Here is a 72,089-nt window from a genome sequence, read left to right as displayed (position 1 = left end):
CTGGAGTCTTGGAACATGACTACGAGTGTTTCCTGTTTCGCTTCCTGAGTGAGGGACATGAAGAGGCATTAGTGCAAAGGCAGTGAGGTAGTAATCGCCGTAGCAAGCGAGCCATCATGCCATATATCTGGCAGTGACTTATTTATTATATCTGCCTATGCTAATGGCACATACACGGCGGTGAACAAACAAAGAGGACATGACGGTATCGGCGCAGGACCACAGACCAGGAGAGGATGTAATGAGGCCACCTGTTAAGTGACACCTCAGTGAACCTGACATTGTACATGCGACTGAGTCCTCTACTGGATTAGACCATCAGCACTTTCTAATCAGACTTTCAATTTCAAAAATAGCATCTCCGTACCCGTAAATCTTTCTCTGGAGAGCTGCAGGCTTTTGTGTTTTCCTTTCTCTAATTGTCCCGTGTCTCTGGACCATAAATCTCTCAGGGAGGAGCCATTAGCAAAAATGGCTGGCAGGGACTTTGCCACAGGGACATTGCTGGTCTGTTCCCACTGAAAGGATGTCCAGATTCTTACCAAAGACACAAGTGTGCAGTCCCTTCACGGGGGTCAGATGACAGCATGTCTGGCTTGGCAGCCGTGCTTTTCATGTCAGCAACAAGCCAGCTGGTATTTGGGAGTTCTGTGGTTGGAATAGTTTCCTTCCCAAATCTCAGAAGAATTGAATTTTCACATAATATCCCTGTAATGTCATTGTGTTTGGTGCTCCATTTTAATGGCTGCAAACATTGCACAATGCGGTCTGTTTCCTAATCTCATTTGCTTGATGCAATGTGCACAGTAGATGTAACACATGTCTGACTCAGTACATTGTAGACAAAAACAATGGCATCAAACAAAGTCTGACCAAATCAGTGCAGTCTCTAATGACTAGCAGGTCTATATTATTTTTGTACCATAAAAGCAGCGCTGTGAGTTGTGTGTTTCACGTGTTTTGGGCTTAACCCATGGTGACGGGCAGCTCTGGGAAAACAGCACGGAAAAGTCTTCTCACAATCAAATATCCTGTCTTAAGTGTTTTGGGGGAGTTTGTGTAAATAGGACTCAGTCAGTGCAGCAGTAAAATGACTTCCTGTTTCGAGCGCTGGGGTTTGCTGATGAACACCGAGTGGAACGTGACGGGAGCCGGCATCATGTGACACGACATGGAAGCAACATGGAAGAAATTGCGTGGCATTTATTTATTTATTTTTTTGCACACGACACGTGATAAATATGTATTACTCCCATGTGGGGGTGATTAGCTTTTATATGTCATTTTCTTATCAAGAAATGATTTATGAGAATTATCTTTTCCCAAATTTCCCCATGCCTTTAAATAGACAGAAGGAATTCCTTGCCATGTTTGAATCAGGCAGTAATATTATTTTTATCATGGCAGTCACTGCAGAAAAACCATCTTCGTGGCCTGACTTTAAGATCGTAGAACGAGAGCTGGGAATTTATAACTGATCTATACAAGCGTACCTTATTATTACTATAAATCAGCTAAGAACCGACGAACAGAGGTATAAATGACCTTAACCATTTCATTAAATCTAATTAAATTGAATTGGCATTAAAAGTCATCATTTCCTGCTCTTTTTTTCATAAGTGCTGATTACATATGAGCCAGACTGGATCTCCTCAGTGTTAAACACATACTGAGTACAGTATTACAGAGTTAATGGGACAGATAATTGACAGTGAACCATAGGAGGTTAATAATAGATGCTTAATTGACTCCTATCAATTTGTTACACTGAACATCACTGTCTAAAGATCCCATTCATACAGAGAGCAGACATATTCCCAGCAATGAACATATTTCTTTTTTATGATCGCCACTTTTGGGATTCGCAGAGAGAAGGAAGTGATGTATGAAGTACAAGAAAGAGAATTTTGGTCAGTTCAGTGAATGCATACTGTTTCGATACTATGTTTTAATTCATATTCATCAACATTGTAATTGACATATGAAAGTTGGAGAGAATTAAAAAAAAAAAAATCCTTGAAATTACTATGTTTTTGTTCCTGCAACTGTGAATCATATGTTTTTGTAAAACAACCAAACTAAAAAATAATCTGTTATCATAGGAAGTAACTCAGAAAACACATATATTTAGTACCAAAAGCTTCACTTATGTCGCAAATTATATATATCAATAGTTTCAATATGCTCCAGCCACAATAAAATACTCTATGCTTTGCTGGTTTATCTGCGCTATCACTTTATGTCTACTGTATATTCTCTGGACAGTCGGGCGTGTATCAACGGGAAGTGTTTCCCAGCCGAGTATGAATGTGTCCATCAACAAAGAGGAAGCGAGGGTTTATTTTTTTCTGACGCCACCAGACAGAATATGGCAGACCTGTCTCCTTAGTGTAAATGTTGAATATCCCAGGTCAGCTACTGTCCCAGGCCCTCTAGGCCTCTCCCGACTCTCTGGAAAACCTCCGCTGTTTATACATATCTGTTTCACCTTTTTCCTCCTAAACAATTAGCGAGCGGGCCGAGAGGAAACCCGTCCTGTGAAAGTTCCACACATATTCCTGCTTTGTTAGAGGAAGCGGTGGGACATTGCACAGCTGTACCCAGTGCACAGAAAAGATAAGTGGGAACTTTTCTATCTATACAATACATGAAGTTATTATTACTTAAACTCAGGATATTTCCAGCACTTACCTATAAAGGTGTGTCCTAACTCTCTCTCTCGCTCTCTCTCTCTGTTTATTTTCAATTCTCAACCCCCACCCTCCCCATCCCTCTCGTTTAATTTTTTCCTCTTCCACCTTTCATTACAGGAACCAAGGGACAAGGGTCCAAAGCTTCCTGAGATGTACGCCTAACCTGAGTTTCAATCCCTGGGTTCCTCTAGCATCATCTGTCTACATATTCCTTCCCGTTTTCATCCAATTCCCTCAACCCCTTCTCATCCCTTTTCATCCCATCCCCGCGACCCCTTCTTATCCCTTTTCATCCCATCCCCTCCTACCATTTTCATCCCTTTCCCTCAACCCCTTTTCATCACTTTCCCTCAACCCTTTTCATCCCTTCCTCTCATTCCTTTTCATCCCATCCCCTCGACCCTTCTTATCCCCATTCAGTCCATCCCCTCGACCCCTTCTCATCCATTTTCATCCCATCCCCTCCTACCCCTTTCATCCCTTTCCTTCAACCCTTTTCATCCCTTCCCCTCAACCCTTTTCATCCCATCCCCTCAACCTTTCATCCTGTTTCATCCCGTACCCTTTGATTCTTCTCATCCCTCCATCCATTTGTCTCACAACCTGTCTACCAATAACCTTATTTGCATTAATTCAGGTCTGGTCGTTGTTAGTGGAATGTGTATTAATGTAAAACAAAGCAGTAGAAATGGAACATGTTTGGATACAGAAGGAAAATGTTGCAGAATAAACAATTAAACTGTAAATACTCCTTCTTTCTACCTCTTTAACTCATTTTACGCAACTGAGGCTCATCGAGTCATAATTTGAATGAATGTAAATGGAGGTGCATCGGAACCCAGGGTTTACAGTGTGCCATGCATCACTCAGAGGACTTAAACAGATTGAGAGCAGACTGATAGATGAACACCGGTGAAGATATGTGGCTGGATGGAGAAGGGAAGGTGTTGGAAGGTTTGAGAATATTAATCATAGCAATTATTGAAAGTGTTTTTCGCTGACATCATCGTGTGGACCCATATATCAGCCAGGAGCAGCAGGCTTATGACTTAGTGACACCGGCAGAGTGGAGGACATTGAGCAGTAAAAATTAGCAAGTTACGCAGAGTGAAAAATGGAGCCATCCGAGAGCCATAAGCAGCCGACATTTGTTACACCGAAGATTTCATTTCAGGAAGAGAGGCTCTGTGGATGTTATTGTTTGTATCATCAACATCTTTAGTGTGAAATGCGTTCCTGAACAGATTTACATCTATTATGTTGGTCCACTGTGCAATCATGGTTGCTTAGGAAATAAGTGGGCCACAAGTACAAACAACAGCTGAACGGTATTTCATATCCGCGGGAAACAAAAGAAGTGCACACGTAAATTGATCATGTCAAAGATTCGCACGCAAGCAATGCTAAAAATGTTAGATGAGACTGTGTTTGTGTACATTTGTTCTTCTCTTTGTTCTGCAGCAGAAAGAAACAGATACCAAGCTCTTGAATTAGAGCTCTCAAGGCCGGAAGAGACTTCCCTGGAGTGGAAGTTGAGCAATCATAGCCTTCCACTGAATTTAGTCAATGCTTATTTTCATGGAAAGAAATGGAAACCTAATTTGGGTGCTTTCTGTAACACCAGTTTCTACCAAATTGTTCAGTTTCTCCTTTTCAGTAAAGTTTAATCTCTTTAACAGTAACTTCTGTGATTAACTTCAGAAGTTATTGCACTGAAAAGAAAGAGTGCGCTGAGCTACATCAAAGAAGACGTGGCTGTGCATGTCATTCTTCTATCTGCCTTCATTCAGCTGTTTGACTGCAGTGAAAGAGTCACATACTTCTTTTTACGTGACACTTATTTATACACTGCGCCGCTCTTTCGTCATGCTCTGTGTAAAGCCCGCGCAGCGCTCCTTCCCTCCCCGAATTTAAGATGTTGTAAACACACGCTGCAGCCTCTCCCTCTTTGGAAACTCTCGGGAACATCAGAGGGGTCCCTGGGTCTCTTACGTCTCTCCCGCTGCTCACGTCTACATCAGCTCCTCTGGGCAACCGCCCAGTTGGCTGGGAGTCTGTTGCCCTGACCCTGAACCCTGGATACGAGGGGTTAGCCAAGGGCCAGCGCCGAGGCTGAGGGTGGGTGTGGTGGCGGAGGTCAGGGTGGTGGAGGAGGAGGGGGAGGAGGTGGGGGGAGAGACAGCTATTAAACACAACAGAGGAAGGCCCGTCAGGATGTGTCTTTTATAGCTGGCTGGTACTTGAAGGGATCAAACGTCACTCCCACAGATGAGAGGCAGGCAGTCCAGCTAACAGATGAATCCTGTAAGGGTGGAAATGATGGGGTCAGGGTTTTTACAAGGTCAGGACGAGGTCAGTGAAGGGTCAGAGACTCAGTTATCCTTCAGTCTAGGACATTCGGATTGTGTTAATTCTATTGTACCGATACACTCACGCAGTGTTTGTGTCTGTTAACGCAAGAGGACACAAAGGAATAATTAGGCATTTTGAGACACTTTTGTATCTGTACAGGTGCTGTTAGCTTAGGCTGGCATAAAGACTGGAAACAGAGTGTGATCAGACATAATTGAAATTTTATGTGTTACCGTCGTGGCCCAGCAAACAGCTTCACATATAAAGATACCCATACTTTTGGTTCTAGACCAGGGGTCTTCAACGTTTTCCAGGCCAAGGACCCCCAAACTGATAGAGACATGGAGCAGGGACCCCCTAGTTATGTATATGTGTATTTAAAGACATTTAAATTTGTGGAAAAAATTGCAGGGGGAATTTAAAAAAAAATGTCTAATCCACCAAAGCTTTCGCGACCCCCCTGCAGTACCTCCGAGGACCCCCTAGGGGTCGCGGACCCCCTGTTGAAGACCTCTGTTCTAGACACATTATTTTCTTTACTGCCGTACTGCCATTTTTTTTTTTTGTAATGCATCTGCTTCCATTGCCTCACAGCAGAGCTATTTAAGATTATCAATCTGTCTTAAAACTGTTGCGACCTTTCATCTTCAGTGTTTAATTTTGAAAAATTTGTAAAAGCCAGCAAATCAAACCCAGGGGCCCCAACAGTTGGCCGGCTTTGGTTAAGAAAACGTGTCACTGGGTCGCACATTCAAAACATTGCCGTCCTCATCAGCGGTCCTCGCTCATTTGCAGAGTGATATGACGATGATATTTACACAGAGACTGTTGATGTTTATACCACAGTAAAATAGACAGAGCTTAATGGCTCCCCACATGTTAGGAAATCAGTCTAAAGGCCCGCTCGCGTGCTGTGAAAAATAGTTGGCCCTAATGTAAACTTAGCCATTCAAGTTAACCTACATACACAAACATGCATTCTCATGCAGCAGAAACTCAATGCATCACCATCGCCATCGCCGCCCTCCCGACGACCCCACGCATCACGACCGACACCTCCCAACCCCTAACCCTTTAACCCCGCAGTCATCCAACCTCTCCTCTCCAACACTGTCTCGTTCCTTGTTTCATTTTCATTACAACCCTCCTGCGGGGACTTGAACTTGGTGCCCCGTCTGAACTGGGGCGACAGCTCACTAAATCACTACCTTTTAGTGGTTCTGCCCCCTTTTTTTTTATACACTTTAATCACCAGACTCCAGTAACTGGGAATATTGGGCCCAGTGTATAGAATTCTCCTCGTAAAAAAAAAGGCGCAGGCCACTGATGTGCTTCTCATGGCGTGATCGCTGCTAGAATTCATCTTGTTCTTGCTGGGGCCGCGGCGGGGAAATGACGGAGGGAGGCGGGGCGCTGGGCTCTTTCACACGGGCGACAATCAATCGCTCAGGATCAACAGGATTTTAAGCTGTAAACTTGAGGTCATCTCCTATCTTGCCGACAGTTTCTCATCTTGCGATGCCGCCGTTAACGCTCGTGGGAGGCCTTGGATTTTGTTTGTTATTTATGGTTAGTCACAGGTTTAGGAAATGGTTCTGAATGATCGGGGGCTATCTTTTACACACAGCCTGACACAGCGTTAAAACGGTTAACCCCCTGTGTACACACTGTGGCTAGGGGGGGAAAAATAGAAAACATGAGCTAGAATTATATTGAAAATCTTTTAGATACACCGATCAGGCATAACATTATGACCACCTTCCTGATATTGTGCAGGTCTCCCTTGAGCCTCCAAAACAGTTGTGACTCATCAGAGAATTGACATGGGCCTTCTGAGGGTGTCCTGTGGTGTCTGGCAGCAGGATTTTGTTAGCGGGGGCCTTTGGATCTTATGGGTTGAGAGAAGGGGCCTCTGTGGATCATTCCACAGATACTTGATCAGTTTGGGATGTTGTGAATTTGTGGGCCAGGTCAACACTTTGTGCTGTTTTTTTCATATTTTCTTTAGTTGTTCCTAAACCGTTTTTGTGCTTGTGCCTGTGTCAGGCTGCATCCTGCTGGGATGCCATCAAGGAGTGTCATTGCTATGGGGTGGGGGTGCCTGGTCTGGTCTAGGTGGGTGGCACATGTCTAAGTAACATCCTTACGAATGCCAGGTCCAAATGTTTCCCAGCAGAACACTGTGTTGTTACAAGATGGTCAATGTTATTTACTTCTCCTGACAGTGGTTTTGATGTTGTGGCTGATCAGTGTATGTATTATTTTTACATTTTAATCTACAAATTGATTCCTTATTGAAAAGAAAAAAACACAAATCCAGTGCTAAAAGATTCTCCTCATCTACATATTCTCAGCACCAGCCTTGATCAGTCCCTTCCCTTAATGCTCATCCACCCTCTGTCCTCTTTCCTCCTCCTCCTCTCTCTCTATTTCATCTCCAACCTAACATTAATCCTTATCCTCCCCGAGGAAGCCCACTTCGTGCGGCACTGAGGGTATTTAGAGGCAGTGTTGACATTGGACAGCAAGTTAGACAAATATCCCTGACTCAAAACCACAAGACAAATGGCAGACCCGAGCATGCTGTGTTCTGGCAGTGACTCCGCTCGTCTGGCTAAGCTGTGGCCAGTTACTCAGCGCAGGTGACGTCTTACTGCGGGGCAAAAAAAAAAGTAAAAAAATAAAAAAACTGACCGCCGAGGAGGGTAGGTTGTAGATGAAAGAGCAGTGAAATAGAGGGAGCGAGGGGTGGAAGTGGAAAGACGGAAAAGACACAGAGAAATAAGACAACAAAATGCGGCAAAGCACTGACACTATTTTTCAGATGATGATGATGACGTTTGCTCGTCTGAATCACTTGTCTTTGAAGCCTATACACGTGGAGGGTTTTGGAAAACCAGCAACTCCCACTGGCGACCAGGTGGTGGCTTTGATTATGGCTGAACGTTACATCACTTCAAGGTGGAAACAAACACGCATGCCCACACACAGACAGGGCCACGACGCTGCGACAAGCTATCTGCGCACATTCAACACATAAGCCACACACATGCACAGAGACAGCAACACTGCACCTCACACACACACACACACGCAAACACACACACGGTCTTCAGAGATATGGGGCCCTTTCTGACAACCGCCAAGTTGACTTGGCGTTGGTCGGACTGGAGTGATCCAAGAAAAGCAAAGCAGACCTACGAGAGGGCTGGGGCTTTTGTGTTTGTGGAGTGTCACACTTCATCACGAGGGAAACCCATAACAGGCCCAGGAAGACCTTTGAAGCTATGGGAGGGGTGTGTGGGAATCGCCTCTGTGGCTACCTCTGATGTCAACTCCAATATTCTGATTGCAGGCTATTTCCTGGATTAGGATTGTGTTTGTCGGCCGAGAGGGAAACTGTCCGGGGATTGTATATCAGAGAGCAGACGAGCTAATTGCAGCCTCCCACCAGACAATTTACAAATTATGAAGTATTTCACTAACACTGGTCATTGTAATACCTAGTCACCTCTGCATTTTCCAGTCAGTATTAGCAGGTTTTTGTAGCCTGTATATTATTATGTAAGATGCATAATCACTAGTTTGTCTAAATTCTTAAATAAATAGTATATTACAGATGATTCTATTTAATAAATATATATATGCGTGGGATGGCTTATGGTCTGTAATCATATACTGACATACAGTCAAGCATATGTGTGGTTTTCTTTTAAGGATATATTTAATAGTGAAATTTGATGGCGCAGGCTAAAAGTCCAGTGGTTTGGATTTCGCAAAAGGAGAGTGTCTCTGTAAACCATTAGGCTAAAAAATCCCCTGTGTGGAACAGTGTCAGACAGCAGGGTCAGGTGATAGCAGTGCGTGCAGTTTGCTTTGGCTGCTTCATAATTAGTGGAATGGTGGCGTACTCTAATGGACCACATCCTCTTGGCTGAAGCTTCACAAGGTTTGACCACCGAAGCCATGATTTGATTCTGGGATGCTGGATGCAGGGCAAGACAATTTCGAATCAAGGAGAAATATTCAGGAAATTACATTTGTACTTAGGGATGGTTGGCTGGCTTGGCTTTTGGAAAGTTCTCATTTGTAGAGTGCTGCATGCGTCGGGGAGTAGTGATTTTTTTCCCTCCAGTCGTTTTGAAAGTCTTCCTCCAGAACTGTGTATAATGTACAAACATATGTAACTAAACTTTGATTGAATGTGGAGATTTAACAGAACGGCTGGGATCCATGATCTGACATGTTGCTATAAAATTTCTCATGTATTTGCCAAGATTATATTCACAATGTTCAACATTTGTTTTGTTTTAACAATGCTAGCATCAATGTTACCTTTCGCTCAGAGCCAGTTAGTGGTTGTTGTGACTGTAACATCTCAAAGGTAGATCAAGGTAGACATTAGGCCCAGTATGTCACATTAGCATTAGCTTAAAGCACCACCATGGCCAAGTTAAGACCATATAGTTTATGGAGGGCATTGAGCCAAATATGTCTGTGAAAGGCTCTCAGCCATCCAGGTCATGGTACATCCAAAAATGTTGAAGGACTCGTGGATTTTCTTAAAGACGTTACACAACTTGTCCAAGTAGCTTCTTCGGCTCTAAAGTACTGCTGGGGAATTGGATGAAAAACCATTAGAACTGAAGGAGATACCTGGATAAGTGGTGAAAGGTCTTCAAGAAACTCTGTAAGTTCAATTGCCTTTCTTCAACGTTTTTGGATATTGAGCCAAATCGAATGGCTTTAGAGCAGGGGTGTCAAACTCATTTTACTTCAGGGGCCACATACAGCCCAGTTCGATCTCATGGGGGCCAGACCGGTAACACAATAGCGTATAGAGCTCCGGGCGTCACATGACTTTTTTTGTGGTCGCTGCCATATTGGCAGGAAAACTCTGAGGAAAAATGAATGGCGCCAGCGCTGATTTCAGGCCGTCAGAGTTTACTGCGCACTTTAAACAGATAGAAATTGACCAGTACAAGGCAAAACTCGACAGATTGTATATCACGGATCCTTATCATGCCCCAGGTGTGCTTTTTTTCGAGCACTGAAACAGCCGGCGCGGACAATGTTCCTGACCTGCAGTGTCCGGATATATATAACTACCTTGTTAACTTTGCTTTGTCCTACTCTAGAGAGTCACTGAAAGCATACATTGAAGAATTTTTCTGGGGAGGTTCATGACAGTAGCGCAACTGCAAGCGAAATGTTTAAACCCCGGCTTTCTTTCTCATTGTGAGTAGTTTTAGTGCTGAATGAGCAACACGCCTTTGTAATCCAACATTAGCCTAACTTGCCTTTATGAAATGAAATCTGTTGGACATCGTGTTAAAAACACGCTAAATAAGCAAGACATTACACTTGGAGAATGCTGGATCCTGATATAAAGTGATCGCTACACAAGTGAAATCCATTTCTTGAGGTATTCCACCGCTCTGTTTTCTCGCGCCTGCTTCTTGCGTGTTTTTTTGCAGTAATCCACGTCTGTCGTCTTGCTGGATCTTTGGGAATCCTATAAAATGATTTCCCCTTTGCTTGTTCCCGACTATTCTGGCATCCTGGGCCACAACACCCGCCAACCATTTTTGGATGTAAGTGGTACAAGGACAAGTTAGTTAGTTGCTTGCAGTTGTCAGCCGAATAGTAATTCGAAAATCGCGCTTTCCTGACAAAATGGCAGTGTTGTGATTGCCGTGCAGGGTGACGTCAGCTACCGGAGCGCTATTAACCTATAAATAATGACAACGCCAGATGTTTCACCTTTGTTTTAGTGCAAAGAAATACATTGCATTAAAGTGTTCTAGATCTCATTGTTGCACTCTTACTAAAACTGTGTGAAACCCGAAATAGCAGTTACTTTTATTGGAAAAATTGTAGTTGACGTCTTCAGTGTAATTTATGCACTTTGCAAATTCGCGGGATGAATTTGGCCCGTGGGCCGTATGTTTGACACCTGTGCTCTAGAGCAAAAATGGTCTACCTAAAAAAACTAATACTTAAGATTCCCTATATAGACTACTAGTGGTAGTGGTACTACTGTTATTATTAATATTTTTGATCAAATATACATTATAGTACACTTTTTTAGCTCACTCTTCACTGTGACCATATGGCCTTATGTCACATTCTTCTTGCACTGCAACATCTCAGGAACTTCAGATTTGGCACAAACAGTTACTTGGACTCAAGGATGAACTGATCAGTGGTCAAGGGTTAAATGTCATCGTAGCCTTACATATTTTTTTTTGTTTTAATTTATATCCAAAATGTCAAAAGTCATCACATCCTGCAAAAAAATAAAATAAAAAATAAAAAAATACCACTGCGAGGTGGTAATTCAAGTTTATTTTATTTCCCTTTATGCATGTCACCAAAAAATGTGAAAAATTGCAACACCCTTGATCAAATATGAGATAAATAAAAGCAACACGTATCCAGCGCCACTCCAAAATGGTTCTTACAGGCACTTTTCCCAGCAGACATATTTATTATTTTGAAGACCAAATAATAGTTATCAGCAAAATTATCTCAAGGCACTCACCAAAGAGCGGCAGCTTATGAGGCAAAACATTTTTCATGCATTCTAATGCTTTATGTAGTTTAGAAGCCAAATGGAACAGGGGTAAAAGCCAGCTTGTCATTGGGGGATTTAGAGGAAGGAAAAAAAAACAAAAAAAAACTCAATTACTGCTTGCAGACTGGGGCTGTTGTTAAGGACGATGTCATGATCAAACACAATTTGGATCAAACCACGGCTTTATTTCACATTCTCTCACATTTCCAATCAAGGACCGATTAGCCTCAGACATTAATGAGCCTACTAATCCATTTGGGCCCCTCGTGATAACAGTTAATTGTCTGTAAAAATGTGTACAGATCCCCGTTTGGGTTGTTTACTAACTGATTTGGATGTGGTTAGGCCCTAAAGAGGTATCATTATGTTGATAGTTCTTTGGAAAATGAGCCCCTGATGGAGGCAACACCACAGTGCAGTAGAGTTAGGAATCCACAGGACTGCTTTCAAACGTTGCTCAGTTAAGTGCAAATCTATCCCGATTTCGAAATAACATTTGGCTGTCATCAGCGCTCATTGAGCTTCATCTATAATTAGCATGAGTCTTCTGTTTTGCCTTCGCCACTATAGAGAAGGAAGTCAGAATTTTCTTTACATAAACCACTGGTATTCTTGCAGCTGCAGTTTCACACTGTGAGTTCCAGGAAAATTTTTTTAGAAAAAAGTCTGGAAACTGGACTGAGCAGATCTTCCAGACAAATGGTTTAATTTGGCTCTACATCTTCTGTGTCCCCTGCTTCATGTTTGCGGCCTAGCTGAGATTTAATTCCAAGTTGCAGAAATATTCAGATCCAATTTGTGCTCTGCGTGGACTCAGAATAAAAGCGGTGCACTGGTTTGAGTTGCAGCAGAAAGTTTCGATAATGATAATAACAAACCATGACAGTGGTGACATTCTTCTGTGTGATCTAATGTTATTTAAGTCTTGTAATATTGCTCTTTGAATGTCATGACATGGATAATACTCAGCATCTCTTTAATCAAATTCATGCAGAATTATTGTAGTTTAAATACGTTTCTACGTGTCTCTAGGGAATAGGACTAATTAAAACCTGATTGAACCTGATTGTTTTATTTCAAGGTCCGAATTCATGAGTTTCGCTACATTTTAAGAAATTGTGAAGGTGGACAATAAGTTAATGTATTATAATTTTGTCGTATGGAGTTTTCCTTGTAATTTCAAAATAGGTTCAAAGAAAATTATTATATTTCCATTCCTCACTTTTACAACGCCTTCGTGTCGCATATTTTCCGCTCTCCTGGTCGTTAGCCTCGATGGCTTCTTCTCGACTTACCACTTCAACACCACACATTTAGTGTACATGACTTTTCATGCTATACGAGTTTCGCTTGAAGGCAACACATTTCACCCTCTAGAGCGTTTTACCATATTCTTGTGACTGCTCTCTGTTGCATGTCAATCAATAAAAAGGAGTATTTATTATGATGTTGTTGCTCTAAATATGTTTCCAGAAAATACCCACAATCCTCTGCTTCCGTATAGGAAGCACTACACATGATGCACTATGTTACTGTGCAGCATACTGTATGTGCTTGTTTTGTCATTTTGTCGTAGTGTGTATGTGTGTTTGTATTCTGGCCACTCAGCCTGCAACCTTGGCTGGCCTGTTCTGACACCCAATTTATTGTCCTGTGATTTGAGGCCTTAGTTTCTCATTACACCCAAAGTTTTTGTGGCCTTGCGCGACAAAAATTAGTTTGTGTGTCTGTGTAAATCACCTGTCATATGCACATGCTCCTTTAAGAAAAGGCCAAGGGTGTCATTTGATTCCTGCTGCCTTGCTTTCATATTTATGCGTCTCATATTCACGTCCAGTGGCTGTGCCTCGGTTGGGCTATCCATCAACAGTTTTTATCCCCGTCGCACCAACAATACGGACATAAAACGCTCTTTTACGTCAGCAAAATGCTGCCACAAATAAAACTTGAGCAACACACCTCTTTATTTGTCTGGGTAATAAGCTACATAAATTAAAAGAGATAAGTGACAACATTTGCATTAGTCATATTCTGTGTGCTGGGGATTTGATGGAAATTACCAAAGGCAAAGAAGGTATAATATAAAGTATAACCCACAAAATTGGAAAACATGGGTGATATATTAATGAGTTTACGAAAGTGAAGGACAAGCGGGCCCAGGGGGATGTGTCCTGCTCTCTCTAGGACAAGGCCATTTTTCAAAGGAACACATCAAAGGAACATTTTGAAAACTATATCACTCATCTTGTCCAATGAAAATTTCAACATTTGCGAAATATTCGTTTTCACAAGTTTATATTTATAGTTGTTTGTTTCATCATTTTGATTCACCTGCTCAGGGACTGAACACAGTTATTACCTGTCCAGCTACACTGGATCACATATGCAACTTAGGATTTTTTTTTATTATATTATTATTTCAGCTATGTTAAATTGTAAATAAAAGTAGGAATAAATATTTATTCAAAGGCCAAAAAGAAATCAAATATTCAGATGTCTTTTATTGGTCTTTTTTTAATTTATTATTAACTCACAATGGGCAAAATGAGGAAAAATATGACATGATACACAGAATCCTAGTTGTAAATCGAGAGCATATTCACCCATTACAAAAGGAATCCCTGCGTTCAGTCTGTACTGCCTGCACCACAACATAAATGATGCTCATCTGCAGGTTGTAGATTTTGCCATTTATTCGGGATGAATGAAACAGAAACAAAACAAAAACAAAAAAAGGAACCCGGTTAAAAGCAATGGGATGAAGAGACGTCTCTCTCAATTTTGTACACTCAGACAGAATCAGTTGCCTTTGGCCCGCTTAGGGGTAGAAGGTGAGGGAAGCACACAAAAGCAGTGCAATTATTCTGCTCTGGCACAACAACAGAGAGCAAAAGGAGCATCAAAGGCTTTCCTCTGAGCAAAATAGGGCTCCCTCAGAGGAAAAGCACAACCTGTGTGTGAATACCAGTGGATGGACTTCTGGTCCTCTCTCGAGACGCAGGAGGCAAAGGATGCGTGTCAGTGGAGCTGCAGTACCTTTCCACTTTGATTACGCTATAAGACGGGGTGCATTGGTGGTATTGTAAATTGCAGTTTGTTAAGATTTACTTTGAATATTGTATGATTTTTAAATTAGAATTAGAAACAACAGTGCAATTGCGTTCATTCAATTGTTTTAAATTTATTCTTATTTGTCATGATTAAAATATATTTTTTATTCAATGTTCCCGATTATTAAATTTAATTTGTGAACCCTCTGTTTGTCACTACTGAATGAAATAATGTTAATAATGTGTTAAGCAAAGTTTAAATCTATATTTCATAGAACGAAAGAGGGCGTCACGACCGATTTTCTATCAGGCATATTCGAGGGCACCTTGATGTATAAAAGGGTCCTTCCTCAACCCGGAAGCCGAGCTCCCACATGTTGTTGTGTACGTTCACCGGTTGCTAAGCGCACTTACCACATTCTTTGCAATTATAGCCGACACTTTTGCTGCTTTTGGCGTCTAAAACAAAATATAAGAAGATGAAAGTAGTTGCGTTGATAAGGTAATCGTATCTCTTTGTTTCAGCCACCTCACAGTGCTGTCAATGTTGTTTTGTGCTAGCAGAGCAGTAAAACGCAGGTGGATATCTTTGTAAAATGCTGCTGTATGTTAATTGTGACTTTATTTAAAGCTAGAATATACCATACGTAGAAGTGTAAAACATAAAGACTATACGGTTTTAACGGCCAGAGTAGCACGCAGTTGCTAAACTGCTGTAAAGGGTTAAGACTCTCATCAGCAGCCACAGGTACAACTGTAAACATCTGTTCCATCACTGGATGTATAGCCCTGCAACTCCACATTCCCGGATGGCAAACTGTGCACCCGCACTAATGTATGTCTGCATTTTAATGACTCAAACGCTCTGTTCCAGTGGGGGTAAGGACAGCTGCTACAACATGATGCAGTGTGTTGCTGCTGGGCACCGGATCGTAGCTCTGGCCAACCTGCGTCCTGCACACACAGGTGAGGAAAATGCGGAGGTTCAGCTGTTATGTGCAGGGGGCTACCTGAGCTATATGGGCCAGCCATCTGCGGAAGTATACATAAACAAATTACCGCATAACTTTAGCATGGGCTGTATTTAGCATGCTGTGTAGACAGATCTGCAGATATGCTACTTAACTTAAGTATCCTGCAATAACTTTTCGACTTTTCTCTGATACTAAGTTGCATTGTTGTTTTTTTTATATAAAAAAGCATCCATTATACAGTATAGAAAATATTTCACTTTGACAAATGTTCTCTCCTGCAGGAATGCTTTTAAAGAGGGAAATAGATGTCCAAATTTAGACTGACTTGTTTATTTGGTTGAATACGACACCAATGTTTAGAGAGCCTTCAGCATCTGTAGTGTTATGCCTATAAAATGTTTGCAGAATCCTTACTTGTCTTTTTCTTAATATGCAGGCATATTTGTACTTGATCTCATCTCTTGTGGCTTAGTATTTGCCCCATATGTCTGTGTAAAACATACCAATTGTTGATGTCTTGGGCTGACTGTATGTACGGGGAGTTCTGCAGTTTCTGCAAGCTTACGTTCTGCAGTTATTTAACAGAGGACTGCAACACCCCTTCGTGTGCTTTTGACTGAAACGTGATTAGCTGCCGTACCACATTTTCCTCCATGCTGCAGATGAGTTGGACAGCTACATGTACCAGACGGTGGGCCACCACGCTATAGAGCTGTACGCGGACACCATGGACCTGCCCCTGTACAGGCGCACCATCGAGGGTTCCAGCCTGGACACCAGCAGAAACTACACCGAGACAGAGGGGGATGAGGTGGAGGATCTGTACCAGCTGCTGCACCTTGTCAAGGTAGGCCTCTTTGGAAATGTATTATCCCAGGTCTGTGTCTGTAAGCAGAGCTGCTGTCTGATATTTGGGTTTGAATCCTCAGTTATTCCTGTACCTTTACAAATGAGTGCTGAGTTGAAAAGGTGTTTATGAGCTTCTATCAGCTTTTCTAGTTCTGAAATCACTACTCCACTAAACTTCTAATTTCAGCTAAGGATCATGACACGCTGTTTGTGATACCTTTGAGGTGTTTCACAACTCATTGTCTTCGGATTCAGAGTCACTCTTACCTCATCATGCTGTCTCAAAAACATTCTGCTGGCCTGCTGGACTCTTGCAGTTCTCGGCATCTATTGTAGTGGTAGTGTACTCACGCTGCCTGTGAAATTAAAAAGCCGCGTTTGTGCTTTTATCCCGTCTTCTTTAGTATGTTGTAATTTGACTTTCAAAGTGCAGTGAAGTCCAACTCTGGAAAATTGGCGTGGCTGTTGTGTGAGGTAATCAAAGTTTCGTATGCAAAGTTAGACAGAGGTGCCCTTGAACAATGGCTTCACAGGGAAAAAAAATCCCATTTTTTTTTATCTCACTTGACAGAAGATCAGATGCAAAAATTAATCACCAAATTAATATTTCATCAAATACCACTTTTTGCCAGGACACTGAGAAAATATTCATTTGATGGCAAATTATGTATGAGACCTCGGTGGTCCAGTGTGGTGCAGGGTGGCTGACTGACAGGTCTGAGATAAGAGCGTGTGTGTTTAACACACCGCTGGCACTGCCTGCCTACCTGACCGCCTGCAGCCACGAGGAAGCTACCTGGACACGCACTTCAACAGCAGCAAAAACTCTCCCTGCTGTCAGCGCAAACAGGGTGTTGGATTGATCCTGTGTAACACTTTATCCCTTCTGCACCTCCGCGCAACCTCTTATTTTAGTTGGCAGCGTCAAAATTTGAGCGCTTCTTGTGGGACGGTGGAGTTTGTTGTTCAGATGGAAGTTGGCTTGCTGTGGTGTAAATGAGAGGGGGGTGGGGGTGGGGGGGGGGGTTCTTCCTGTAGTCTGTGTGGAGACATGTTCATCTGGAGCTTAGGACTGCTCCAGGGCCCCTGCATGTCCACACAACGCCTCAGTGGCAAGGGCCAGTCAGTCTGCCTCGGGGCATTTCGCGCCCTCTGCCTGACTTTCTTTGCCATCTTTTGTATAAATCGCCTGCTCTACACAAGCAGCTACACGAGAAAGCTCATGAGTTTTTTTTTTCTTTCTTGTTTTCTTGTGAGTACACACTTCTGGTTTTGGACTTCTCAAGAGTATTTACCGTCAAATAGTGGACATCTCTGCGGTATGTGATGCAATATACAATCTCTGCCTGTGGTCAGGGGCTCTAATTGCAAAGGGCTGCTAATTTCCTATTTCCAGGGCTTCTCTGGTCTGACCTCACCAGTCAGACAGGCCATAGATCAGGGCAGTTGGGCTCCCGTGGGGCCCTCGCAGGCTAGCAGACCTCCAGTCGTCTCCACGTTTACCCCTCTCGCCGTCATCAACAGACCAGCACCATAAACAACAGGCTTCCTCTCTTGCTCACTGAGTGATGGCAACCATAAGAACTTTTTTTTTTTATCTCAAATTTCAAGTTGCCGCTCACTGAAGTTGCTTTCTTTTGCTGTGCTTTCTAATCATTAGGTTAACTAACTAACTCATAGCATTTGTTCTGCATTCTGTAAGGTAGTCTTCCCTTTTATATTTGTATATGTAAAAGTCGTGGATTATCGTCACATTCAGTCGTGTCCGATGCATCGTAAGTCCAGTACATCTTTAAAAAAACATGTTTCCCCCCCCCCACCGTAAAGTTTCTGGTGTTGTTGATTAGTGCAGGAAATGATGGGGGGGGGGGGGGGGGGGGGGGGGGAGAAGGAGAGAAAAAAACACTTCTTTTGATAATGAGCTGTTAAATCACCATTGCTGGGAAAGAGCAGTTTTAGCATGAAAAAAAAAATGTGTTCTGTTTAGAAAGTGTGATATTTTGAAAGAGTCTTTCCACCAGTTTGAATTAATTAGAAGTTACAAGATTATATTTGGCAAATGACACTTGAGCATAGATGAAAGATGTTTTTTTTTTTCCCCCTTCTTCCTCAGATCCAAAGTTGATGAGTTTTAAGTGGATATTCTCCCCCCTCCTCCCCTCCTCCTCCTCCTCCTCCTCTCCTGCATCGGCTGCAGCGGGCTCGTAGCATGAGCCAACAGTGCCATCTATGGGTCGTTCACGTTAGCTCGTCTGCACACTTTGGGGCCTTTTGAGAATGTTTGGCGCCATTCAATAGATTCAAAGGGAGAGATCATATTCTTCAGAACCTTTGTTGATAGAGGGTGGAGGAAAAAAAAAAAGCCCAATTATGATAGAAAAAAAAAAAAAAAAAGAGCTATCCATTCCCTGGCGGTGGTGATAATAGCGGAGTGACATTGTGGCCCCTTTGCTCTCATCACTGGCGGTGCTTCTTTGAAGTGTGTAACCTGATAGACACGCGAGACACACCGTACCCCGTCCCATCCTGCTAGGTGCTGATCTTTGAACCTGCTCTTTAAGGGGTAGGAAAAGCAGTTTTGGCGGGGCGCTTTTGGGCATCTATAGGTGCATTGTCACGGAAAAGGTGACGCCGTAAACTAGAATATAGATGTTACATAGAAGATACATCTACTGTAAAAGATATTTTCTCATATATAAGTGTGGATTTTGTAAGTATTTGTATGTTGCGCGCCCGTGCTCCATTGCGTGGTCGCCCTGCTGTCCTCTGTTGTGATCCGCTCTGATGTGTGATACAGATCAACAGTGTCAGTCACCCGTGGCTGTAACGCCAGTCCCCCCGAAGGCCCGCAAAACCCCTCATATTAGTCATATCACATCCCTCAAGTCCTTTATCCCTCTCTCTGTGCTCTGTGACCTGACACAGTGGCTCTTTATGCCCCGTGACCCGGCCCGTGTGTGTGTGTGCGCTGCGTGCGTGCTGGCGCTTTCAAGGTCAGGTCAGATTGGGCTTCTGTTACATGATAACAGGTCTATCTCTGTTCCCCCCCCCGACACACCTCTGCCTCTCTATTTCCTCCCCGGTTTGACTTCTTTCAACACTCCAGGGTTGATAAAAGGTCTCACATCCGTTTGCGCTCCTCTTCCTCTTTTCCCTAGCTAATCGATGTTGCAAAAAGCGTTGGGAATTATTTGTGAGAAGTGGCGCAGCCTATGTGTGCGTGGCGCTGAGTTTCGGGAAAGTTCCCCAAATCACCTGAGGTGGCACTGGGCGATGTATAAAAAGAGAATGACTCAATTGCAGCGACTCTGCAACCTTTGAGCTGATGAATAAAGACAAAGACATTTAAGCTCATTAGAGTGATGAGGAACAATAGATGATATCTATGCACATGTTCTATTCTGCCAGCTCTAATTAGCGGCGCCGTAACATCTCTGTCATAGCGAGGCCCGGCTTTGAGAGCGATGGAAATGTTACTTTCAAATCTAATTTCCTATCCTCTAATGCGTTTGACTTTTCAGAAACTACACGTTTTTTTTTTTTGTTTTTTTTTTGGGGGGTATATCACAGGTCAGTTAATATCCAACTTTGCTCATTTTCTTTTCTTTTTAACGCCTGTTTTTTTTTTTTTTTTTTTTCTTGAGATGTCTGGGAAAAGTCCTGGAGAGACGCTCTGAGACCTTTGGCCTTTGTAGATGAAACATTTCCTTCTACTGGTGTGTGCTAAAACATCCGTGTTTAGTGAGATAATCCTTCTCTTAAACCTGCCCCCCCCCCACCCCCCCCCATTTTCTGTTTCTTCTGACCTTTATTACATACACACCACCACCACCCCATCCAGTCCTCTGCCATTACCGCCCTCCATTATCGACATCAGCAGACAAGAGTGGGGCCCTCTGAGATCGCAGAGGCAGTCTGTCCGCAAGTCCAAACATTCTTTATCACTCTTCCCTCGCTCCTTCCTGCTTTCTTTCTTTCTTTCTTTCTTTCTTTCTTTCTTTCTTCTGCTGGCAACTTTGTCTCCACTGTGTTGTCGTCGCACTTTCATCCGGACCCTACAAAAGCCTGGCGCAGCCGTGTTTGCGAGCGCCCTGACGGAGGTGCATCCCGCTGCGAGGAAAGAAGGGAGACGGGAAAAAGAAAGGTGCAGAAAGCAGGAGGAGGCGGAGGAGGAGGAGAAGGGCTGGCTGGCTGGCTGGCTGGCTGGCTGGCGGAGGAATCTCCAGTTGAACCAGGAGCTCTGTAGTATTGATTAGGCAGCTGAGGTGTTGTGAGACAAGATGCTGAGGATGGGGTGTGAACAATGAAAGGGGGAGGGGGGTGGCGGGGGGGTCAAAATCAAACACGCAGCCCTTCTCTGATTACCGGCATGGTGCCGCATTAGACGTACATCGGGGGCTTAGCAGGAAAATGGATTTCTTTAAAAACCTGCTTAATACATAAATCATGACCTCTGGGGTCACAGCGAGGGTTTAGGAGATCAGATCAATAACAAAGCTAATGCAAGCTTGTTGTAGCTGGTTTGTGGTGCAGAGAGACCTCTAAATGGTGCTACTGGAAGTAGCTTACAAGTAGTCTTCAGCCGACGGATAATCGCTTTGAGGAAAGTTTACAGTATTACGTCTCGGCAAAGTTTAGAGTGTCTTGCTCATATGGATATATTACAGCGTGAGCGGGTATAGATTCCTTCAAACAGCTCTCTCTCTCTCTATGTGTTGCCTCTCTGTGTGATAGCCATTGTTATCTTTGCCTTTGGTCTGAGATGCTTGTATTTGTGTTGGTCGACACCGCGGCAGCGGGGTTGAGATTGCAGGCTTGTTTTGCACATGAGGAAGGATAGCATTAGCGCTGAGATAATGGCACTGTGTATTGTTCGCCCGGCCGTGTGGAAGTGGCGGGACAGGATCTATTAGACGCAGGCCCATTTCCCACCAACTGACGCTAGCAGTCCCCCCACAAACATTAGATAAAGAGTCGAGCCTCGAGCCTTTGTAATTTGTTTGTATTTTTCTGCTTAATGTACTTTGCTCAATCTTGTTTAGCGATGATGGAAGCTGATAGCCTTATCTCGCCTCGCCAAGGGCATGAACCACTACGCTGCTTGGTTGAACATTGTTCCAACGAAGAACGTGTGTGTTTATGTTCTTTTTTTTCTGATTTTATTTTGATGCTGGGTGAATTGTTGATGTATCTGGAGGTTATTTGCATTTGAGCTATTGGTTAATATGTTCTGTTTTGCACTGAAGTAAATACGCCGTTATGGAAACTGTGTAGCTGTAAATTTCTCTTTTCTTTGATTGTATTAAAAACTAAGGAAAATCCATCATAATTTACAAGTCGTGGGCTTAATGAATGTAATGTCCTCCCCCTCCTTTTTGTCAGCGTGTGTGGTTTACCACAATGCCTTTGGATGTCCGCTGCCGCTTCCGATCAATCATCAAATATACATTATCACATCTTCAGTAGAGATTTCAGCTTTGTCCGAAAATGTGATGCTACACGGCTTCCCCGGAATAACCTATTGCTCAAGCCGGTCGTTTTAACTCTCCGCCCATCAAAAAGTGTGCAGGATAATCCAGCCGTGCAAGCAAAACAGAAACAACGGAGGAGATTGGATAAATAAAACCTTTTAAACTCACAGGTATGAACAGCCAGTCAGGTCCAATACCGTCTGCCTCTTAACAGGCGGCGGAGGAACGGCGCTAAGTCTTTCAACTCCCTGCCATTTATCTACTCAAAAATTAAGAGGGCTTTTATGTTTTGTTTTGTGAACCATTCCCCTCAAGAAATATTTGTGGCAGGCCCCGTCAGCTCCCGCAGCTAAAGTCATAACCAGCCGTAGAAAAACACCGTCTGGAGTCTGGAGAGTGGGTTAAACCAGCATCACTGCTATATTTTCCTCTAGTCTCTCTCTGGGGAGTGTGTGTGTGTATGTCAAGTGGGGGTGGAGGTGGGGGGGTCCATAATGTCTGTTGGAGGACTGGAGGATGTAGGACAGAAGAGCCAAGATGCCAAGAGCCTGGAACCTGACCTCACCACAAAAACATTTACATTTTGGAGTGTGTGTGTGCATCGACCAGTGCATGACTCTGTGTGTGTTTGTGTGTGTGTGTGTGTGTGTGTGTGTGTGTGTGTGTGTGTGTGTGTATAGACATCAATACACGAGCGCGCACACACCCCTGGGTGGAAAAGGTGCCTGTTCTAACCCATAAAAAGCAACTGACATGGTTTACCTTTCTGTGGCAAGAGACCTGCTCTTTGATTCTGTCGCTCTCGCTTTGTGCAAGCAACTTCCTGTCTCAGACGCTCATACCTCAGCCAAGCGGGAATGTTGCTGAGGTGGGATTATGACTTCAGAAGACTATTGCTCGTGCTTATTTCTTGGAACTGTCTTTTAATGGTAAAGGGCAAGACACAGAACATTTGGGAGGGGAGGCGCAGGAATTCTCGTCATCGCCAAAAAATCAACTGAAAGGCGTACAGGGACAATTTGTTTAACCTAGAGAAAAAACTTAAAACATTGCTGAACTTTTTTTTTGCTTGAATGGCAAGTATTCATGGACATAGCGTACATCCATAAACAACCTTGTGTCTCTCCGCTGCTTCCCTACATTTAGTTTTCCATCCGTGTTGATATGGAAAGCCTCCTTGTCCTTGGCCCGCTGAAACCAGGGCTTTGTGCTTGCTTTGGCTAAGGCCCTCTCCCTCCCCGCCTGACGACTGGCTGGGCCCGTGTTTACGTAACCATATATATCTAAGAGGAAACTCGTGAAACGTTAATCTCTCTACTTTTTAACCCTGATGAATTTCTACATTTTCCAGCTGTGCGGCATGGCATATTTATGCTCAGGCTCTATTGCAGAAAACAGCTCTGTCATTGTAAATGAATCACTATCCGAGACTAGAGAGCGTGTGTATGTGGAGCCTATGTGTGTAAACTTCAGGCTAGGAAACTGTACAAATACAGCCACGAAAAGCTGCTGTAGTACCTCTGTGGAAGAAAAAAAAATCTGCAACTTCTTTTACATTCTTGTGTGGACCCTAATCAGCGCTCACGGGCTTGTCACTCGTCACATTTCTCGGGACTGATAAGCGCCCTTCACTCATCGTGTTGAGGAGACAATGTCTTGTGTCATATCCTCTGTTGGCTGGTCACACCTGCATAGTGGCCTCAGAGCAGGATAATACTCTCCCCTCGTCTGCTTCCTCAGTCCCGTTCTTGTATCTTTGACCTGCATCATCTCAGGAGCTCAGGAACTCAGGAACCGGTCGGGGCATTTAGCTTTAAGAGCAGCTGGCTTTGTGAGAACTTGTTTTTTTTTTTTTTTTTTATTCCACCACTCTGCATGGTTGAGGACTGACACGTTGTGAGTCATCTTGCCAGCCCATCCACAAGCACAAAGGAAGAACTCGTCTTTCAGCAGCTGCTTCAAACACACAGCCCCAACAGTTTACCGAAGGGAATGTCTCTGAAAGCCCTTTAGAACAAGATTTTAGCCCATGTTTGTTTTACAAAGACATTCACTAAGCATGCATGTCCATTTGTTGCTTTGTTTTGATGAATCTGACAAAGTAGATTAAACCGCAATATACACCAATCAGGCATAACATTATGACCGTCTGCCTGATATTGTGTAGGTCTTCCTTACTCCGAAACAGTTCTGACTCATCAGAGAATGGACATGGGCCTTCTGAGGGTGTCCTGTGGTGTCTGGCAACAGAATATTGTTAGTGGGGGGCTTTGGGTCCTATGAGTTGAGGGGAGGGGCCTCTGTGGATCAGGGATTGTTCCAGTGCATCCCACAGATACTTGATCAGTTTGAGATGTAGTGAATTTGGAGGCCTTGTGCTATTTTTCATGTTTTTTTTTAGTTGTTCCTAAACCGTTTTTGTGTTTGTATCAGGCTGCATCCTGCTGGGGATGGCTGCTGCCATCAAGGAGTGTCATTGCTATGCGGTGGGGGTGCCTGGTCTGGTCTAGCTGGGTGGTACACGTCAAAGTAACATCCACACGAATGCCACGTCCAAAAGTTTCCCAGCAGAGCATTGTATTGTTGCAAGATGGTCAATGTTATTCACTTCTCCCGTCAGTGGTCATAATGTTATGCCTGATCAGTGTATACTGTATAAGCAGAAATATAATTTTGTATACACTGGCTGTGACTCATAACATTATAATTGGCAGAGATGTTCCGATACCATGTTTTCCTTCCCGATCCCCACCACCTCGCCTGAAGTTTGCATATCTGTCTATACAGAGGAGCGATCCAGTCCCAGCTGTATGCTGTTAATTCGGGTTGCTAAGCTATGGCGTTGATTGCCTACATATGTTTTATAGTGTTTGAAATGTGACTTATTTTGTATAATCTGAGGGTGGCAGTCATAGAGATGTATTTGCAACCTGGTAAACTGTGCCGTGGCGAAATCCCAAGTTTTCCCCCCAACTGACAGGGTTGGTCATCCAGAACAATGAATTCAAACTTTGTCTTGGATGTTTTTGTTGCCTTCGGGCTGTCTTAGAGGGATTTAGCATGTTGTTTGAATGCAGTTACGCTTGTGGCTCAAGTTCCTCCTGTTCCCCCCCCGCCCATTCCCTTAGTGACCTTATTTTACCTTTTTGCTAGATTGCTGGTGTTGGACCTGGTGACAGCAGTGGCACCCATCTAAACTCCAGCCTTGCATGCTGTACATGCTGCCATTGTACTGCTGGGATATTCCAGTACGTAATATTACAAATATGCTGATATTTTGCTTGCTACCGGAAATCAGTCCTTCTTGCACAGACAGTAGCTTGGACAGCTAGTTTTTGCTGTACTGCCACCAGCAACAATTATAGCGGCCAAGTATTGAATCTGGTAGTGTTAACATTAAACAGAGCTTGCAATATGTCAACAGTCTGGCAAGATTTTACACTGAAAAAACACGGTATCAGATTTGAGGCATTTCAAATACTGGCAGTCAAAACTATGTCTTTTTACCTTGTGCCCACGTCACAATGTCCTATCACTTGTATACCAACTCTGGGAGTCACCTTGGAGTATAACTGTCTATAGAATGATAATGAGGAAGCTGATTTACAACAAATAAGCAGTGTCTCCTCCTACTAAGCTCACAATAAGCGTCCTGTCAGTTTGGCATGTCTGACTTGTCAGGACAGCCCAACACGCCCCGGGACTATGTCCGCATTACATTAAACACAATCATTTGACCCCAGCGGGCCCTATCCCCTGTACCACATCTACTTGAGCTCCTACAACAAGGTCCAACCCCCCTCTCCGTGTTTCGATCCGTGTAGGCGAACAGGGGAGAACAATCCCATTACGTTACAACAGGCCCGGAGTTGATCTAATGCAGAGAGCATTAAAACCGTGTCACATCCAGTCACTTACTTGATGGATCCAGGAAGAGAGGGATGAAGAGGCGGTCGAGATGTAGAGGAGAAGGAACGTTTGAAGGGAAGGGGGGGCGGAATGGAAGGCTGTAGGGTCAGACGCGATGACGACGTGACAGCGTGAATGTGGCAACGGAGAGGATGTGATGGTACCCCGGTGCCCTTGAGCAAACTGTCATTCAAACCACTTTAATTAATTTCCCCACCTTGTCCTCCTCCCCACCTCCCCGCTATCTCAGACAAGCATGCCACGAACTGGGAGGCAGTAATATAATAGAGTGTACATGTCAACAACTTTGGACTTGATAAAAGGAGGTATTTGAGATGAAAATCCGTGACCTTGTGTCTGTAATTGTTAAGATGTGCCAGCTTGAGACTGCTAGTTGTCAGAAACAGACTGAAGCGGGGCATTTTTGGAAGCCCACCATTTTTGCAAAATGGAGCTTTTGTATTGTTAGGGTGTATAATTAAGACCTCATTGTGGCAGCCATTGAGATGGAGTTAATGAGGGCGCAGATGTATTCCATATAAATATGAATATTGAATTTTTAATATTTTATGGCTTTCTAATTGCCTTGGTTGCTGTTAATGGATTTGACTGTTGAATATTACCCTGACTGAGTATGTGGCGCGGGGTAAGTACCTTTAAAGCTGAGAGCTGATAAAATAGCCACGTTCTTAAGTTGAATTCTCCGCTTTATGATTTTCATGTATATATCTTTGGGGCAGATACATATCTTGACTGAAGGCATGTCTGTGACTGTGAATACATTTGAAACACTCTTTTACTCGCTTACTAAGATGAATGTATATATAATTACAAAGTATATCACGCACACTACCTTGATATAGAGTTTAATGGCCGTATCGTTTCTTTGTGGAGCATGTCTGCTGGCCTTAATCTTCTCCACAGCTGACATCTTAATAACTCAGCCCTCTCCATCCATTTCCACCGGAGACATCCGGATGTGGGGGAAGGATTAGTTTAATGAATTTGACAATTAGTAACAGAAGTTAATGACTGCATGGGGCTAAGTACCCTGATGGACATGGCTGGGGGGACTAAGGACTTCCATTGCTCTGGGCCATAGATCCTCATTAATAGCTTTTCTGCCTGCCGGAGAGGACAAGGGAAGCCAGGCCAGGCCTTTGTTTAGTCTGCCTCTGACGGAGCTGCGAGGGGGCTGCACTGTTGCACAACGTCTCGCCAGAAATAGTCCCGCTCTGGGCGTGAGTTAATGCAGGGCCTCGGGTCCTGGATCAGGTGAGGCTTCCTTTAATGAACTGGGGTCATTAATGTTGGAAGAAAAAAAAAATAAAAGTGACATGGAATCAGGGTAGTGAGGGAGCTCTGTCTTCAGATACTGTGCCAACAGTTTGTGGGTCACAGGCCTCCTGATGACCTCTGTCTTGATTTATCTTTTTGTTACCCAAATCCCCACTTCTAATGCAGTCAAAACATCGTTTAGCCACATAGATCCCATAAAGATTTTACTATTATTTATTATTATACTGTGTCTCGAGCTACCTAGTCGCTTTGTCAAATATTTCCACTATAAACCATTTTGATAAATTACAGCTACTATAAAATCAAAGTTTGTATTTTTTACGGCGTCATGAATACACACAGAACAATTCCCATAATATCCATCAGTTCAGATTTATACATACGTATAGCCCTTCTTCACAGTAACTTATCCCACGTTCTCCCACAGAGGATGAGAAACTATGGCTAGAATTTGTAAAATCACGTCCAGAGCAGCATTAGCCGCCCCCTCATTCCTGCCTGTCTCCCGGTGATAACTATAATAGCGACAAAAACATAACCACATCCAAAAATAATCATTTCCCAAAGCTGCTGCCAAGCGGTCCAGCAGCTAGAGCGTACATCTAAAACCAGGGGACGTTTGAGAAATTCGTCTAATGTTATTGTTAGCGGCGAGTGTTCCTGGGTGGAAGGCGGCGTGATGTAACGAGAGCCTGCAAGAGGAGAAGCTGTTTAATTAGTCTAGGCAAAGTCGGACCTCAGATGTCCGAGTACCTACAACAGTCTGCTTCCTGAGAGAGAGAGAGGAAGATAGAGGGAGACAGAGGGACAGGAACGCGAGATGAAACTGTTGTTTGTTGTTGCTCTGATGCTCTGATATTCCGTCAGGTCCTGCTAAATTTAAAGTCAAGGGACCAAATTGGTGTTGATGTAGCGCACTCCTTCAACGGTCTGCATCTTCTTCCTCTTTCTCTCTGTCTCTCCTTATCCCACTCTTTACCTCCTAATTTGCCTCTTTAGGGAGTGACAGTTGCATTTAGGGAAAAGGTTATCATTGTATTAGAATAGAGTGTTGGCCTTGAGGCTTACCTAGAATTACATGACACTGCCTCCAGCCCCCTTCGCTCTGTGCTGGGCTGAAATGTTATCAGTCTGACTTAATTACTGTCACCGGGCTCTGGAATTGACTATAATGTACATTCTAGTATTGGGCACATTGGAGAGATATTAAAACTTGAGCACCGAATCGCTTCTTGAGATCTCGGCGTTTAACCTTAGGTCCGAGAGTTAAACTGTAGCTGTGTCTGTATCTGTACGTGTTTAGCTTCAGCTTCGTACCTCGCATCCTCGGCTGCCGCGAACGCCACACACACACATAAACACACAAGCCAGTCAGGCGCACACGCACAGAGCACATCCTTTATCTGATTAGCTGGCACGCCTATGCAGAGCCGTGTGTGTGTTTGCGTGTGTGAAGCACAGTGCGTTGCGGCTCAGCATCAGGCCCCAGGCAGGGCATGGATTTCATTTAGGAAAGTATCAAAGGTTTACACGCTGTTCGCTTTAATCAGCATGTTTATCAGGCAGAGAAAAATTGCAGGAAGGGACCACAGGGAGAAGGAGGGGCGGGGGGGTTATCTTAAGGACCAGTAGCCAGGGAAATTGATAATGGCTACAAGGTAATTTACTGGAGACTTGTGCATCCCTCCACTGCTTCTACCCCTGCCTCTCATTCTAATTAAAGCCCATGTAATGTTCTAATGAATCTGCAGGTGTGTGAGTACCACGGATGTAAAGATGGAGGTCGGGCATAAGATATTGTGCAGCCCTCGCCCGCGCATGTGTGTTTGTTTGTCACTCCGGATCAAGCCTGTTTTCGTGCAAGAAGATTGAATGCATCTCAAGGCTGTGTCAGTATCTCTCGAGTGCACGCTTGTCTCAGTGTTTCTGAAATGTGAATATGATACGAAAAGCAATTAGATTAGCCCTCGGCAATATTAAAGATACGTGCCACTCACAGACGCAAAGTTCTGCTGACGCTTCAAGTTGTCACCGCGTTTCCATCTTCCGGCCCGGGCGCGTTGAGGATGGAAGCTGCGGCCAGGCGCGCTCGTCTCCTGCTTACGCCGGGCTACTGATAAGGTCCAGCAGCCGCCTCCGGTGGCGTCCCACGCTCGCGGGCGTACGCGTAAGCACACACGTTCACTCAGAGCCGCGTAACCGAGCCTCCAGGGGATATGGGCTGGACCAGAAAGGCCTTGATACGACCAGAGTGTAAACATCCCCACAGGATTGCGGTCCAATGAAAGGAATGAGCTGTCAGGAATTTGCTTTCTTTGTCTCTCCCTCTCTCTGTGTATATATTTACATGCGTCAGGGTACTATTGTAGGTTGAGAAAGGAGTATTTGGCCCCGAGAGACTGTGACATCACATTGCTGTTACAATACACGTCGCACATAGTGTATAATGGAAAAAAGGCAAGAAACCTCTGACGTTAAGTTTCCTCCATCTTTCCCACCCCACAGGAAAAGGAGGGTGTCGAGGCAGTGTCCGTAGGGGCCATTCTCTCCGATTACCAGAGGGTCCGTGTGGAAAATGTGTAAGTCATACACACTCCTGATGTACTTTCTATCTAAAGCACACACACTCACACACAAACTGTGTTTAGGCCCCTGAACTCAAATGACGCACATTCTGTGGTCCACTGGAGGAAAAGAGTACATCCTCTGTAGGCTTTACCTCGTTGTGTGTTCCAAACTTGGACTGAATTTTGTTTAAACACGCACACACACGCATATACACACACAGTGTTTTGTTTACGCTGTTTTATTTAGACTAGCTTTGATTTTATGGTGTGGTTCCGCCTCGATGGAGCAGTGACTGCGGGAAAATGAACGAAACTGATAGTTTTGTAATTGTCACTTTGTTAATATAAAAACACGCTTTCCCATTAGGGGTGCATCACAACTCTTATTTTCAGATGAGATGGTTTCCATGTTCTTGTTCTTTATTTTTTATTTGTCTCTTGTCTCTCTTTGTTCTCTCTTTTCCTAAACTTTCATAGAGTGGACTTATTGCAACACGAATGCTCTCTTCTGATTTAACAAATCCTTCTGTCAGTCAACTATTGTTTCCCTATGTACACACTCTAGAGACACGCATATACACATAAACATCGCAGGCATTTCTTGAGCAGTAGACATTTGTGTGCAGACAGTTCGGCTCCAGTTACCTGCTGTGGATATTTGTGTTTCACCTAAGTTTATATGACAGACAAGCCGCAGCTTAAGATGGAGTTTTTTTTTTGTGTTCGTCTTCTCCTTGAATAAAGCCGCAGGCTTTGGTGGCAGGTGGGAGCATGTGTTGTGGGCCTGTGAGGGTGGCAGGCTTTTCGCAAAGGGAGAAGGTGCCCAACCAGGTTGCCTTTGAAGTGTTCTTAAGTTGGCAGATATTCAATATAAACCGTTTTGCATCCCTTTCACCTGTTTCCCAGATGTTTACGGCTAGGTTTGCAGCCTTTGGCCTACCTGTGGCGCAGAGACCAAGAGTCCTTGCTGTCCGAGATGATATCATCTAACCTCCATGCTATCCTCATCAAAGTCGCCGCCTTTGGTGAGTTTGTATATTTCATATTTCAGCATTTGGGCACTTCTTCTCACTACTTTTCACCCCCTTTTTACTTTCTCTCAAGATGCCATTTCAGTTAAGTATTGTTTGGCATGAGTATCGTAGGGACAGAATTTGGATAAGAGGGAGATAGGAGGGGGAAAGGGGGGGTGTAACCGGAGAGAATAAGAGAGACAAGCTGTGTAATGCCCTAATCATTAATCTCTGGCTTAGCCGTGGTGTTGAGACTTGTGCCAGCGGCAAAGGTATTGAAGCAGAGAACAATATGAAAAGATAAGAAGCACTGAAAGAGGAGGTGTGAGCGAAGTGCGCAGTGGTTTTGGGAGGGTGGGAGTCGGAAAGGTTGGCAGTTGAGAAATAATCACAGGTGATTGCCCTGCACAGTAATGCAACCTGTCAATAAGCGACGCATGTCGCCATTGTGTGTGAGAAACGCTGCTGTCTCTGCTTATGCATAGCTCAGAATTCATGGTCCGTGAAGCAAAGATTAAAATCTGGTATCTCTCATTTACGTTTTTCAACTGCTTCAACACTGAGGGAAGAGGTTAATGCGGTGTCACCTGCTCTCTACCTGCCTGTTTTGGAGCCTGAGGACAGGAAGATCAGATTACTGAATAACAGAAGACTCAAGAAGAAGGAAAAAAAAAAAAACTTTTTCTTTTCTCGGGTACACGATGTTAAGATCTCTACCTGTATCTACTTGACAGTGCAGCCGGATCCTCTTTGACTGTGCCAGTGATAAATGATAATTATGGCTACAAATGGTTCTTTTTACTCTCAAACTACTCACGGCGATAGATCATCATGTAGACACTGTTTACGTGCTGTTAAGTGCTTGTTGTCACCTTTGGTAGCAATCAGTCGAAAAGGGGTCCACGGCTGACTGATGACCCGCAGAGCCACGGAGCGCGTTCAGTGTATTCTGAATGTCTTTCAACGCTGCTCAAATAACCTCTCATGGAATGCACTTGTCAAGCCATTTATCTTTGGTACTTTATTCACTGGAGCCATTTCTCATTTTTAATGGCTTTGATAAAAGACTTTTTGGCGATAAATAATGGGACTTGTCAGATGCCCATCAGAGGAAAGGATGATGTCAGAATCCATGTTTTTATGTCTTTTTTTTCCTCCCCCTTGTGGGATTACAATTATTATTGACCTGTCAAAATAATTTCCCTTGTCTTTATTACAAGTGTATCCATGTAAGATGTAATATTGATTGTCATATCACAATGCCATGTTATCCTTCTGAAATACCCCACCTTAAAGACCTCAGTCACCCTCTAACCCTGCTGCCTCCGCCAAGCTTTCTACTCTAAACACAACTTTGTCTAAAAGCAAATTCTCAACATTTTTTGGAAGATTATAATTAGAAAGGAAAATCACCCCAGGTGCCTTTGAGTGTGTATCTTGGCCTCCCACTGTAGGTGTTTGTGCGGGTTTACGTGTGCATGTGTGCTTTGGCTACAGGTAAGAAGAAAAGATCTTATCAGCCCTGACTTCTCACCTGTCCCAAGGCAGTGGTAATTAGAAAGGAGAGAATTGAATAGGGGTGCAAGCGCCCAAGGCGTTTTAGGCAGGGCTCGTATAATTGCAGCTTTGGTGGGAGCAGGTCTGAGCAGTGAGGTGTGCTGTTTAGAGGAGATTGGGTGACAGAAGGGCGTACCTGGTGGCCTTTGGTGTTTGTGTGTGTGTGTGTGTGTGTGTGTGTGTGTGAGAGAGAGAGAGAGAGAGAGAGAGAAAGCAAGAGAAAAAAAGATTGTAGGGGATTTGCTTGTGCAGACCCCATGAGGAGAAAAAACAACTTTCACAGGGTAAAGGTTAAGTCTGCGTCTGAACCGACGGCAACAAGAGCTTATGATAGTTGGTGGTGAAATGAGAAGTCGTTCAAGATTTCCTTTCATTAGTTTCTCAGAAAGACGAGGGGGAGAAATTAGTGAATAAACTGTCTTTCTTTGTTGTTCTTTCTTTCTTTCCTTTCTCACTGTTTCTTTCTTTCTTCCTTCCTTTCTTTCTTGCTTGCTTTTTTGTTTTCTATTTTCTTCCATTATTTCTTTCTTTCCTTTCTTGCTGCCATTCTTTCCTTGCATTCTTTCTTTCTTTATTTTTTCTTTCTTACTTTCATTTTTGCTTGCTTGGTTATTTGTTTTTTCCTTTCTTTTTTCATCTTTTCTTTCTTTCCTTTCTTTCTTGCTTGTTTTTTGTTTTCTTCTTTTCTTTAATTTTTTCTCTTTCCTTTCTTGCATTCTTGCTTTATCTTTTTTGCTTTCTTTCTTTCTCATTTTCTTTCTTTCATTTTTTCTTTCTTGCTTTCCTTCTTTCTTTCTTTTTCTTTCTTGCTTTTTTGATTTCTTTCTTTCTTTTTTGCTTCTTTGCTTTTTTCTTTTTCACTTTCTTTCCTTTTTTATTTCTTGCTTTCTTTCTTTCTTTTTTGCTTCTTTGCTTTCTCTTTCTCATTTCTTTCCTTTTTTCTTTCTTGCTGTCTTTACTTTTTTCTTTCTTGTTTTCTTTCTCTATTTTTCTTTCTTTCTTGCTTGCTTGCTTGCTTTCGTTCGTGCTTTCTTTCTTGCTTTTTTGCTTTCTTTCTTTCTCGCTTTCTTTCTTTCTTCTTCTCGCTTTCTTGCCGTCTTTCATCTGTCCAAATGCGGGATGATCCTTTAAGTAAATTCTCCAGGAGTGTTCATTCGTGTGCCGGTGGCAGCGTACAACCGCCAAAGAGGGAAAAGACCATTTTAGTCTTTGAAGATATTAAATTGCACGTAGGGAAGTAAGTTCAGCTACCTGAGTCTAAGCCTGCGAGTGTCAGAAAATGCTTCTAATTAGCACGAAAAGCATTTCTCTCCAAGGGAAACGCACATTTTTGTTGGGAACCTGTCTCTTTATAAGGCAGTATCTGTTGAGCTAACCGAGGTAATTGGCAATTCGGGAAGCTGGTATTAAATATTCATGTAATTAGTTAATTGATTGATTAGTGCAGGTGCGTATCAGGGCACAGGTTCATCTGTTAATTGGTCCTCGGCTCCAGAGATAATTGGCATGTGTGAAATCAGGGTCTGTCTGCTGGAAAACCTTTTATCTCTGTGTGATCTTTTACCCCTCGCACGAGCGTAGCCTCTGTGCCGTGAAGTAGGGGATTTGCGTCACATATTTGCCTCCGCCGATCACCTCGCCGCTTAAGGACGTTTATTATAATTTGATATGTACTGAGTGGACAATTAACAGTCAAAAAACATTAAACACCTGCTCAGTTTGGAAGATTGGGCAATTCAAAGAGAGGTTTTTCCTTCCTTCTCTTATAAACAAAACCTCAAACCTTTATATCAAGGGATGTTACAGTTTTAGTGAAAGTCAATGGAAGCAGAAGATATGTTTACGCTATTACACAATATATTACAGACGACTGCAAAAAAGACAAAATGCAGTTGGCTCCTAGAAGTAAGCACCCTGTCCTCTAACCACGACCAATCCTAAGTTAATCAAGTCATGTTTAAGGAGATTTTAAGAGCATTGCAGTGTTTAATAGACATGCAATATGCTTCATTTTCACTCAGTTCAGAAATCTGTAGAACAATCAAATTTGCATTTAGGTAAAAAAAGCAATTTTTATTCTAAAAATTTGCCAAAAACCTTAGGGGATGTTTTCACATTTGATCTGTCCTATTAACCCAACTGTTTCAGCTCTGCTGTCGATAAGCCATTGACTTATTTCAGACAATTTTTTGGCATGCAGTAGAGAGATGACAGGAACAGAGGGGACAGACTGATAAGGAGAAACGCTGATTGTGTAATAGCAACAACCTCTCACTGTTAACATTCGCCTTAAAGGTTGTATCCCAAAATGGGAAACCATACTGAAAATATATTATCTTATAAATGTAATCTATGTGCTCTGTTCATTACTGCTTGTAAACTTTTCTTTCCCCTTCAGTCAACTTGATATTTTTGACCAGTTTGCACAATATGGGGTCAAGGTTCAGCGGAAGCAGCCTAAAATACCTTAAGATTGATAGCTTAAGATCACTTGCAGCACTTTTGGCATTAGTTTCCCCTTAAAAATGATTAATTACTGCTTCTTAAGGTTCATTTTGGCCACTTCACTGTAGTTGGAAGTATCCCCAGTTTCCTCTCTTTGATTTGTCGGACTGAGAAGATTTCATCTTGATGTGATTGCAACACAATTCATGCTTGCCTATTATTCTGCTCGCCGACGCTGAATTTCAGATAAGAGCCTGACAAATTTCACATATAACCTTAATCTTATCATCCTTTTGTACCGCGCCTCTTCCCTCCCCTCCTTTCTTCCTATTCGTTCTGCATTCCTCCGTCGGTCTTGCGAAGATTAGGCGATAGTGAACCCGCTATTGTTTTGGCGGGGGTCTTTGAGAGCGTTGTTTAAAGGGCTGATGCAGCTCACCTACGAGGGAGGAGATGCTTATTTCATCCATTTAAAGGCTAAAATGTTACACATCATGAATCCAATTTTCTCTGCCTTTTCTCTCTGAAGGCGAGGATTAAAGCCGAGCTGTCAGCTGGCACGCCAGATCCTAAGACAACCCGCGGATGTCTGCGATACTGTGCTCAGCTCAGCTCAGCTCAGCTCAGACAGTATCAAGAATCTCCCTGCTTTTAATTTGGCATTAGGCTCAGTAAGCAAAATCACGAGCGGTTTCAATTAAATGGGCAACTCTGCTGCTTTGGGTGCGCATGAATCAACCTCCTCAAGGTGGGAAAGGCCAGTTAGGATCGTTAAAACGAATTACAAGAAAATTGTGCTGCGGAAATAATTGCCATCGACTTTTAAAGGATAGACGTGAGAGCAGCATATTCTGCTGTTTGTTCGAATCTGAAAAAACGCTGCCTTTCGGTCCAACATTGACCTCAGAAAGAGATTTCTGAGAAGCAAAATGTAAATTCAACCAATTCTATATGGATAACTGTTGTGTCTTATGTTTACAATATATATTTTTCACATAAGCTTTTACCATTTTCACACCTCATTATAAAAAACTAACTTGATTGTCTGAATGGCTCTTGGTTTCCCGGCAAACTTTTCCCTCCTCCTTAATTTCAGCCACCTTAAATGTCGACGGTGTTTTTTAAAAAATGCTCCCTCTCATTACCGGACTACCCGGTTTTAAAGTTCACTGAATTTAATTGGAGTTTTATAGGATAATACGAGGTAAAAGGCCCTTTTAAAGGAGAGCCATTCCTCTCAGTCTCTCTTAGGGAAGCTCCGCTCTCTCCAAAGTGCGGTCGTGCTGTCTCTGGCGGCAGACTAATGGCGGCTTCTAGTGGGCTTATTTGGGTTTAATGTGGCATAATGAGGTTAGGTAATTGGGTTTAGGTCAAGTTGTAAAACAGGTTCAGAGGAGACTGAGATGTGGAGATCATGTAAATGAGTGGTGTTAGATCGCTGAAGGCTCACACCGGTGGCTCGGCGAAACGCATGTATCTCACAAGTGGCGATCTTATTCCGTGTATCCTCGTCTCCAAATGGTTTGAGTAACCTTAAGTCAGTCAGGAGCATCAATTAAGAAAACACTCATACAAGTGCTAAGTGGTCTTGGGAGAAATGCCTCCACATTAATGCCATCTTTGTATCACTCACTACTGTCATCCTAAGTTTCCATCGTCCTCCTCCTTCTTCGCATATCTCCAGTCGTGTATCATATATTATTTAAGAGCAGGGAAGTTAATGAACGTATTAAAAGACGCGGCATCCCCTCAGCAATTTGGAGCCAATTATTAAAATTTGTTAAAAGGCATGACTAATTAAAGAGGATATTTAAATTGGATTGAATTTTAATGCTTTTTTTTTTCGGCCTCCTTATTACCTTTGTGGCAGGGTTAAGATGAGAGGATGCCGAGATTAGATATTCTCACACTAATTAAGACCACCGATCCCCTGGGAAGAGAATAAGGGCCTGCTGCTCTCTCTCTCTCCACACTCTCTGTACCCTCTTTCTGTCTCTCTCCCCCTCCCACCGCCGGGACCCCCGAAGGAGAGATGCGGCCGGGATTGAGACGGACCCCGGGATGGGATGCGACGTCCTTCCTTCACATCTCCTCCTCCCTTCGCTCCCGTCTCCCATCCGTTGCTCCCCATGGGGCCCCGCGGATGACACATTAACCTTTGAGGTTGTCAGGCCATGAGAGAAAGGGAGATTCTCACATTACGATTAACTTTGTTCCCTTAATTAAACACGTGAACGTGCCGATGAGCCGGGGCCACGTGGCGCCTCGGAATGGAGGAGCTATATTGGATTTTCGAGAGGAATTATTAGGACAAATCAGCAACTTTTTTTTTTCGTCGCGCTGGCATCACTGTCACAACTGCGCATCACTCCGCATAGGTCATCAGTTTCACGTTAATGATTATGTCAGTCAATTAAAGGCAGCCACAGACAGAGAAGAGGGGATATGACGAAGAATAAGAACTTAACCAACGTACTCATTTGCTTCCAGTGATTTTGCCCTATTTTTTTAAATAACAGCCTAGTGTTTTACTCTAAACACGGCGGCAACAGCGCACGTTTTGGAATTTCCTAATATTTAGCATTTTACATTCATGTCCTGTTATGTTTATATTGTTCTATTCTTCGCAGAAAGCACCTGGGCCCACTCAGGGCTTTGTTTTTTGTCGGAAAAGCGAAAGAATGCGCCGAAGGAAAGCGCTTTCTTCGTGAAAGGAGTTGTTTACGGGGTGAGAGGGAGTTCAGCACGGTGCCCTAAGGAGCAGGCGTTGAGAAGATTGAAGAAATTTGTGTCGCAAAAGTGTAAAATCCTCAAATGTTCAAGAATCTGTGTAAAAATGTAACTGTCCGCAACTGGACCGCTTGTTCTTGATAATGTAGATATAATCCCTAAATTAGGTTGATCAACAGGCTCTTGTTTAGACTGAGATTTATAGATTTGAATAACTTATTAAAAAGGAAGGAGTGTGTAATAGGAACCTTATCTTTTTTTTTTTCAAATAGTTGATTACGCATACTTTTTTTTTCTTTTTTTCTTTTTTTCTCGTCTGTGTGAGGGCCAGCGAGCTGGTATTTTATTTTAAGAAGTGCGGCACCACCGGGTATGCACACAGAGTTCCCCACCACCTCTTCACTCCCCCTTCTCCTTTTCTCTCCCATGCCTGTGAGTCACTTCCATGCACCATTTCAGGGAAAGGGGAGGGAAAAGGCAAATAAACAAGATCTCTTTCCAGAGTTTATGTTCTCAAAGATGGGGTGGTGGTGAGAGGGCGGCGGGTGGTGGGGGGGTCAGCGGACAAGGGAGTGCGGAGAGGGGTCTGTGGCCAGCAATTGAAAACTGTTGCCCTTACCCGGAGAGATCTGTGTACACTACTTGCAAAGTCAAACAAATAGATCCAGGGTGCAGGTTTACGTGAGCGTTTGTGCGACTGCCCGTAAACCTCCCTGGCTGTCATCTTTAATCACTGTTCTCTGTTCCTGATCAGACCTCTCTCTCTCTCCCTCTCTCTTTCTCTCTCTCTCTATATGTTTGTCTGTGTGCAACGGCGTTTGTGTGTGTGTGTGTTTTCTTCCTTTGTGTGTTGCCACGTGTATACTCCTGTGTGTGTTTTCCACGGCGGGTGCCAGGCCTGGATCCAGAGAAGCACTTAGGAAAACCTCTGGCTGACATGGAGCCCTATCTGAAGCAGGTCATAGACTGTAAAACACTTCACTTGCATGAATTTCAATATGTGCCTCGTGTTCGTGTTGAACGTGACGGATGGTTATAAAACCACTTAATTCAAAGCTTAATACTCCGGTGAAATACATTCTCTTTTACCTGATTGTATTCTCGCTCCTTTCTGTGATTTATTGTGAGAAAATATCCCAGTCATCCAATTCGCATTCTTGTGCAATTACCGCTTTCAGCGCTGTGTCACAGCTGGCAAACAATTTTAACCCTTTCCATTTAAAGATCACAAAGAACACATCCAAGGCTGTTTCTTTTAGTGATGCACCTTTTGATTTAGAAGTTGTGCAGCATTGATTTGTATGGAAATTTAAATTAAATGCAGGAATTTGTAAGTATTTAAATGCACTTCTTTGTTGTTTTGACTGAGCAGCTCTCACAGAAGTACGGCGTCCATATTTGTGGCGAAGGAGGCGAATATGAAACCTTCACCCTGGATTGCCCTCTCTTCAAAAAGAAGATCGTCATGTGAGCAAAAGCATTAGAAACTATTTGTATTACACTTTTTTCTTTTCACCATGTGGCTGCGCTGCACTGGAAAAGTGATGTGATCTGAAGTTTTTTTTGTGTGTGTGTGTGTGCGCAGCGATGCAGCAGAGACGGTGATCCACTCAGCAGATGCCTTTGCTCCAGTTGGCTACCTTCGCTTCACCGAAATGCACACGGAAGACAAAGACGGCGTGAGTCGAACCTCCGCTCGCGCGGCTTGTTTTCGCGAATGAGATCAATGGCGTTCGATGCCGAATCAATCATTTCGCGAGCAAAAGTTTGAGTGGCTCCGAGGCTGGTTACTTTAAAACCACTCTAAGGGCAAAACAAACACAAGAACGAAACCCTTTGGTGTCTGATAACTTTGTTGAGGAGATGAGAAACACGGCACTGCAGGGCAGGGTTCAGATCGACCTCCAGAGGGCCTCTCTCTCTCTCCCTCTTTCTCTTTCTCTTTCTCTCTCTTACAAACTCTTGCTCTCGGTCTTTCCCTTCATCCCTCGCTCTCTGTCTCTCCTCTAGCCCCACATGGCCTACTTTGACGTCTGCAATATTCGCTGCAGCCTGAAACTAGGCCCAGCTTAATAAACATGTCTGCTCACATTAAGGCGCTTTGCATTCAGGTAGCTGGCTAAGCGGACACAAGCAAGGGTTGCAGGGAGGGAGTAGGAATTGGCTTTTGGTAGATTAGAAGTTGAATGGTGCATCGCGGACTAGAAGAGTGGCAAACTACACTTTCCGTGCAAGAACAGGAAACTTCACAGTCTCAAAGTATTGGCAGGAAGCTGCAATTTACTTTTTATGAGTTATTTTCCAAATTGTCTTGTTAAGTGTTCCTGATTAGTGTTCCTGCTGACCGCGAGTTCTACAGCTGTTGTACTAGTAGTTCTACTCGTGAGTTAAGCGTGTAAGGCTTACGCTGAGAGATCAACACGTCCCTAGGGCAGGCCGCGTGATTTGCACGTTTGTTTCTTCGCACACCACGCAACAATAACGCTCTCGCATTTGTTTTTGTGCACGCTCCTACTCGTAGCCTTATGTATATGCTCATACTGGATGGGGGATGGGACTGTTATGGACAGAAAACATACCCCCATCCCACAACCTCCGTGACCCTGCAGCCTCACTCCCTACAGCTATGTATTTTTTTTTTTTACTCCCCACTCCGCCGCTCCCACCCCCCCCATCACACACACACACACACACACACACACACACACACACACATGCGTGCTCCCACAGCCCCTCTAGCCCCCCCTAGGTTGCTGGGGGAAGAGCAGGGAGAACCAAGAGGCCTGCAAGAGGAGGGAGAGGCGGGCGGGGTTGGGGGGGGACAACCAGGGGAGAACCTGCCCCGGTTCAGCCTTCTGAAGCTCTTCTCGTCAGGGTGACAGATCCGCGGTGACACCAGCACTAGAGGAAACTGCACTGAGCTCAGGGGGTGGGGATGGACCACCATCATTTGCCCTCCGTTAATGCTAGTCAAGCTATTTTTCATGCTGGCCAGGAGAGAGGGGCTGAAGTATAATTAATTTGATTATCATATGGCCTAATGCAGCTGACAGCAGATGAGGGGGGTGAATGAGTGTTGGGGAGGGTGAAGGGTGGGGTGGGGAGGGGGGGTTGAGGAAATATGAAATATGTATTTAAATGTGTGACGTCCCAGCAGGATTTGGCAGGTAATATGTACGCCTCAGAGAATGGTAATGATTTGTTATTTAAGGACGTAACAAAGAGGAGAGGCGATGTATAAGTAAACAGATGAATAAAACTATTGAAATCCAAAACATGTCTCGCCCATCCAGTCATGAGTTTTGACTGACAGCCAGCGTGATTGAGTCTACAGTATCAGAAAACACCACTCCCCATTCGCCCGAACCACGAATATGTTAGCATGTTGTTTCATATTCATTCACCTTGAAGTTATATGCGTGTCTGGGTCCTTGTCATGAAAGACTGACACACACACACACTCACACACACACATGCTTGGTGGGTATTTGAAAAGGTTGGCTAATTATACAGCGTTTTGTCTGTCTTTGCAAAAGGCTCTTTGCTCTTTGGTGGGCATTTGGCCTGATGTATTCCCCGTGGTGCTTTATTGCAGGATGTGGTGGCGAGAGCTTTGCCCCATGGTAGTTGTCCTTGCCATAGCGCCATTGACAAGATGACTGAGGAGGTGGAATATGCTGATCAAGCTGAAGACAACCAGCACGAATTTACATCAAATCGTGACCTTAGTTGTCACTGGAGCCACGGTGAGATTCATTTATTGTGAGATGCGTGCGTGCTGACATGCATGCATGAGTGTGTATTTACGCCTGTGTGTGTCAGATGATATCTTTGTGTGGCGTGTGGCGTTCTGTCTGGATCTGTGTCGCGCGGCCAGCGTCATGATGCCAGTATTTTTGAATGATTGTTTGACAAGAGCTGTCATTTCAGCAGTCTGCCTGTGACAGCGTCTGAATTAATTCCTCCTGTGACATAAACCACCTATGCATGAATTACATCTTATACAGCATATGGTTATAGAAGAAGAAAAACATCAAATGCGTATTTATTTTTTGTGCTCTAAAAGTCTATTTCTGGTGCTGGCTGCGCAAAGTACTCATTGAAATCCACACTTACAAACAAATTTCTTCTTCGCTGGTATTTCTTCCCGGCAGACGTCCCTCCGTCCTGCTCGTCGAGAAGCTCCAGAGGCTATCAGTGGATCTCTGGCATCAGTGGCCTTCAGAGCCAAGACCCCGGCATCCAGGGCCAGACATCGGCAGCGTTCGCTCAGCTTCAAAGTAAGGGAAAGTGTGTGAAAGACAAAGCGTTAAGAGAGAGGAGAACGAACACTTTTGAAGAACTTTGTGAACCAGCTCCGTGGATGTAAGGATCTACTAGAAAATTCCTTTTTGCCTCTCTGAAATCACAAAAGCAAAAAGGCACTAAGAACAGCATGCACGAGTAAACTAACCTTTAATAAGTCATGTTCTCTTCAATCAAATAAAAATTAGATCTTTGATATGATCTAGGGGAGATGATACATGATTCTTTTGTCCAGAGGTGATTTAAGCAGCTCAGCAAAACAAACCCTGTAGGGCTTACTGTGCTGCACTCCCTTACTTTACCCTAAAACAACTATGGAGAAAAACACTTGGGGAAAACTTCTCTGTCCCTTGGGTGTCTTTCTTTCTTCCTCCTTGCTGTGATAGCGAAAAACACACTAGGAGAAGTAGCTGAGCTTGAGAAGATATTCCTTGCTTAGAAGTGCTTGTCAGCTCAGCAAGCAAACCCTGCACGTCAAAGGATCTGTTCGTCACAAGACAACCGGCCACCAAAACAAGGACAAGCACTTCAAATTAACCCAAAGCTTAAACACACACACACGCACACAAAACAGCACAGGCACGTTGGGTGGGTTATCGCTTTTGCCCTGCAGAAGTTTAAAAGTGCACGCTTTTGCAGTGCATCTGAGCCTTTTTTTTTCTCTTTCTCTTCTTTTTTTTTTTTTTGATGGAGATAGAGGAGCGAAAAGATGAAAAGCATATTTAATGTTTATCGTGGTGCTTGGCTGAACAGCCTTCACAGTGCAGAGACAATATTAAACAAGTTAATATTTAATGAACAACCTCTTTGTATGAGGGCGAAGTAGTCTGAGACGCTGGTGTTGGCAAAGGAAAAACAAACTTGAAGCTCTTTCAAATGATTGTAGGGAGAAAGGCTTCGCTTTGAGCCCCCGTGCCTGTGTTTGCATCCAAAGCCTGCGCGTTCTGTGTTGGGCTGCACTTTGCAGAAGGGGGCCACCATTACCACTTTAAAGCAATAGATTTCACTGTCAAGACAATGGTGGTGAGTTTACCTTTTAAATACTGCGGTGATGGCATTCAAATGACTGTTTGAAGGTTGAGTGACTATATGGTGGGTATAGCACGGCTGTAGGCTTGATCATTTCAGGTGATCTAAAATAACAGTGTTGCCTTGACTGCACTTTGGTCAGTGGCAATGATTACAGTGGCAGTAGGAGAAGATCTAATTCACAATTTCATCAACATAAGCCAGACCAGAGCCTAATGAGAATGGAAAAGTAAACCAAACCATTAAGGCTCATATAAGGTACTACGGGACCTAGACGCCATAACCTACGCATATAGCCTACCCCGTTGCAAGCCATTTATACCTGTGCACCCGTCAGTCTGGCTTGCTCTGCACCCAGTCGGGTTGATTTTTGTTTCTGCTTCCTGCTTCATTTTCAACAATGGCGACTGAAACTTTCGGCGAAATTTCACGCAAGACAAGTCGTACAAATGTTTGTATCTCCGAACCTCCTCAGTTCACCTTTACACGATGTGTCCCATCTTTATTGATCCAAAACAATCACTTCTAAAATTGGGAAGTTGGAGAAGCAGCTGGAAATACTAAAGCGGAAACACGCTACAACCAAGTGGACCAATCACAGCCATTTCTGGGGAGGTGCACGTCAGCTACGGTGCTACGTTTGAGTAGGGTCTTCATATGCTCTGCACCTTAGCCAAGACTTTAATACGACACAGAAGCCTAAACCACGTATTTGTCTCAAAGCACCCGTAGCATAACAAAGTGTGGCTTGTTTCTAGCCCCATATTTAGCCATTTTGCCTTCTTAACTATGCGGTATACTTCTCTCTGCTAGCTTTATTATTGTAGTACACAGAAATCTTTACCAAATACGTACAGCTAAGTTGATCAAAGGTTGGTTTAATTTATAATAGGTCACCGTTATTCATATTGTACTACCTGTCTCCAGGGGAGTTGGACCTCAGAGCCTGGACGATGAAAAACATCGTCCTGGTCCACCTGTATGTGAAGAGCATGGCAGACTTTGCTCCTCTCAATGCAGTCTACAAGAAACACTTTGGCATTAACCCTCCAGCCAGGTAAAGGTGCAGACACAAACACACATTTTTACCCAGCTGTTCATCTTTATTCACCTCTATGCTGTCATCATTACACCGCTCACTCCAGATTTCCCTCTTGTAATCGCGCAGGGTGTGCGTCCAGGCGCCCCTACCTGCCGGTCAGCTGATGCAGATGGACTGTCTGCTCCACGACTGGACCGAGCCCCCGGAGGAAGGCTGCTTCCACCAGAGAGAGGCCCTGCATGTCCAAGGCCTGTCCCACTGGGCGCCAGCCAACATCGGGCCCTACAGCCAAGCCCTCAGGGTAAGCCTCCAAAAAAAAAAAAAAAAAAAAACACACCAGGGGAACGGAGTAAGGAGGGGGGTGCTGGTAGGCGACGGTGCTGACAGGTTAAATTTGGCAGCAGCCGCGAAAGAAAGTGTATGCTTAAGTAAGGCTAATATTTCATGTAGGGCTGCAAGTGACTAATCTTCAGACTCGACGCTGTAACCAGGAAATCATTAGCATTTATTTTTCACAAATAAACAGCAACTTAACAAGATATTAATTCTAAAGCCTAATAAGTTGAAAAAAAAAAAAAGATATCTTTCATGAGGAGACCTGTTTACTGTTTCTTCTTTTTATTTATTATTCATATTTCAGCCTTGTTATTCTCACACAATGTTTGGGTACTGATTGAAAACAGTATTTCAAATCATATGATTACTTTCTGGGGCCACACAGACTTAAACATAAAAAATGATCGTGTCATTTTTAGATGATCAGTAACGGTTTAATGACGGATGATCAAGGATTAATTTGCCGATTGATGGACGTCGCCGGTGATTCTTATGAAGCTCTCTTATGCTTTACTCTTACAAAGTTTCAGATGTCTCGGATTCCATCCAGTCCTCAGTTGTGCGTCTCTTTTGTTTCTGTTTACATACAGATACATTCGTGCAGATGCATGTGATTGTTGTTTTGTGTGATAGTTTGTTCTCATTTCTACTTTAGGCCAGTGTGTATCCACTTTTGCGCTTGTTTGTAAAGCTACAAGTCAGACTTCTTTCATATTGTTTCCAACCCAGAAAGAATGCACAATTCAAAGGCAGAGCAGAGGAAGTGTGGGCCGCGGTTGCACGGTTGGCTTGGTGTTGTGTTTACCCAGTGTGTATTATATAGGATTACACTTGTCAAGGTACTGTCAACAAGGATAGTGTCCATCTCCTCCACACTGTCCTTGATCCTGCAGCCAAATCCGTCTATGAGTGAGAACATGTGTGGATTAGCCATTCGTTCAGAGCTTGACGGCATATCTCACCAGTGTGTCACCGAGGTTCAGTCTGGATTCCTAAGATGTAACCTACAGAGTCAGGTTTGCTTTTAGCATGCCAGCCGTGTTTGATTTCCTCAATGGAGTCTCATTGAAACATGAAATTGAAGTCAGCTGTGTGCATGTGCTATTGCCTCTGGAAAGCAATCTAATCTCTCATTCCTCTAATGATCATTCATATCCAAAGCAATTTGAGAAAACAATGAGAGGGGTTTGCTTGCTCAGAGCCGTGCGCGGCGCTTCGTACGACCCCTGCGTGCTCTCCCAGTGTGTCTGCTCCTCCTCCACGCTACAATGACTTAATTTGATCAAAAATGTATTAACAACTCTTCAGTACAGCCAGAGAGTTTTACATATTAATACAATTACCCCCTCGCTGTGAGCAAGCGTGCGGTGCCACCCCTCCTCTCGCCGACGCCACGTTGACTACGTCTTAATGACAATTTTCCTTGGTGACTGTTGCCGTGTGACACCATGGCGACGGGGCTCTGGCGACAAGAGAGACGGGAAAGCTGTTGTCTTGAAACCCGGAGCCCTTCGCGTTCACTGTCCGTGGAAAATAATTAGGAAATAAAAGGCGGATTCAGACATGGATGAGGGTTGGAAGGTTTTAACTAGAAGATTAATTTGTGACTTTAATTATGTCCAGAGAATTCAATGAGCAGAAATGTCTTCGATGGGGCAATAAGTTGGAATAAAACAGAAATTAAGCTTCATTTTGTTGAACAATTGTGATTAATTGCTGACATTATTGTTATTAATGAGACACAACATTATAACAATAGCAATTTGTGTGCAGTGTAGTCAAATGTGGTATTAAACAGATCAATGTCCGGCTATGTTTGGGACCTGTTTATTCTTTTGACAAGTGTCCACTGGTCTGAGACGCAGCACATGGCCGCTGACATAACACGGCTCTCCGGCCCTGCAGGAATTCAACCCGCAGCCCGCCGCCGCGCTGAGGACGGGTTCTGGCGGAGGTACGGAGGAGCCGCGCGTCACAGATTGGCATGTGATGGATGCTGGACCTTCAAACCCCGTCCGTCTATTCACCCGTCCGCTTTGCTCGTCACGTCTCTCAGCTTCGGCTCTCGGAAATGGCACGCTGACTGAATGTCGACTCGGCCTGGCGAGCTGACAGATTCAGATCTGACTTGATTTAAAGAATTAGTTAACCTTTATAATGTCAAAGCTGGGGGCCTCTTGGTGTATTGTGTGCTGATATATATAATATGGCGTCGGGTTTGGTTTGAAGCCGCAAGCTGTGTGGACGGATCAGTAATTTAATTTATGCTTTGTTTTTACACAGTTTCATTTTGTTCGGCACCTGAATGACATGTGTTCGGAGGTTGCATTCAGTGTAATATACTGTAGTATGATCATATCAAATAATTTGTGATTGGGGTAGTAAAGGCTCCGTGGATCTCATCCAAATTCATTTATTTTAGTCACAATTTGTATAATCTAATTAAGATATAAGGAAATCCAGTCTTTTATTACAGCTGTAATTTTATTGAAAACAGAATTTTGTGCCGGAATATCAGGAATAAATTCACTCTTAACAACAAAAGCCACATAATGGCATTGCTTTTAAAAGAAGTAAAAGTCATTGCTGCGTTTTCCGTCAGGTGTTTTCCTAAAAGAGGCTTTTAGCAAAATTCTCTCGCATTAACACAGCAGCAAGAGAAAAAGAGCGCGGGTCTGTTTTATTTTAGCCGGCAGTGTTCCACATTTTTTACCCAGAAGTGCATTTGTACTAATAACAAAAGATTATGCTTATTAGTTGCCAGATGGATAAAATTGCTCTGTCATTTACTGAAGTCAGAGTTAGCAACAGGGGTCTCGAACTGCAGGATTCTCTCCACGTCTGTTTAAATTAATGCTGCCTGCTCGGTCACATTCCCTTCGGAGCCCGCGTTCACAGAGGCAAACACAATAGCCAAAGCGGGTCTCAATAGAAAGACTATCAGTTGAATGGTTGTTAAACATCTCCTCTTTCCTGTTAAGGTAAGTGGCTCACCCCTGGGATATTTGCCGGGGAAATTATACTCACTGATCAGATTCTGCGGGGCGTGTTTGGGGAGCCGGCTGCGCTAGCCCCCCGGTTGCCGGTGAGCGCTAACCCCCTTGCCTCGTTCCCTTAATTGTGAGTGACAGTCAATATTGCGTGAGATTGTCTCGCGCGAGCCTCCGATAGGATTTGCATTGGATTTTGGAAATTGTCAAAGTGGACGGTGAGGCGTCAGGAGGGAGCGGGATCTGACGCCGCCAATTAGCATCAATGGGAGGAGTGGATCGGGGAGGGCGGTAGAATTTGAATAATCTTCTTAACGGGAGTCTAAATGTCTAAAAACAATGGGCTGAACTTTGGCTGGACCTTTTGATGAAGAGTTAAGAGGTCATGGTGAGTCATGGTGAGGCTGGGCCAGCCATGTTGGACCAGAAAGAGAATGACTAAAGGAAATGCATACGTTGAGGTTTCTTTTCATCTGCTTGCTTAAAAAAACTTTGATTATTATCATTAACAAATATCATCCTAAGGCTTTTTAACACAAGTAACATGCAGTAAACAGCCCAGAAAACACTCTTTTTATAAGAAACATACATGTAATTTACGGCCGTAAAGTGTAAGCCAAAGAAATTGTGATATAAGCAGAAATTAAGGTAAGTGCTTCAGTTTTATGATTAATTCTCACTCACAGTGTTTCGCTGCTGTAAAACAGCCAAGTTGCAAAATTCAGCAGCCCTCCCCTCTCTCCAACAAACATCCCGCCGCCTCCCCAAACTTCCTCTGCCTACGTCTATAGACTACATCTACCTCAATTACCACAGAAGAGTAATTAGCCAAAAAAACAGTGCCTGTCTGTGTGTGTGTGTGTCTGTGTTCGGGGAGGTATTCACGCAGCACGAACAGATTAATTAGGACATTTAACTTCATTTCTAATACAACAAAATTAATCCCATAAAATATGAGGGATCTCCGAGGAGGTGCCCGTCAGCATCTGACGCCTCTCCCCTGTTTGCCATAGTCTATTAAAACCTTGCTTTTATCTCACCTCTCCCCTGTCATACTTTATGGATTTTTTCATAAACATGGCCCATACTTCATAAATGTCTCAATTTTCTAGTCTATTAACATTACTTGAAAAGCGCTTGATAAAAGAGGAGGGCATGCGTGAAATAATGCGCCAATAATACGAAACGCTGGAGGCTAGAACAGTAGGGGCGGCTCTCCGGCGTGCACGCTCAGACAATGCAGGGGATGTTATCAACTTTAATAAAAGAACAAATGATCACTTCCAACTGAGGAGGAGGGGAGATGAGGCAGGGAGAAAGAGGTGGGGCCGGGAGGGGAACGGTTGTCGAGTAATTGAGTCGATGAAAAATGAGGTCTTGAAGGCTCAGCGGTTTGAGCAGTCGTGAGATTGAGGGCTACTCAGAGCTGAGGGGTTCTTTAGCACGTGTAGTTACTTGCTCCTAGTTGCAGCGGAGGATGTTAACACAGATTTGTTTTTTCTTTTCATTTTCGCCGAGCAGACTGGGCTGGTTGTTTCCTTCCCTGAATGCCTGAATTGCGCTCAATGAGTTGAACCTTTTGTCTGGAGAGAGTCGGGAAGGTTTTGACTGACAGTCGAGCCTCACCTCGGATCTTTTCCCCGGCGAGCGTTGATTCAGCTCCCGTCTCGGTGCATCACCCGAGCCTGTCTCTGTAGGCTCTTCCTCATCCTACCCAAACACGGGGGTCAACTGTCTTCACTTGAATTGGACACACACGAAACACGCTGATCAAACCCGAGACCTTACCTCAGTGGCGTGTCGGCTGTATGCCCCGAGGCCGAGCCTTACGAGGACACACACAGGCACGCGCATGCACCTGTGTGTGCTCTGTGTGATAGGCTGTGTGACAAGGTAAACTGGTTCGGCCGTTAGAAGGAGTCACGAGTTGAGCCCCTGTAATACACTCATCATCTCTGACAGGAAAGGTATATGGCATTCACATACCTAAAGACGTATGCAAAGACAAACAACACAAGCTCTTGAGCGTGCACGCTTTGTCTCAAACCATCACTGCATACCTATCTAAATATTTGTGGCAAATGCTGTTAAATGTTCTCTTGTTTACCCACAGCATGTGTGCATTCTCTGTCGTATGCAGCAACACCAAGAACTTCCTTCCCCCTCCTCTAATAGAGCGCCACATCCCGAGAAATATATCTACTCTGACACATGGTCATAGCTTCGTCTTGGGACAGTCCTGGAGCTCCTGCGTGGGGGGATGGGCCCTGTAAATGTGTACACATATATGTGAGAGGTCAAATCAGACCACCTTTTTAATCTGATGAGGGGGCAGTTTTATGGGAAGTGGTAGACGGCAGCAAGGGTAATTATGTTCCCTCCCACTCTATCCTCCCCAACCCTGCCTCCCCCCCTCCCCTTTCTCTCCTGCTGTGGCCGCGTGGAGGCTGACCTGCCATGACAGTAGTCATTTTCAGAAGGCAGTGCGCTCTGTGCTACATTATCCTGTGCCGCCGCCGCTGCAGCACCACGTGGGCACAGGCTGGTATCAGCTTGTACCAGGCGAGGACAGGGGAAGGACTGGATCTGTCAGAGTGCATCGGCTCTCAGGCGGTCGCGCTCGCCAGCACTGTGCCTCTGCCTCGGCCCCTGCCACACTCCCACTCATTAATGGGCCCGGCCCTGACAACTGATCCTAATTGCCTTTGAACAGCTCTTCATGTATTATTGGTGCCTGACTGCCTTGGTTCATGTCAACAAGCCATGGGAAGCCAGGGAAGCAGGGACAGGATAGCCACAGCTATCATCCCTATTCCTCTTTCACATGCAGATCGTGTACGGACAAACATATATAAGAACTTAAACACTGTGTGTGTGTGTGCACATAGATAGATATCTACCACTGCAGTGATCTTCCCAGCACTCTGGGTCCCTAAAAAACAGGGGGCGAGATCTCTGGTGAGCTGACACCATGTACAAGAGTCAGGCAACTTTGCAGACTTACAAATAACTACATGCACTTTGTGTGACTCGCCTGATGGTATTATTTGTGCGTCTGTATGTAGGAAATGTACCAGAACATTTAATGATATGTAGATTAATGCAATCAGTTATGGCGCATGAATATGATTTTATTTGATAAATGGCTCGACTCTGCTTTTTAATTTGAGGGAACCGCGTGCGGCACGAGCGTGTTTGTGTGCGAGGGTGCATCCTTGTTTGCTTCTCACTTTGTCACTGCTGATGAGCGGCGGCGGGGTGAACGGTTCAGAGACATCAAGAAGGCATCTGAAAAGCGTCATGTAAAGATCCCACCACCGCAGACATCTGCCAAGACACTCGCGCGGGTTACAATTGCGAACGCAAACACTCAGTCAAAACACATCAATTATTTGTAGTCCCACGTGTGAATTATTACCCCATATCCAACTATTTACTTCCCGTTTCACCCCTCGATTTGAATACAAAAAGGGAGAGGTGGGATGGCTTGGCTTTTTATTTGTGGAATGAAATAACTGAATACCAAATGCATAGATAAAAAGCATAGCGGCGTGTCCTGTCCACTCCCATCACTGTCTGCGAGAGGAGAGACGTATGACCATCCCATTACTATGGTAACTAGCCACTATATTCAGAGCTGCCCGGGTGTGTTTCTTCCCCCTGCAGTGACGAGAGGGCATAGCTGACAGGGCCCTACACGCGCACACACAATAGACACACAAACACAGAGATAGGGAGGGTCTGGAAGAGGGTTTCTCGCAAAATCTACACATGTGGCAAATATAGACAGAACAATACGGGGACCAACACCCACACATGCTAGTTTGGTGACACACAGACACTAATAGGGAACAGCGATGTCAACATTTTACTTTTACCCTGAATCTCCTACCCAAAACAGTAGACACAGAAGTCGAGCAGTAAGCGAATTTAATTAAATTTAGGAAAATGAGATGGAATAGAATCGAATGGAGTTGCCTTACGTTTTATAGAATGCATGATTAATGCTACCAACATACGCTGAAAGGCTCGCAAGTGCAGCAGATTCACCTACTGACTCTCCTGTAAAGCATTTTGCTGCTGGTGCCTTTTTAGGAAACTGCTATTATAGATGATTTTTTTTTATAATTATTACGGCTGTGTTTCTGCAATCCCACAAGTTGCGCACACATTAAAAGCAGCAGTCAGCGACTGGTTTGAACTGATTATTACTTCCAGAGGCAGGCAGCAGTGTGGTAGCGCTGCCACCTTGTCTTCATTTATTAAGGGTTTTTTTTCTCCTTTTTTTTTTTTCCCAGCAGCGCCACAGATGACTCAGAGAAAGACTTAGCGTTTAAGTCCCATTTACTTTCGGCCTCTCGCTTCGTCATAAATTTCTCATGGTACAATTCTTCTGAGTAGTAACTTTTAACCTGGCTCGTTCGTTTTTCAAATGCCGCTGTCATCAAAGCGCGCCTTGCCGAGGTAAAAACCGCAGCAGATGAATAATCTAGGGCCTCCTGTATTTTTTTTTTTCTTTCTTTTAGATATGTCAGCATGTTCGCTTTTAATATATATTTATTATTGATATTATGGATTTATTATGTAAGGGAATGTCAGGCCCTGCGCGTATCTGTTCAGGTTAAGAGTTCATTTCAGTGTAATACACTCAGTATTTTCCACATGTCAAAAGTTATTGAGTTGAATTTGATGCACTGGCACACATGTTAATATTTGCTATATTTTTCACACATGGGATCCAGTAAATCTTAATAACTTTGTATTTTATCCATTTAATGCAGTAAACCTGAATATTATTATCATCTCTGGTGCATATTTTCATATTTTCATTAAAATAGCTTATTTTCTTTTAAATAAATCTGAAGTCAAATTAGCTATCGATAATCTTAGTATTTAGTTTTTTTGTGTGTGTTTTTAGTATATATTGATCAAATAAATGCTTTCTCATAATATTTTGTATCATTTTCTAGTACTTCCTTCATTCATATTCTTTTACTATTTCACTGGTGGAATTTGTGGCTTATTTATGTGAATATTTTGCCCTACGCACACACAGAAAAAAAAGACAAGAAAAAAAAAAAGAAAATCCAAGGAGACTCCGATGCCGTCTAGCCAGGCTGTCCACGGTCTGAGTGGACTTCATAAGTACACTATTGCTGATGCTCCAGTTGCCTTTTTAATGCAGCCATACTGCCATCTGTTGAGAGGAAGAGGGACTGCAGTTTTCTGTCTTTTCTGTGTCATTCTGTGTTACGTTTTTGTTTGTCTGCTATTCATCTTTTATCTGAGACCGTTATGTCCATTGCAAGCAATAGCGCATCAACAGGAAAGAGAGTCTGTGTTTGTGAGCGCCTTCTGGATGTAGACACAGAAGACATTTATTTTTTTCTGGACCGGCATCTTCATCTTGGCTTCACATGCTGATTTGTGGTGAAGATTCACCTCGTCTCATGCAGAGTAGATGTTTAACACTGCTGTCCAACCTGCTTATTACACACGCACATACAGACTTAACTTCACCACTCTAATAGTTGTGGGATTTTTTTATTTTTTATTTATTTTTTTGTGCCCAGGTTAAATTGTTGCTTCTTTTACCGGCCAGATTACAGTTTGAGATGTCAGAAGAAGAAAAAAAAGAAAAATATAAAAAGACAGAAGAAACGAGGTGGCCACAGCTGGGAAGAGAGGGGGGGAAAAAAAAAAGCAGGGGTTGAGGGTTGCAGTTTCAGCATCATTCAATCAGACAACATGCCCCTCAGCTGAAACAGCGAGACCCTCCCCGATTCTCTCGAATTAGGGAGATTAGCGGGAAAGCGCATAATGCAGGATGATGGAATTTGTCATAATTTACATTGTCCTGGAAAGATTCGGCTTGATAGAGCGATGCGTGGAGGGGCTTGTCATGTCCCACGGGCAGGTCATAGAGGAAGCTTGGCAGAAATGATTTTTGCGATATGTGCATCAGTCGTAAAAGCCTCACAACCGATTTGTCAAAAAATGTGAGGTCGGGACAGTTGAAGGCAGCAGGGCATTTTGCCTAACGCGATGAAAAACTGTGCCCCTCCATCACTCTCCATTCGTAGCCCCAGCTCTCTGGTGTGGCACAGTACTCCACGGCGGCGGACGATTTTATTACATCAGCTTTTTTTTTTTTTTTTTTTTATGTTTTATTTGTTCATATTTCTTTACTTTAACATAATCACAGTAAATTTACAGAAGAAAGCACAAAACATATCAATTTATTGTAAAAGAATTTTTACAGCGTTGGAAACATTTATGTGTTTATTCATGCCTGTTGACATTCAGACGTGTCTCCCTAAGCATCCGGCGGTCAGACATGTCTGACCTTGGTTCTAGTACTGACTGGCAGCTCCTGACCAGCATAAAGTTGACCAGAGCTGACATGGCAGTGTTACTCTTCCACACGGTTCAATGTCTATGGAGTGGGCATGTCGAGGCCAGACATAACCGGCAGAATAGAAAAATACGCATACGCTTAGGGAAGGTGGGGGTTGGGGAAAGGCCAGTGTCCCTCAGACTGACCACACGTTGCCTCCACAATGGCTCATTACAGTGTAGTTCTAAATTTGTCCACGTAATAACGATGTCTTTTGGATGTATGTTCTGTTTTCTGATGAAATATGCAGTTCTAGACCGGAGAGGAGTGCGTTCAGAAATGCCTTATACTCGTCTTTCTTTGTGCACGTCGTACGGCTATTTATGTCGCCGTTTAAGTAACACTGATGTTGTGTGACAGTTGAGCATACAGGGGTTAGGCTCAAACTGGAGCACAAACAGGAAGGAAAAAAAATGAGATAGCGGGGAAAAAGAGGAGGGAATAAAAAAATAAAAGAGGCAAATATCTTTCCTCCTTCCTGTGAAGCCTCAAATGAGAAGACTAACACGGTGAAATATTCTGCAGAAGGGAGAAAGGTTGTGGTCTTCCTGAAAGGTTTGTATTTGTAGAAATGAGGTGTCAGAAGAGGCAGGATTTCCTCAGGGCGCGGCACAACATGAGCCCATTTCTTATCATTTCCCACTCCCAGACGTGATCTGCTTTGAATTCGCTAATGCTGAAAGAACCCCACAGACTTGGAAGCCAGTTCAAGATGAAATCACAGCACACATCCCTGACAAACTGCCATCCAGCACACAAGGATTAAACGGTCGTTGCATATCAAATACCCACCAAAAAGCAGAAATAATATATGCACTTAAATACATTCAACAAAACTTCAACCTCAGTTTTTTTTTTTTGAGCCCCACATTTTGAACTATTTTCCGCTATTTGCCAACCCTAAAATATTAAAGGAAGGAATAAAAGTAAAGAGAAAAAAGACGAAAATTTAGAAATTTGTCATTTATATTAGGAATGCTCCATAAAGGATTAAAAGAATTGGTCTCCCGTTTAAAGTAAATGTATTGCCTATACACAAGTTCAGTTTTAGATGATTCATAACAAGTATTTGAATTTGGTCTGGTGCTGTTCACACATCATGCTCCTGTAGCATTTTGTCTATGTTCCAGTTTTCTAAAGCAGACAACTTCGAAAATAATAATTTGTAATTTGTACTTGTACTACAAATTGTAAATGGAAAAACTTGTGATGGAAAACCTTGGCCTGGAGCTCTCAAGATGCGCAAATGTACTTACCCTTAGTTCATAGTTAAGCTGTAAACAACACCCAAAGCATGTAGGAACACTTAAATAAATGGACATCTTACAAATATTAATTACATTTTGGTTTAATTACCCACACTGTTGTAGCTGATACTGTTTTGCCATTACCCCTTTGGCTTGGTTACATGTGTCCTTGCATGAGGGAAAAGTTACACCATATTAATCTAACCTATTTTACACATTTTGTATTATCATTTTCCTAGTTAAATTATGCATGAGGTCTCAATGGGGAGAAATGTGACCATTAGCATATCTGATAGGAGCGGTGGAGCTGTTTTCCACCTCTCTCTGTCCTTGGAACCAGGCAGAAAAACCTGACTGTTCGTCAATACCAGGTCATTTTATCCAGGCCAGTCTAGATCATCCATACCGTTCCAAGGCTCTGCTAATGACAGTCGGAGACGTCCTCAACGCGATGGGGGCCCAGAGGGCTCCAACACCAATGTGAATATAGTCTAGCACTGTCTGGTCATCTCTGGAAGCCCTTTGACAAAAAAAATGCAATTAGGAACACCTCAGACACACCAGTCTGAAATGAGACACTGTTAAGGGTTGGACACAGCCAGGCGCTTCCTGAGTACATTTACATATATATGTTACTGTCTGCACCTCACAGAGATGGAAAGAAAGGATGTCTTTGAGGTGGGTGACCTTTGGACAGTGTCATTGGGTTTATTAGATAGTACAAAGGTAGAACACAGCTTTGTATTAGCGAGAGAGAATATCTTTGTTGATGTACAGTAATTGGAAGCTTGTTTGGCTTGAGTTATTGTTTTGAAGTTGATTTTGAGGTTTTTGATTGGGAGGGTGTTGTGTGAAAACTTACGTAGTCTTTTGACTTTTCTTTACGTAGATTTGTCGGGCATCATTCACCGTTTCTTTGTTGAAACTAATGATGGACTTTGGGCCAGTTGACTAGTCTTGAATCATCTTCCCATCAACTTTTTGAAGTATGCTGTCGAATTTGAAACGGAACATGACCGTGCCTCGTCGCCGAAAAACGCCGCGTTCTCCCTTTTCTCTGTGGGCCATTTACGCCGCTAAAGCCTAGCATTTGAAAAATACTTACCTTGTTATGGAAAGTTTAATGTCATATGCAATTGTTTGACCCTTATGAATATTAAAGGTTCCCATCTCTGGCCTATTAAAAATGCATGTGGCATTGTGGTTGTTGATCACGTTTAGAACGCCCATGCAAATTGGACTGTCTTCCCTGTCAAGGCCTAAGATGAATAATGTAGTTGTGTTGTATATTCAGGGACACGCCATTGACAGTCAATTAACAAGTTTGATTGGTGTGTGAACTCATTCTTTTGAACTGTTAATTTTATGTAAATAGTATTCGCTCTCCCATCTCCACTGTCTCTCCCCCATCCAGGTTCGACTCGGAAAGACGTTCCCCCGCCACAAACCCCCAGATCCCCAATTCCACCTCCCACTAAGAGTAACCAGAGTGGGAGCCTTAATAATTGATCATCACACACCTGCTTGGTAGAAGCTATGGGAGTCTGCCTTTAACAGTCAAGGGGCCCCATGCCAGCCCCTTTTGATATTCAAATTGACAAATGGTAGCTGGCCTTTATGAATTTGGAATGGTGCACGCTCTTTTCATGGGGACGAGCTTGTTAAAAGATTGTGGCCACCCGTCCAACCTGATGGAGCTCCTCTTTGTTGGAGTGGATATGATGGCATTTGATGGCTCATAAATGGAATGCCAGTGACGATTTGTTGTCCATGTGCCGGAATCTGGCTTTTATGTTAGGTAGTCGCGGTAATGCCGGCTCTTGCGCAGTTCGTGCTTGCAGGTAAATGATCTCGGTGATTGATCCAAATGGTTGGAAGCAGCAAGAGCCTTATCTCCCCCAGTCTCTCGCTGCCCTCTAACTGACTCACGCTCCTCTTATTCGTCTTCCCTCCGTCTCTTGTCTCTCGCGCTGTCCCAGCAATTTGGAGCAGCAGAGATGGAGGCTGAAGATTCATCAAAGTTGACAAGAGAACCCAGGAGCTGGGGATCACGGGAAACCCATTTGATTATGGAAATAGCCGTGTCTGTGTCTGCCCTCTAGCTAAACAGTTGTATGGGTAGCATCTTGTTATGTATTTCATAAAATACAGATTTTATACACTCAAGGAACTGTGAATATTCTGTTCAGAGTTTTTTACTTTTGAACAGGATATGTCCGGACCTACTAAGGGTTTCAAATACGTGCGAGAAGAAGTTTGATTGAGGAGGTGCCAATTGTCAAATAACACCTTTGGTTTGCGCTAATCCTGGTAATCTCCTTGTGATACACGATACCCTGATTGTGTCTTTGCTAATCAGTGAAAGACATTGTCTTGCACCTTCTATCAATTGATCCTCCCTGGAGATCTGCATATGGATCTGCATATGCTCAAGAGCCTCTGCAATTCCCAACGTATCAACAGCATCTATTTGCATTGACCAGCAGCTAGAGTCCAGCGCTAATGCCATCCAAATTCAAACACCGGCGAGCCACAGGGTCTCTAAAGACCTGACCTCCTTAATGCCACTCCTCATCCTCACTTGTCTGTGCGCATTAAACAGATGGATTTTTTTTCATGTTTCATTATTCATGGAGCTTATTTCTAACAGAGGCATTTAACAGAGAATTTAGCTTATTATCACACGATTAATTATGCTTATAAATAAGAGTGGTGCCACACAGATACACCGGCACAAGATTTCACAGTATACCTGATTGTTTTAGAACTGTGAAAAGAAAATTGTTGGTGATAAGATGCTGAAAAATGGGAAGGTGAAACTTGTTAATTAATGCGCTGCGAATCAAACATGCTTTTAATTAATGTTAATTTGATTATAACACCTCGTTGAGCAGGGTACTTTTAAAAAAAATCATTGTGGAGTTTCTAGACTTTTGTCTTTCTGACTGAATAGCATTTTAACAGTGTTCAACTGTCTACATGTTTATGCTTTTTTTTATGCTCAAAGCTCAGATTCGCTACTCTTTAACTTTAAAGGGCACCAAGATGACTGGCTGATTGCCAGTGTTGGGGCTAGTTTTCGTGGTGTGTCACCATTCCAAGTAGTTGGATCCATGTCGGCAGTTTCTCATGCCAATTTAGCATGTTGAATCGACAGTGGAGTGTGTCGTTTTCTTTCTGATTGACTGCTCAGCTTAGCAAACCAGTGCACGAGAAGACAAATGGATCTGACAAAGGGAAGAAAACAAGAACGTTGAGGGGGAACACACCGAAAGCCCTTCTTGTTTTACGTCTTTGTCTAATCTGAACCAATATTTTCACAACAACATGATCATCTAGACTGAAATAACTATAGACCAACTGATCACCAGTCCAGAAAGGCCATGCACCTATCAGCCATAACATTATGGCACTATAACATAAACATTATTATGTTCTGCTGGCAAACATTTGTACCTGGCATTCGTGTGGATGTTATTTAGAAATGTACCACCTACATAGTCCACCTAGACCGGACCAGGCACCCTCACCTGATAGCAATGACACTCCTTGAGTCATGCCATGCAGGATTCAGCCTGACACACCAAAATGGTTTGGGAACAACTCATGAACAAACATGAAAAACAGCACAAGGTGTTGACCTGGCCTCCAAATTCACTAGATCCCAAACTGATCAAGTATCTGTGGGAGGCACCGGAATTCTGTTGTCAGACACCACAGGACACCCTCAGAAAGCCCATGTCCATTCTCTGATGAGTCACAACTGTTTTGGAGGCACAAGGGAGACCTACACAATATTAGGAACGTGATCATAATGTTATGCCTCTGGTAAATCTTTATGATTGGTTTTAGCTCTTCCTGGCTTCCCAACCTCCCAGATAATGGTATCCATCTTGCTTTCCACCTTGGAATTACAAATACAGACTACTGCCATCTGGCGTGTTTAAGGGCAACTTTTTTTGGTCCAGACACAGGTGTGATGAGTCGACATCACAGTTGCCCTTCACTGCCGGCGGTTTCTTTGAGTTCAGTTTGTTTGTCCGTACCTTAAGGTGGTGAAATGGTGAAAGGTGTCTGTAAACTCTTGTCATTACCATGCAACAACCCTAACATCCTTTCTTGTATGTTCTCCTCTCCAGGTAGACGAGTTGGTATTCTGCGCGGGTCAAATTCCTTTGATCCCGTGTACCATGCAGTTGGTCAAGGCCGGCTCCCACATCCAGGCCCGCTTGTCCTTCAGCCACGTGAAGAAGGTTCTGGAGGCAATGATCAGCAGCTTGACTCTGGCTCATGTTGTCCAAGCACACTGCTACACCACAAAACGGCAAGACATTCAGACGATCAGGGCCGTCTGGGAGAGCATGCTGAGGGCCACAGAGGAAGAAAAGGTTGGCCACCTCAGAGTTAGCTTTTTTTTGTTTATGAAATATATACTAGTGGTTAAGGAAAAGATCAATGTCTGGCTGTTTTATTATAGATGCAGAGGAAATATTGATCATACTTATATAACATTACACCCTCATAAGATGAACACATGTTTAATGGATTAAAAGACAGTGGAATCCATGCATCAATGAATAAGTAAAAGACAAGAAACTTGACATGGTATCCAAGTTTTTTTTCGGGGAGGACTTACAGAATTGTGTTTTACAGTTGTGAAATAAGGGAAGGTTTCTCGCCCCTCTCTGCACCCTTGAGACCCAAGCCGCTGCTACTGATATTTACCAGCGAGTGCACTCATGAAAAGTTGATGATGTGGGAAACGCTGGTGTCTTTGATAATGTGGAGCTTGGCACAGAAGCAGATGTCTTCCTCAGAGCCTCCCTAATCCTTTGCCCCCACACACCATTTTGGAGCTCCGTTCAACTCTCAGAGCAGCTTATCCCCCTCCCCACCCCTCTTTCCTGCCACCTCCCTTCATCCTTCCCTCCATCCCGCCGCCCCGGCTTACAACCCCAGCTCCGTACATCTAATAGGGGCTCCAGTCTCCCTTGGCAGCCCTTCTCCTCCCACAGTAATCTGTCTAGCCATGGGAATAGGGCCTCAGGGAGAGAGGCAGAAGCCCACCTCCAACATGTGGCTCGGCGTTAGCGGTGAACAGTGTTAAAGACTGGAAAGAAAATGTCAACTTTATGTGAGTTCACAACACACATGAAAGTACACCAGCATGTAAATTTCTTATTTAAAGCCAGCAGTCATGTTCAGTGAGCTGTCAAGTGTTAGATATTAGTTTCTCAGTTCCAAAACATAGATACAGTTTGCACATATATCAGTCAAGAGCTGGTCTCTGTTAATGTTGTTCCTCACAGTGGGATATAAATCCTTAAAGTCTTGACAGCGCAACGCCAGTTTAGCATACAGGCTGAATCATTCAGATAACAAGCCTTAACCCAGGGCAATGCTTTGGGAGGTAGCAAGACTCGGTTCATGTCAGAGGTTGCTGAAGATGGATAACATCGTCCATCTGTTCCTGCAGGGTGTCAGTAGAATAAAAAAAATATATATATTCATTTAACTGACCCAGGATCACGACCAGTAGACCATGTTTTAGTTTTAACTCACTTTCCGATTCAGCAGCACTAATTGACAGCTCAGGGCGTCTCACCTGTAAACAGAGCTGGTTTAGTTTCTAACCTGGCTGCACGCTCTGTCTGCTCTAACTTTGACACAACGTCGTCCCAGTCTGGCCCCCACACTTTGCCCTCTCAAGTGCAAATTCATGAAGCACGGCGCAGGAAATCTAGGGATGTGCAGCTGTGGTGGGCTCGGCTGTTTCATCCCCGACTGTCTCCCAGGGGTTGGGGGATTATACAAAGCACCAGTGCTCATTTGAATTGACTGTAATTAGGATATTTAACTCAGGTCAAACGGCGGTAGTGCAGAGCTTTCTGGGAATAGACAACAACAAAAAGAACTACAGCTTTAAAAGATAAGATGAGATAAGCCTTTCCATGTGGTCAGAATGTTCAAAAGCACAGTAACTCGTAAATCAATAGTTTAGAAGACGTAATTTATAAAATCTTTTCAAAACAAAGCATTTTATTGAAAGGTATAAAATGAGAAGAGGAGACAGCAATGCCTCACAGCAATCTGTATTTTCTGACATTCTGATTTATTGAGCTCAGTAAAAAGCCTGGGATGTTAAAAAATTAATAAATGGGAGATTTAGACCTAAAACATTATTTGATAAAACTGTAATTGACAACGTTCATTATTTAACACTACGCCATATCTCACAATTTCCTTCTTTATGGTCAGTTAGTTGAGTAACAATGCGTGCTTAAAACTTACGCAATGTGATTCAGTTATGGACACAAATGATACTAAATGTACGAACATATAAGGGGATACTTTTCAAACACTGGTTAAGTGCATTTTTATGACGGAAACACCAATCCTTAGTGTTTTCAGCAGAGCCACGGGGCCATGTTGTTGTTGTGCGTTGATAATTTCTCTAATCAGGTGGATGAAGAAGCTTGCAGGGTTAATTGGGAGCATACTGGAGTCGCTGCAAGTGTGAAATTGTATTTACGGCGCATTAAACCACAAAGAGCCTGTTTGTCTGGTGTGCACGCAAGTGTGTGTGTGTGCGTGCTGAAGGTTTGATGAGCGGAAAGAGGTTGATGTGATAAGTCAATAAATGTTAAACGTAAATCGGATTGTGTGGCAACGGCAGATTCTGAAAACATAGGCTTTTATTGTTATGAGGTGCTATGTTATTTGCACGTGCAGAATTCGTTGTTTCGAGGACCAAAGTGAAAGAAATAATTGCTTTTGACTGACAATAAAATGGACCTATTACTGCTAAATTTGCAGTGCAGAGAGTTTCTTCCCTGTATGTCACAGAGTACCTGCTTACTTAGGACTTTTCAAGTAGCTGTGGGCTCTGCTGTGATTTGGAAATTCCCTCATATCTTTTCAAACTCCTCCTCGCCCCACTGACATGGCCCTGTGTGTTTCATTTACGCAAACAATTTGACGAGCCTCAGAGTGGAATCTTGAGAAAAGAGCGAACGAGGGAGTGAATAGGAAGGGATATTATAGCAGACTGACAGCACTACAGTAAGTGCTGAGACATAGAGCCACATGCTGAAGGCATCCTGCTGGGCAGGAAATGTAGGGGAACTGGCTAAGCAGCGCAGTCCCATCAGCTCCCCGCTGTTCCCCGCCTTTACACCACTTCCTTATTACCGTGTTTACCGTTCGGCTTTCACGCCTCTCGGCCCTCCAACCCGCCACACGCTCCAGGCACATGGATGTGAGTTAGATGGAGGAAAGTGGGGAGAAAGAAAACAAACATAAGGAGAGGCAGGTCACACCCCATCAGTGGAGGGAGCTGAGCGCAGCAGATTCAGACTGTATTCGTTTACCTGCTGCCTACGGAGTGAGAGAGCACAGGGGGAATGGCTGCATGCCCTGGAACTGAAGTGGCATGAAGTAATGAGATGGATTGTGTTAAGTGGCTGGCGTAGAGCTGAGCAGAGCCCTCCGCACAAACGCACACACACATTCTGCCACCTGCCAGCCCTCCCCACCTGCCACTCCAGCACTCAGCTCCACCATATATCAAACTTTGTATTTTATTTGGATTAATTTAATTAATGATCTCTGGTCAGATAGCATGAAAGTGAATGAAGGTTTCCCCTCCCCAGTCTCGCTCCTCTGCCACGGTAATAGAGATGGAACATGTGCGCATACAGAAACACAGACAGTGTTGCACCTTTGGCGCATATAGTTTCACAAAACTGCTGAACAAACTTCCCACCTAATTTGCTGTAGATACTTTAATAAAGAAACAAACAGGGACTGATGTAACCTCTTGCGACAGCTCGGACAAAAAGTCAGCAACTGTGCCGTGACAACAAAGTCCTGCCGGAGGCTGGGGGACATTGCTGAGGTCCCCTGATCTCCTTGCAGACGCTCGGTTGGGTATAGTACTTCGGCACCCAAGGCCTGCAGGGTGGCCTTTAAGCCTGGCTGAGCAAGACCCCCTTTTCCTGTCACTCCTCTCCCCAGTTCCCACTCTCTGTTCCATGTTCAATCACTATTGACAAGTGCAGGAGCAGTTCCCTCTAGGAGAATACCTAGCCCATGCCAGAAGTGCTAATCTAACATTTATCAAAGCACAGGACACGTATGTGTGCTGTCACTTCGTCTGACATGCTAAGAGGTCTTTGCTGACACGGTCATTGTTGTGCTCCCCTGATTGTTGTTGTTGATCACTGTAAGCTAGCTCGCTTCAAAGTCAGCAGAATAAAGAAATCTTAACCTAACCCCTTCACACATACCCACTGAGGACTTGCTACTTTTTTTCAATTTTTTCACTCTCCAAGGCAAGAGGTTAGCTGCTGATACACAATTAAGCCTTTTGCTAAAGTTTAATCTGCAGCTAAGTGCTGCTTCAGTGAATGTGGCGGAATGGGTCATGACGGGTCCGTCTGTTGAGGGGACAAAGAGGCCGCCATCTTCTCTTGTCAATGATTTCTTCTCTCTTTTTTTGTGAGTGAATATCAAAATAAAATGTAAGTAACCTGTTATTATTCTGCACTTACGAAGTGGGGTGTAAGTGGATGAAAATTGATCCAGCAAATTGGAAAGGGGGTTAAGTGTTTTTGCCCTATCGACTCCGGCTGAAATGACGGTTGTATAAAACACTCATTTCTCTCCCATTAGCAGATGAATCCACAGCCAAGTATTATTAGAGGGCCACATTGTAGCACTGCTCTGAGACATTTTGTTTCTGCTAATGGCCCTCAGTCCAGAGGAGAAAAAATAAAGATATTTTGTCTCTCTGGATGAAATTGAGGCAGTTTTCCTCTAAATGCGTGCAGTGGACCTGTCATAGCATGTTGTGAATGATCTTCTTAGAAAGGTGAGAAGTCATCTTGGATAGGACCTGTCATGTTAGCAAATGCAGCTCAAAGTGAATACATTTGTGCATTTCATTGGAGCATTTATGGCGGCTGTAAGCACTATGGATTCTTTCTGAATTGTTTGCACACTATCATTACCAAGGGTCACATCACAATTTCACTTTAATTGATAGTCTGTCAGTCTGTCAAGTAAAAAGCCGTGTCCTGAATCTGTGTGGTCGCCTCTTTTTTTTTTTACAGTGCGCTTTACAATATCGTTGCTGGTGTTTGTGTTCAGAAACCACAGCATGTGTCTCAGCAGGAGGGCCATACATTTTGATTGTGGTGTGCGGCGCAACAGAGTATGCAATTTGCCACTCAGTTCATCTGAATACCATCTGTCTACGTTGCAGGACTTGCTGTGGGAATCTGAGATCAAGCGTGCTCCATTACTGGTCGTGGTGGTACCTGCTTTGCCCAAGGACGCATCCGTGGAGCTTCATGTAACCGCGATTCAAGACGATCCCACCAAAAGGACTTCCTGTCACGTGACGGCGAAGGTGGCGTGCGGATCCATTGAGTGCCACACCGAAGTGGGTGCTGACAGACGTAGTGCTTCACTTTCACTTTCCCTGGCTGTGCCGGGTGAAAACCTGGACGTCACTGATGCAAAGCCTGCGAGAGAGGAAATTGGTGCTACATTCAAGAAAGCCATGAAGAAGATGGAAGCAGAGCTGGTGCCACAGTGTGCCAGAGTGTTTTACAAGTGCAACCACTCACTGGCACTGCGTATTGTTGAAGGTATGTCACTGCATCTCACTTAAGCCGCTACACACCATGACCTCATTACAACGATCAGCCACAACATTAAAACCACACTGACATGAGAAGTAAATTAGATTGACCATCTTGTGACAATACAATGTTCTGCTGGGAAACTTCTGGACCTGGTATTCATGTGGATGTTACTTAGACATCTGTGACCCGCCTAGACCAGACCAGGCACCCCCAAGCCCATAGCAATGACACTCCTTGATGGCAGCAGCCACCCCCAGCAGGTGACAGGTGGGTGCTGCTCACCTTTGTCCGGGAGTTAGGTGGATCAAGATGGCGATGGCCAGAGCTACAACATTGAGCTTCAGGTCTGGTCTTCAAGTAACCTAGTTTCTGTGACCCCCCCACCCCATATCAATGACACTCCTTAATGCCAGCAGCCATCCCCAGCAGGATGAATCCTGACACAGGCACACACACAAAAACGGTTTAGGAACTCAAAAAAACATGAAAAACAGCACAAGTTGTTGACTTGGTCTCCAAATTCACTAGATACCAAACTGATCAAGCTTCTGTGGGATGATCCACAGAGGCCCAACTCCTGAACCCATGGGACCCAAAGGCCCTGACTATCAACATTCTGTTGCCAGACAAGGGCCCATGTCCATTCTCTGATGAGTCAGAACTGTTTTGGAGACACAAGGGAGACCTACACAATATTAGGAAGGTGGTCATAATTTTATGCCTGATCGGTGCCTATACTCATTAAAAGGATTTATCCTAAAAAAGCTATCCATTTACTTCTGAGATACACTACGCCGCCAAGTTAAGCTCTGCATCACTGTATTAATGAAAACAAATGACAGCCTGTCTCCGTGCATTCTCTTTTCAAAAGAAAGTTCGAGCTGACGTTGGTAAAGTCAACATAAAGTATTCAAGGAAAGAGTCTCTCCAGATGATCTCCACTTCTTCCTGTGTTTAATTATTGTAAGCCATTTGTTGTGTCTGCACTGTGTACAGTAACCCAAGCAGCTGGCACAGTCTTTTGTCATCATTACACTTTTATACGCCACCCTCTCCTGCTCCCCGGATTCTAGGTTCTCGTCAAGGCAAATGCGAAGCGGTATTTGTTTTATCCTGAGAGATGTTCTCTCCGAGGGAAAAGGGCGATGAGCACATCGATCACACGGGGCTCAGTTGTCAAGTCGTCGCCGGAGCAGTCAATTAACATTTTTGAATCTGTGCCAAACCAGCCATCTTACTGTCATTTCCCGCTTTGACATAACTCATCGTTTTGAGGATGTGAAATTATGGTTACCAGTAATGAATGGGAAAAAGGTTGATCTGTTTAGAATATGTCTTGATGTGCCAGACAGACGAACTGCGCTATTTGTTTTGTTACCTAATTATATAATTGTTACTGAACATTGTTTCGTGAAATATTATGTCATTTGTTTCTTCTGTTATCCATGACAAAAGAGAAAGCAGATTTAAAAATGACGAATATTATTATAAGTTTCATTTCTTTTTTTAAAAAAAAGCTGAAATAGCAACAATGTAATAGATTTCCAAAAATTATTATTTAAGCATTTTTATGTATATAAAGTATTTACAAAATGTTCAGTAGAATCCATTGCGTTACTGGGTCATTGTTAACTGGAGCAAGATCTACCTCGATCTTTACCCTTGACATGTACGTTTCTTTGATTATGCCCTGCACAGACTGCTTCCCTAAAACCAGTTACTGACTCATCATTGAGACGGAATCCATTTCCTTACGATGCATGCACAGCCAGCCCCTGGGAGCCCACCCGTGGGCGTTTTTATGGGTCACAGCCAATCCTCATGGGTGATGAATCCAAAAAAGTCAAAGGAGGAAAAGTAACACCTCTGGCGCTAGTAGTCACAGCCTCGCAACTGCTTCTGTCAGCGTGCAGACGGACAACACCGGAGCAAAATGTGACTGCACACCCCCCTCCTTCATAAATTTGCGTCGGGATTCACAGTTGATAGACAGGACATATGGTCCAAATGAAACCTTTAAACATCTTGTCTGAACTTGTTACTTACGATCGAAAGGGTCTCTCCAAGACAAGGCCTCTTAACTCAGCTAAAAACTTCAGCTTTGAGACCTAAATAAGATTCTTGGATATTATAATAAAAAATTAAGCCCTTAGAGAAACGCACTCTTTTGCACAGAAGCTATTAAAAACTTAGTAGGATTTGATCTTTTTAAGGAAATTGCAGAGATGTACAAAAATTCTCTGTGGGTTTGCCATTAAGAGCAGCTTCTTTTACAGATAAGAAGTCATTTGATTTGTTGTTAACATAAAAAAATATGGTTTCTAGCTGCTTTAAAAGGAGGTGAGCAAGTTACGTCTCTGTGGCTCCACTGCATGCACCCAGTCCCTCAGCCTCTCGGTTTATTCTGCTCGGACTAAATTAACAATTTTCACGAGCCAACACTTGCTAATTACCACCTCGTTTACCGGTTAATTTGACCAGTTTGGAAGTCAGTGTAGCACAACTAAACACCACTGGCTCTGGGCCTTGGCCACTGCTTAAAAGCCCCATAAACCCAGCAGGCATCATCCATTCCACACAGGAACACCCTTTGCTTCCCTTTCCACCACAGCCTTCACTGATACCCCTCCCTCTCTTCACTTAGGCTTACAATATTTATATATTAATCAGCTCTTAGGAAAAATGTCTGGTAATGTTCGGCATGAAAGGATATTGTGGGGCTTTTTAGCAATTGTTTAGCTTTGGAAACATAGTTTTAAAATCAGCCTTTTGAGCTCCCTGTGTGTTTGCCGTGAAGCAGAATAATGACTGGTTCTCTTGGGTAGATGGTTTTGTCCCATCTAATGCTAATGCGATTGCTTTTTGAATCATACAATCTCTGACTACTGGGCCTCTCAATGAGGCTCCCCGTGTAGCCCAAAGGGGGTCAGAGAAAGCAGGGGACTGGGTGTGTGATGCAAAGTGCTCATAGGATTTTTACAAAGCATTTATTGGGTTTGGAGAAAAAAAAAAAAAACCCATGTCTTTGTTGGCTTTTCACTTAAAAAGACAAAAAAAAAGATATCAGAAAATTGCGTGGTCACTCATGTCACCTTCACCCCCCTCCTGTCTCTCATTCATGCATAAGCGTGTGTGCACAGCCACTGAAAGAGACCCTCAAAGAGAGAGTGCAATTATTTCCTATCCGTCGGTACAAAGATTAAAACAATCCTGACATGAAACAGGCTTAGTGTGCAAGGTGCGATGAAGGGTGTGTTTCTTCTCTTAATAAAACCGTCCCCTGTCTGTGATCTACATAGCTCGTTCGGTTGTCAGCCTGCCATCTCCAGAGGACCCTGCTTCCCAGGGTGTGCCGCATGCTCTGATAACACATATTTAGGCCTTTAATGCCATCCGAAAAAAGGCCTGTGTTCAGTGGGGGCATTTTAAGCTAGTAGTGCATATTAGCTAATTAGGGTGCGGGGTCCCTTTGTGAGGATGTTTGGCCTGCTGTGTGTGCCTCAAATGAAAGAGGATGTGGCTTATTAAATAGTGATATGGAACTGTTCTTGTAACCTCTATGTTCTAAGTTTACACAGATGTCAAACAGTAGTATTAAAGTACTAGTATATGTTATTATAATAGTATTAAATCCAAGAAAACTGATCAGGAATTATTTGGATGTGCACTATTTTAGACATTGTGAATGACAATAATATGATTGACATTTTTAGTGATAACACAACTGCGCCTCAGCGTGCTTTCCCAGCTCTGTAACTCTATTACGGCCATGCCAGATCATAGCGACCGCACCCAAGTCCCAAGCAACATGCTGTTAGATCAGAAAATATAAGGCGGGACTGTCAACTCTTAGACAGGAACACTTGTGACCAATTAGTGCAGAGAGCACAAGAGGGAAGGGGCGACATCCCAGCTGGCTCCTGCTAAATAGACAGGCTGTCATCAAGACCGGGCCCTGAGACACTCAATGAATTCTCACATGTCCACTGTCTGTCTGTTGTTTGACCACACACACACACACACAGCACATACACACATCTTTGAATGGCTATCTTAGTGGGGACATTCTTTGTCGTAATACATTCCCCCTACCCTAACCCTAACCATCTCAACAAAGTGCCTAACCCTAACCATAAGCTAATTGTAACCTTTACCCTTAAACTGGGTCTTAACCTTCAAACAGCCTGGTGAAGAAGTGAGGACCGGCCAAAATGTCCTCACTTTGCACAAATGTCCTCATGCCAATTGTTATAGTCCTCAGAAAGACAGGTGTACAAGAACACATACACACACACACACACACATTGTCAACATGTCTCAATGCTGAGTGGCAGCACCAACACAGCTTCCTAACATCCTAACAGTAGCAGAGGATCCAATCCTCCAGATACCCCCAGCAAGCGCTCAGTTGTCCAAAGGTCAAATTAAGAACTGCCACTCTGTTTGGTCGTGTATGAGTGTATGTGCAAATTTGGGAGGGGTTGCCTTGCTGACCATATGTCTGCACTGCAGGGAGACGATTATCGTCGGGGTGAGGGGCTGCAATCTGCCAAGTATTTTAGAATGCCAATAATTTGTAAATACGGACGTGTTCCCTGGTTGCAGGGTTAAGTGCAGCCTCTGCCCTGGGACAGCCCCAGTGGGATAGCTATATGAGAACCTAATGTCCAGCTCCAGCCGAAGTTCTCAGAAAACTAACACCTCCCTCTTCTTTTTGTCCTCACCCCCTCATTTCCCTCCCTACGTCTACATTCCAGGACTCGGAGAAAGTCTGAGAAGCTCTCTAGCTGAGTCCAGTCCGTCCGTGGCCCTGGTTCCCGTCCTGGACTTGCCTGACTCCCAGATCCTCCACCTATCCTGCTGGCTCAGTTTATAGAAGCGGCCAGAGTCAACAACCGAACTCCAGCCGTCCACTGGACTGGAATTCAGCAGGGCCTTTCTGGAGGAACGACTCTGACAGCCCAACACCTTATGACTTACAATTGGACATCACTGAATGTGGAGAAGAAAAACAGCATGACCACTGTCGACTGTTTATTACAGCTGATTGTTGAAATGTAAAGCTGTGTGTGTCTCTAAGTGGTTTGGAGGATATGTTTATTCCACTTCATACCCCAGAACTTAAGCCAGTAATCCACTTTGTCCTCCGCTGGAATCGTAGACTGCAGCAGCTGTTATTCTACCTCAGGGGCAACTCTTGTGGAACCTCTATAACCTAAAGCTACATACCAAAAGACTGGAGACTGCAGTCTACAAAAGGAGAGCAGTGTCTCATTCCACGAGGTGATAAACTGTATCCCCAGATATCCCACTGTTTCTGGTGGAATTTCTCTTAGCACGCTAGCTAACACCCCTCATAAAGGCCTAGCACCACCGCTGACACCATCTGTTCAGTTGTAAACCTATAGATTTACTGTGTGACTGCTTTTGTGGCTGTGTGCAATGCGCTCAAATGAGGGGAGTGTTTTTCTCTCTCTCTCCCTCTCTCCCTCATGCTCCATGGGATTCAAGGTGTGTTATTATTGTGTAATAGGCAATCAGCGCCGAGCACCTGAAAAGATTAAGCCTCTTTATGTTTTCTATTGATTCTAAGGCAGCCTGGTTAATAGGAGAAGGACGCTACCACACACAGCTGCGGGGCAAGTGTGCGTTCCGCGAGTGTGTGTTGGTTGGTTGTCAGTGGACACAGCGCAACGACGTGGGAAGAAAATAACACCATTAACCATTGCTCCTGGAACATTTCTTTTCTCAAAGATCATGAACCGTATTGATGATCTGAGTTGGAATGCATCTTCACTCCGGCTATTCTCTTCATCGCGCTTTTGTGACGGCAGCCGAGTGGAGTGGGCTATTGATCTTCACCCGCCACAGTGTTCTTTTGATTGTTGTTATCAAAAATTGAACAATAGAGGCGGCCGGTGGAGCCTGAAGATTTTTATCGGGGGTTGAAAAAACACAAACAAGCAATTATTTATGAGAGCGAGCAAGCCGATGCCCCATAAATATACAGTGTGCGTTAATGTTCACCTGTTTGGTTTTAGAGGGCCGCACCAGGGAGAGATTGAGGATTTCTGAATGTGGCAGCTATCAAATGAGTAACTAAGAGTTGGGTAGTTTCGATGAAGCGTTTTTAATATATACGTCCAGATTTCAAGAAGACACACAAACCACAAATACTTGATCATCTTTGAATGCTTCCAATAAATACAGCTGTTTAACATACGAAATGTTTCCTTTGTCATTTTGAACGTGTCTAATCCTTGTTTACTAGTTGTGATTGAATAAATGGCACATAAAAATCTATTTCAGCCATCCATAAGAACTATATTTAACTTCATTATTAAAATCCAGACAGTTTCTGTCTGAGTTATAAGCGTATCCAGCTCTTGTTGATGGTGGAGCGACAGCAGCAGCGGCAGAACAAGAAATTCAGTGGCAACGAAAACACAAGACTCAGCTTTACAGTAAATACAGAGGAGGACTTGAAAGATTCTTGAATTGAATTCTCTGCACGGCAAACCACTTGTCGATCACACGCTGAACATTGCATTTTGCCTTTGAGCGGGGCATGTTTCCACACAGACACAAGCAAAGCCACAAGTATATCAACACAACCTCATCATAACCAATGTGATTGCCTATGGCAGACACATTTCTTTGTGTCCTCACCGCTGTGCATCCTCACAAAATGAATAAAGACAGGGTGACATTTACTTTTCTCATGCGCTTTGTCAAATGTACATTTTTTTTTTTTTACGACGCTGACCTGCAACCACTCTGCAAACAAACTGGGCTGTTGTGGCTAATATTGTCCTTTGTGCGCAGTGTACCAGCCCGCGGCCCTTGTCATTGTGGCCTTGCACATGGACTTTAACTGTGTGTTTCTTCCTCCAGGCAAAGCCGGCTGATGTGTGTGACTCTCTTTCCTCAGAGCAGTGGGCTACAGTAGGGGAGCCCAGCTCAGGAGCGGCCTCGCCGCATGAGACGCCTCCTCACATTGTGGTCTGCTTGCCTCGCTGACTGCGGTTTTGTTTGTTTTCATGCTTCCATCCTTTTTTGTTTCATAATGTGTTGTTTTCTCCCCATGACATATTGTAAAAAAGCATGTCTTTATGGTGGCAGCACTGGCTCAATGAAACTTTCTCTGTCTGTTGAACTGGCAAGCCAACATGGGCTATTGAGTGGTGTCTGCTGCCCTCTTGTGGTTAATATGTAAACTGCAACAAACACACAAGCTTTCACTTCCATGCATATACAATGTGTTCAAGCATATCCTGAGGGCCATCATAAGGAAATAAAGGCAAACATTTAGGAATATAATTATTTTTCTAAATCGCTAGGTCGCTAAAATAATAGTTTAAATGAGCCACATTCAGTGTGAACAAACATTTCTTAATGTCACACTTTCAAGACTAATTTTTCAGTATCCTAAATTAATGGATGTTTTATATTTTCTCAATATGTCTTTTTATGACAATTTCATGATCAAGCAGCTTTATCTTTACATTATATCTAGGGGAGGTAAATGTGATAGTTTGCCTTGCGCATCTTTATCAGCTCTTGTGTCTGTGAAATGCAGAAACTTGTGTGTTGTTGCTCTGATATTT

The 72,089-nt window shown here is 43.7% G+C and overlaps 1 protein-coding gene across 2 annotated transcripts; it reads left to right on the top strand.

Moving 5' to 3' along the window:
• The first annotated feature begins 15,025 nt into the window (after positions 1–15,025).
• Positions 15,026–71,126, top strand: dph6 (diphthamine biosynthesis 6). 2 transcript variants are annotated; one of them, XM_084569640.1, is made up of 15 exons: positions 15,026–15,174; positions 15,547–15,638; positions 16,309–16,493; positions 29,680–29,753; positions 30,648–30,766; positions 38,383–38,444; positions 38,859–38,953; positions 39,072–39,165; positions 41,082–41,232; positions 41,641–41,766; positions 43,748–43,877; positions 43,989–44,163; positions 58,972–59,220; positions 64,098–64,485; positions 69,240–71,126. In XM_084569640.1, the coding sequence occupies exons 1-15, from the start codon at positions 15,152–15,154 to the stop codon at positions 69,356–69,358; spliced, it is 2,082 nt and encodes a 693-aa protein (XP_084425766.1). In that variant the 5' UTR covers positions 15,026–15,151; the 3' UTR covers positions 69,359–71,126. The 2 variants fall into 2 exon arrangements, with proteins under 2 accessions (XP_084425766.1, XP_084425765.1); XM_084569639.1 differs by lacking the exon at positions 15,026–15,174 and having other exon boundaries at positions 15,407–15,638.
• Positions 71,127–72,089: the final 963 nt, after the last annotated feature.

The sequence above is a fragment of the Chelon labrosus genome, assembly GCF_963514085.1.
Source record: "Chelon labrosus genome assembly, chromosome: 20".
NCBI classification, from domain to species: Eukaryota; Metazoa; Chordata; class Actinopteri; order Mugiliformes; family Mugilidae; genus Chelon; species Chelon labrosus.
This window is presented reverse-complemented; position numbering and strand designations above follow the sequence as displayed.

Excerpts from the sequence above, each read along its gene's own strand:
- dph6 (XM_084569639.1), top strand. The coding sequence starts at position 15,452 with ATGTATAGCCCTGCAACTCCACATTCCCGGATGGCAAACTGTGCACCC. Across the intron at positions 30,767-38,382 it reads CATCAAAGTCGCCGCCTTTG|GCCTGGATCCAGAGAAGCAC; the intron begins GTGAGTTTGTAT and ends GGCGGGTGCCAG. Across the intron at positions 38,445-38,858 it reads TGGAGCCCTATCTGAAGCAG|CTCTCACAGAAGTACGGCGT; the intron begins GTCATAGACTGT and ends TTGACTGAGCAG.